Source organism: Engystomops pustulosus, chromosome 8 (genome assembly GCF_040894005.1).
Source record: "Engystomops pustulosus chromosome 8, aEngPut4.maternal, whole genome shotgun sequence".
NCBI classification, from domain to species: domain Eukaryota; kingdom Metazoa; phylum Chordata; class Amphibia; order Anura; family Leptodactylidae; genus Engystomops; species Engystomops pustulosus.
The window spans coordinates 114,776,899-114,840,731 of NC_092418.1; the positions used below are offsets into that span (position 1 = coordinate 114,776,899).

The 63,833-nt window shown below is 45.8% G+C and overlaps 4 protein-coding genes across 6 annotated transcripts in view; 2 read left to right on the forward strand and 2 right to left on the reverse strand.

Moving 5' to 3' along the window:
- CHPF (chondroitin polymerizing factor) overlaps nucleotides 1-13,743 on the forward strand; it is a 19,902-nt gene extending 6,159 nt beyond the window's left edge. Inside the window, exons 2-4 of the mRNA XM_072122303.1 lie at nucleotides 5,027-5,591; nucleotides 8,704-8,886; nucleotides 10,630-13,743. Of these exons, the coding sequence (XP_071978404.1) occupies nucleotides 5,027-5,591; nucleotides 8,704-8,886; nucleotides 10,630-11,889 (2,008 nt within the window). The 3' untranslated portion in view covers nucleotides 11,890-13,743. The remainder of the gene's footprint in view (nucleotides 1-5,026; nucleotides 5,592-8,703; nucleotides 8,887-10,629) is intronic.
- Nucleotides 13,744-16,415: 2,672 nt separating this feature from the next.
- LOC140074969 (uncharacterized) lies at nucleotides 16,416-20,877 on the reverse strand. Its single transcript, XM_072120356.1, has 2 exons — nucleotides 20,144-20,877; nucleotides 16,416-18,059 (listed from the first exon to the last, which is right to left on the reverse strand). The coding sequence occupies exons 1-2, from the start codon at nucleotides 20,695-20,697 to the stop codon at nucleotides 17,324-17,326; spliced, it is 1,290 nt and encodes a 429-aa protein (XP_071976457.1). The 5' UTR covers nucleotides 20,698-20,877; the 3' UTR covers nucleotides 16,416-17,323.
- Nucleotides 20,878-28,103: 7,226 nt separating this feature from the next.
- USP37 (ubiquitin specific peptidase 37) lies at nucleotides 28,104-47,523 on the reverse strand. 3 transcript variants are annotated; one of them, XM_072122306.1, is made up of 24 exons: nucleotides 47,355-47,523; nucleotides 44,471-44,665; nucleotides 44,149-44,320; nucleotides 43,929-44,023; nucleotides 42,521-42,693; nucleotides 41,741-41,815; nucleotides 40,436-40,530; nucleotides 38,626-38,713; nucleotides 37,974-38,135; nucleotides 37,156-37,287; nucleotides 36,943-37,066; nucleotides 36,210-36,415; nucleotides 35,986-36,103; nucleotides 35,053-35,132; nucleotides 34,581-34,745; nucleotides 34,222-34,293; nucleotides 33,676-33,817; nucleotides 33,347-33,593; nucleotides 32,530-32,693; nucleotides 32,209-32,269; nucleotides 31,963-32,075; nucleotides 31,429-31,498; nucleotides 31,206-31,344; nucleotides 28,104-30,734 (listed from the first exon to the last, which is right to left on the reverse strand). In XM_072122306.1, exons 2-24 carry the CDS (start codon nucleotides 44,624-44,626, stop codon nucleotides 30,647-30,649), a joined length of 2,937 nt encoding a protein of 978 aa, XP_071978407.1. In that variant the 5' UTR covers nucleotides 44,627-44,665; nucleotides 47,355-47,523; the 3' UTR covers nucleotides 28,104-30,646. The 3 variants fall into 3 exon arrangements, with proteins under 3 accessions (XP_071978407.1, XP_071978406.1, XP_071978408.1); XM_072122305.1 differs by having other exon boundaries at nucleotides 47,301-47,523; XM_072122307.1 differs by lacking the exon at nucleotides 41,741-41,815 and having other exon boundaries at nucleotides 47,301-47,522.
- CNOT9 (CCR4-NOT transcription complex subunit 9) lies at nucleotides 47,501-55,978 on the forward strand. Its single transcript, XM_072122308.1, has 8 exons — nucleotides 47,501-47,712; nucleotides 49,712-49,891; nucleotides 49,969-50,084; nucleotides 50,968-51,077; nucleotides 51,460-51,569; nucleotides 51,708-51,806; nucleotides 54,233-54,324; nucleotides 55,282-55,978. The coding sequence occupies exons 1-8, from the start codon at nucleotides 47,689-47,691 to the stop codon at nucleotides 55,448-55,450; spliced, it is 900 nt and encodes a 299-aa protein (XP_071978409.1). The 5' UTR covers nucleotides 47,501-47,688; the 3' UTR covers nucleotides 55,451-55,978.
- Nucleotides 55,979-63,833: the final 7,855 nt, after the last annotated feature.

Genomic DNA, 63,833 nt, shown 5'->3' on the forward strand with positions numbered 1-63,833 from the left:
TTAAATGTGGTGCTGGGAGCGGACAAGGCAGCCATGCTCCATCAGCCATTCCTTATCCTACTGTATCTGACAGAATGACCACCGTAATTAACCTGGTGGCGCTCCCATGTCCGCAATCTCAAACCCCTATAGTTATATTGCATTTCCCACCAGTCTGCTTCTCCAAAGTCCTGCTGACTAACTGTGGACTAGATGTGCCAGAACAGGGAGCAGATGTGGCACGCCATGTCTACAGCCTAATTAACCCCCAATCCCCATGTAATCCATGAGGCAAATCACTGAAAACTGGTGATCTGGGCATTAGTTTCTGTTTTAGCCAATCACTGCTCAGCTCTCATTTTTGAAAAAGGGATTTCTGAATGCAAGCTGCACTGTGATTGGTTGTTATGGGGAAACAAAGATGGTCGCCTAAATCTGCTATGTTACTTCAAAATTAACATTGAATTAGTCAATTTTCCCCTAAATCTTTTAAGGCTTTGTGTATACAACCCCATGGTTCTGTGACAGAAAACCGAAAAACCACGACCGGGCTTAATAATCCAGTCTAGTACACATGTGTTCCTCCTTTCTATGCATTTATGTAAAATAGGAAACATGACAGAACTTTTCTCCAATTTTTTGTTACCAATGATCAAACCCAATTTATTGAGCTCTCGTGGTGTAAGGCTGTGGTATATGGCACTTTCATTGTAGTAGTAGGTGTAGGCCCGAATTAAAGGGGCGTCCTCTCATAACCCCCGTCCGCCCATGTACAGATTTGCTTTGGTTTTTTTGATACGTCGCCTGTGGTTTGTGAACTTCGGGTCTTAAACCACATCCACTGATCTGTCACTAGGAAACACGACGCGGGCGCTCTATCATGTGATGTCTCGTGTAGGCCAGGGGGGGGGGGGGGGGAGGCGAGGGTTAGTTTTTCTTCTCGGGGACGTAGATAAATGACTTGAGGTGGTTTCACATATTTTCCCTACTTCATGACGTTTTAACTTTTTTTTTTTTTTTTTTTGCTGCCTCTTTGTGTTTTATTGAATTCTGTTTGTGAACCAGGAGGCTCTGGATGATTTGCGAAAGCTCATGAGGTGAATTTGGGTGTAATCACTGGGGTCGGAAGCTAGCGGCCCCTGTATAACATAATCTATCCCTTCCTTCCGTCTGAAATCACTTTTTATTTGTAATGTGTCATATGTCAGACGCCACTGATCATATCTACTGTATTCAGCGGAACAGTCCATGAAATGTCTGGCAGCGCTACACAAGGCGGCACATTGCACACAGGGAAACGCTTGCTGCCTCTGCTGCTTTATCAGCTGCAGATGTAGAGCGGTGACTTGTTTTGTACATAGTCGCCTGATCAAAGCTGCTGGTGACTGCTCAAGGTGCCACCGCATGGCCATCGCTCAATAAAGCAAAGGTGCTGGATGATAAGCTGTAATCAGTGTCTCCATACAAGTGCCAGAACTGATTATGTCATGTGTGTACACAGTGACTGCACTAGCAGCAGAATAGTGAGTGCAGCTCTGGGTATAATACAGGATGTAACTCAGGATCAGTACAGGATAAGTAATGTCATGTATGTACACAGTGACTGCACCAGCAGCAGAATAGTGACTGCAGCTCTGGAGTATAATACAGGATGTAACTCAGGATCAGTACAGGATAAGTAATGTCATGTATGTACACAGTGACTGCACCAGCAGCAGAATAGTGAGTGCAGCTCTGGGGTATAATACAGGATGTAACTCAGGATCAGTACAGGATAAGTAATGTCATGTATGTACACAGTGACTGCACCAGCAGCAGAATAGTGAGTGCAGCTCTGGGGTATAATACAGGATGTAACTCAGGATCAGTACAGGATAAGTAATGTCATGTATGTACACAGTGACTGCACCAGCAGCAGAATAGTGCGTGCAGCTCTGGAGTATAATACAGGATGTAACTCAGGATCAGTACAGGATAAGTAATGTCATGTATGTACACAGTGACTGCACCAGCAGCAGAATAGTGAGTGCAGCTCTGGAGTATAATACAGGATGTAACTCAGGATCAGTACAGGATAAGTAATGTCATGTATGTACACAGTGACTGCACCAGCAGCAGAATAGTGAGTGCAGCTCTGGGGTATAATACAGGATGTAACTCAGGATCAGTACAGGATAAGTAATGTCATGTATGTAAACAGTGACTGCTCCAGCAGCAGAATAGTGAGTGCAGCTCTGGAGTATAATACAGGATGTAACTCAGGATCAGTACAGGATAAGTAATGTCATGTATGTACACAGTGACTGCACCAGCAGCAGAATAGTGAGTGCAGCTCTGGGGTATAATACAGGATGTAACTCAGGATCAGTACAGGATAAGTAATGTCATGTATGTACACAGTGACTGCACCAGCAGCAGAATAGTGAGTGCAGCTCTGGAGTATAATACAGTATAGTATTATAGGTGGTGATTTTCGGGCTTGCTCCTTCTGTACTACATATATTCCGCTTTTCCAGCAGCTGCTTCTTATGGCCTGCAGCTAATTGGAACAATAAGTTATTAACCTGAAGATCAAAGGCAGCGATTTTCCCCAGAACTCCTGGGATTTGCCTCTCGCCTGGATTTGTGAAGGGAACTTTCTCTTCTCGGTGGAGGAAATAATTCATGACACGGGTTATACATGATGAGGTGACTCTGAGCGCGGCGTAAGCTCTACTGTAATTTCCTTACATATGTAATGACTGATGCAGAGCCGGGAAGGCGAAGGCTCCAAGATGTTACTTTCCAGCTGCTGTAAATTATAAAAAAAAAAAAAAAAAAAAATATTCCCAACATGACTGCGGAGGCATGCTGGGAGTTGTAGTATTGGTTATTATTTGTATTGAGTGTATGTTGGCAGCTCCTTTCATTAGTGACTGCTCCAATCTTTCAGAACCGTGGTCCTTTAATTTAACCATCCGGCTCTGATCCAGATGTGTTGTAGCTGTAGCCTGGACCTATCCTCCCTATGATCTGGACCAAAGTGACTGATCCTTTTTGGCACATCTGACCTTCATGCGAGTCGCCTTTGGCTGTTTTTGTCTAAAAATAACCAGCTGTGCCACGTAGTAAGTGACGGGCAGTGCATCCCGAGCCACGTGAGCCAGCACCGGGGGCCTGCACTGAACACTTCATGTAGTGGCTCATCCTCGTTGGTGTTTATTCATACCAACAGATCTCTGGCTCCGGCAGCACTACAACCCCCAGCATACCAGAGCTCTGTGTCCCATTCTATGTAGCTGACTTTTCTTTTGAATAAGATCCTTGTACAATACGCCTGTCCGCATTCAGGAGACTTTTTGAAAAGTGCTAAATTTGCACGTTGGCCACTTTCTTAAGATCTATGGGAGGTCCCAGAGGTCTGAGCATATTCTAGTCAAAAAAACAAGGAATTGCCATGATAATGGGTCTATTTGCCGTCTTTACAGGGTTTCTGTCTTCCTACACTGCCTCCGCAGGGGATGTTGTGTATGACAATTCCCACAGTGGTTTTCTATGTAATATGTGAACATGCTGGGTACTCCGGAGTCATACATTTCTTCAGATAATGGGTAATGTTCCTAAATGATAAACCCCTCTCTATTAGGGTGCCCCATCGCCGTAAGTATACAGAACCCTATAGAAAGCTATAATGACTCGCACGTTTCTCATTACCCATCTTTACCACAGACTGATAATGGTGAGAAGTGATAGAATAGATGTTGTATAGGGGATTGGGCCCTGACTTATGGATTTGGTCATTATTAAAGGGAAACTCATTGAGGCCTTCTATTTCTTTATGTATTTGGGAGGGGGGGGGGGTGGAGTGTATTAATAGAACTACAACAGGTTAAAGTTGACTCAAGGTGCTGGTCCCAGTTACAGACGGGTGATTGTTCTTCTCTGGGGGGAGGGCACCAGGATACGTCTTGATATCTTACACTTCAGCTTCTGTCTCTTGGTCTAATCCCTTCTCCTCCTCCTCCTCCTCCCTCTCTGGGGTACGTGCAGAGCCCCAGACAAAAAAAAGACTTTATAAACACAAGTACGACGAGGAGGACCGAACACTGATGTGAGAATGTGAACCAAGTCCGTAAAGGAGTAAAACGCTGCAAAATGTATCGCTAAGCGGTCAAGCGTTTGTGTGAACGTGGTTTTAGTCTTGCTGCACACGGCCATGTACAAGACCTGCCAGAACACAACTCTCCTTAAAGGGGTATTCCAGGGTAGGTGATAATTTTAGATTAAGTGGGATAAGAGGGTTAACTAATTACTCCAGCTGAGGGACCTGTCAGTCACGGAGACATTATTAAGAATCTTACAAAACCGGAATGTCTTGTTCCTTAAAGGCAATGTAGATATTTACGGAGAAATTTGAGCACTTATAATGATTGGGCTCTGGGATTGACAGCCAGGACATGGGAGCCTGTAATCCACTCTGCCAAGATTGTAGGATCACTTGGGATAAGCCGCTTCCATGGATGCACTTGTCAATCAATTTGGGATCGGATTAGAATCTGTCTACAGAGCGATGGACGCAACTGGTGTGATCGTAACCCTAGACCCTTCTTAAAGGAATTGTCCATGTGATGGGTATCTGATCATCGGTGATTGGATGTGATTAGTGGTAACAAACGTTTCATTTCCCTGCACTACCACCTCTGGTGAAAGGATGCATTACAGACACCAAAATAAGATCATGTTGTGTATGGACGAGCGGAGTCTTACAAGAAGGACACCCTTATAGAAGGAGGTGGGGTATTTGGAGCGAATCTGTACTAGACTTTGATTTTTATGATTGTTTGGTGCAAGGGGGGGGCAGTAGCTTCTGCTTAAGGGTTTGTATATTTGGAAGCAGGAACCTGCTTATTATATAAATCGGTGAGTTAAATTGTCCCGACTTGTGAAGTATCTAAGGTCCCAGGTAAAGGACCTGCAAGAAGCTCGGTTTTGCTTGTCATCCTAATCAAGAGTTTATTTTGTTAACGATTTCCAAAAATCTAAACCTTTGTTTCTCTACCGATTCTAGTTCCCGCTACATCAGCACAGAACTTGGCATCAGAGATCGACTCCTTGTTGGTGTCCTGACCTCCAAGACCACCCTGAACACCTTGGCCATAGCGGTCAATCGGACCTTAGGCCACCGCTTCGAGAAACTTGTCTACTTCACGGGAATGCGAGGCCGGAAGCTTCCTCACGGCATGACGGTGGTGACCCATGGGGATGACCGGCCCATCTGGAACATGTACCAGACAGTGAAGCATCTGCTGGACCACTATATCCAAGAATTTGACTGGTTCTACCTGGTGCAGGATGACACCTACACCGAGGCTCACCGCATCTCCAAACTGGCCGCTCATCTTAGTATCGATGCCGACTTATACTTTGGCCGTCCTGAGGAGTTTATCGGTGGGGACACGGAGGGGAGGTACTGCTACGGTGGATTCGGTTATCTTCTCTCCCGGAGCCTTCTGAAAAAGCTGCAACCGCATTTGGAGAGCTGCCGCAATGATATCCTCAGTGCCAGACCTGACGAGTGGCTGGGGAGATGCATCATAGATTACACCCATGTCAACTGCGTAGAGGAGCACGAGGTAAGATTCGGTGACCCCCCCCAGCCCCCCCCCCCCCCCCCCCCCTGGCCTTGTTCTCCAGAACTAAGACAACACAACAGGTTGAGGGCTTAATTGAAGTTGTTCCAAATATGAAGTCACAGAAACCTTGCAACGTCTACATACAATGGCCGGAACATGTCAGACCTTGACATGATTGACGTGAATTCACACAAGACCTTGACATTCTAGGAGCAGGGACATATTGTCATAATCTCAGTAGCGCAGCCTCAGGATTATTTGCTATTACAGGCCCAATGCCTATTTCTGTATGAATGTAAATTATCAGAACTAGAAAGGTCCATGAAGTAAAACAAAAGAATAGCTTCTTGTACATATCCTATAGCTGCCCCCAGTGTGGCATTCTCATGGTTAATGCATAGCCTACAGTGACTTCAGGTTGATGATAAAGTAAATATGTGTTCGCTCCGCTGCCTGAGTAAGCCATAGATCTGTGCATCACCGTGTGGAGAAGGGAGTCTGTATTCTCAGCCTGGAGCCTGCACCGTCCCGGGGTTATAAGGCAGCATTGTATAATATAGTGACAGCACGCAGCGCATATACTGGGGCCCTGTACAAGGAGGAACAGCACGATGTACAGTTATCAGAAATGAGCGCAGTGTACTCACCGCTCTGACCTTACTGTATGTCCTGGGAAGTCTGAAGGCGGACCCAACATTATTAGGTTTTATACCATGGTTTGTGGTGGATTACAGGAATATAACTACTATAATACTGCCCCCTATGTACAAGAATATAACTACTATAATACTGCCCCCTATGTACAGGAATATAACTACTATAATACTACCCCCTATGTACAGGGATATAACTACTATAATACTCCCCCTATGTACAAGAATATAACTACTATAATACTGCCCCCTATGTACAGGAATATAACTACTATAATACTGCCCCCTATGTACAGGAATATAACTACTATAATACTGCTCCCTATGTACAAGAATATAACTACTATAATACTGCCCCCTATGTACAAGAATATAACTACTACAATACTAATCCCTATGTACAAGAATATAACTACTATAATACTGCCCCCTATGTACAAGAGTATAACTACTATAATACTGCCCCCTATGTACAAGAATATAACTACTATAATACTGCCCCCTATGTACAGGAATATAACTACTATAATACTGCCCCTATGTACAGGAATATAACTACTATAATACTACCCCCTATGTACAGGGATATAACTACTATAATACTCCCCCTATGTACAAGAATATAACTACTATAATACTGCCCCCTATGTACAAGAATATAACTACTATAATACTGCCCCCTATGTACAGGAATATAATTACTATAATACTGCCCCCTATGTACAAGAATATAACTACTATAATACTGCCCCCTATGTACAGGAATATAACTACTATAATACTGCCCCCTATGTACAAGAATATAACTACTATAATACTGCCCCCTATGTACAGGAATATAACTACTATAATACTGCCCCCTATGTACAGGAATATAACTACTATAATACTGCCCCCTATGTACAGGAATATAACTACTATAATACTGCCCCCTATGTACAGGAATATAACTTCTATAATACTGCCCCCTATGTACAGGAATATAACTTCTATAATACTGCCCCCTATGTACAGGAATATAACTACTATAATACTGCCCCCTATGTACAAGAATATAACTACTATAATACTGCCCCCTATGTACAAGAATATAACTACTATAATACTGCCCCCTATGTACAAGAATATAACTACTATAATACTGCCCCCTATGTACAGGAATATAACTGCTATAATACTGCCACCTATGTACAAGAATATAACTACTATAATACTGCCCCCTATGTACAGGAATATAACTACTATAATACTGCCCCCTATGTACAAGAATATAACTGCTATAATACTGCTCCCTATGTACAGGAATATAACTACTATAATACTGCCACCTATGTACAAGAATATAACTACTATAATACTGCTCCCTATGTACAGGAATATAACTACTATAATACTGCCCCCTATGTACAAGAATATAACTACTATAATACTGCCCCCTATGTACAGGAATATAACTACTATAATACTGCCCCCTATGTACAAGAATATAACTACTATAATACTGCCCCCTATGTACAAGAATATAACTACTATAATACTGCCCCCTATGTACAGGAATATAACTGCTATAATACTGCCACCTATGTACAAGAATATAACTACTATAATACTGCCCCCTATGTACAGGAATATAACTACTATAATACTGCCCCCTATGTACAAGAATATAACTGCTATAATACTGCTCCCTATGTACAGGAATATAACTACTATAATACTGCCACCTATGTACAAGAATATAACTACTATAATACTGCTCCCTATGTACAGGAATATAACTACTATAATACTGCCCCCTATGTACAAGAATATAACTACTATAATACTGCCCCCTATGTACAGGAATATAACTACTATAATACTGCCCCCTATGTACAAGAATATAACTACTATAATACTGCCCCCTATGTACAAGAATATAACTACTATAATACTGCCCCCTATGTACAAGAATATAACTACTATAATACTGCCCCCTATGTACAGGAATATAACTACTATAATACTGCCCCCTATGTACAAGAATATAACTACTATAATACTGCCCCCTATGTACAGGAATATAACTACTATAATACTGCCCCCTATGTACAGGAATATAACTACTATAATACTGCCCCCTATGTACAGGAATATAACTACTATAATACTGCCCCCTATGTACAAGAATATAACTACTATAATACTGCCCCCTATGTACAAGAATATAACTACTATAATACTGCCCCCTATGTACGGGAATATAACTACTATAATACTGCCCCCTATGTACAGGAATATAACTACTATAATACTGCCCCCTATGTACAGGAATATAACTACTATTATACTGCCCCCTATGTACAGGAATATAACTACTATAATACTGCCCCCTATGTACAGGAATATAACTACTATAATACTGCCCCCTATGTACAGGAATATAACTAATTACTGACCTTCCTTTGCTTTCTCTGCAGGGAATACGATATCAATACTTTGAACTGGGAAAGAATGTGGACCCTGAAAGAGAGAGTGACCCGCGCTTCAAGACGGCCTTCACAGCTCACCCGGTCTTGGACCCTGTGCAGATGTATCGCCTGCATAAACACTTTGCTCAGCTGGAACTCGAGAAGACGTACCAAGAAATAGAGCAGCTACAGGTGAGCGCAGGCGGCCCCTCTGCTACCCGCTGTCACCACTAGTTGGCGCTGGACAATGGGTCCTATATGCTGATTGTTCCTGTGATCCCTTGTGTTTTACATTATGGAGGAGATGAAACATGGACAACAATTGTTAAACTGAAGTATTGAACCCACAAACTGCAGCCAGCATTACGTATTGTCCCTGGAGAGACGTGTAATCAGACCTGTGTGTATGTTGTTGGCAGCAGAACTGCAAAATACATATTTGTTCCAGAAGTGTAGCTGGACTTTGTGCACTGGCAATAAACCTCACACTGCAGTTCCCTAAGCTCTCTGCATGACAACTGCTGTAGTTGTCAGCGACGAGGGGCTGAGAAGCAGTCTCACAGACCAGATTTGGATGGGGAGCATCTTGGTACAGAGTGTTAAGAGCACAGCAGTGTGAGGATTCTCTGGATTCCAGCTACAATCCTGTAATATGAATACATTTTTCACAATTCTGCTGCTACTTACAACATTGTAAAAACTTCTTCTACCCATCCCTCTGGATGGGTAACGCACAATTGATGGGAGATGATGACCCCCTGTGGCCCCCTCATACTGGAGGGCTCTGATTGGTTGTCCTGCTAGTTTTCTGAGCAACCAGTATGACCGGTTTGGGCAGCTGCCACCATGTGTGGAATGTGGCTCGGGGGGTGGCGGACGCATTACTTCTCAGCTTACATGAGTCCTGCAAGTGCAACAATAATCAAGAACTGACTTGATGTTAGGAAAGAATAGGGGGGTCCGAATGTGTCGTGAGATGGAGCAGAGGTGCACATGCTCTAAGGGACAGGTACAGGGCTCCCCTGCCCTTGGTTGTAGACCCCAAACTTTACATCTCGTTACCAGGGGACACTGAATTTTTGTCTTCATGGTTTGTGGGGGTCTGAGATGTCGCCCTCTCCACTGTCTAGTAGTTATCACCACCACTAGTGGCTATTAGATGTCTACCAGATTATCCCTTACAAATCTTACTCCCCCTAGTGGTGACTGAAGGCAGATAGTGGAATAACCCTTAAAATACTAAAACTATATACACCTCATGGGTTTAATTTTGTGATGGCAAATAGGAGGGTGAGGACTGGACTTGGGTATTTCACTGTCTCCCCCATTTATTTCTAGGACTACCTCCTAAAGCACCCATTCCATCCTTCCCAGAGAAGTTTTATCCCAACACCCGTGTAAAAATTATCAAGGTCAATTCTAAAGGCGGACAAAGGGCCATGTGATCAGTAGTCTAATGATTATAGAATCTCTAATCCAGGGCTCTACCCCCCTCCATATTTCTGGATTCTGAAATCCCAGCCTTGTGACGTGTTCTATGGCTCCCCTAGTGTCGGATTGTGGGTACTGCACAAAAATGACACTCGCATAGAAAAAGAGAACTTGTGCCTAGAACAGGGGAATAAATTAAAGGGGTGCAAAGGTGGTCAGACCCGGGCCCTGGAGTCGTGGTTGGGGGGGTGGGGGGGGGGGGCTGTAAGTGGTTTCTTGCCCACATTAGTAGCACTGTTTATGACTACAGGGGGATTACCCCTTAAACCTGAACCATAGTCAAGCCAGATTTTTGTTGTAATTTTGTGTATCATGATACATGTTCCACCCATCATTAATGCCAGTTCTATGGACCAGTGCATGTGGCTTGTAGTTGCCCCCTGCTCGTTGCATTGATCTGTTGTGGTGTTGCGGTGTCTAACGCCCCTTTCGTTCTCTTTGCAGTGGGAGGTCCAGAACATCAGCAGCCTGACGGTAGATGGTGAGCGATCTGCCACGTGGCCCCTGGGAATCAACCCCCCATTCCAGCCCCGGACACGCTTTGAAGTCCTAAAGTGGGATTACTTCACTGAGGACCAGACATTCTCTTGTGCCGATGACTCTCCAAAGTGTGAACTTATCGGGGCCGACCTGGCAGATGTGAGCGATGTCATCAGCACCGCCGTGGATGAGCTGAACCGCAAATACCAGCCGGTACTACACGTGCGCAAGCAGCAGCTCCTGAATGGCTACCGGCGCTTCGACCCTACACGAGGCATGGAGTACACCCTGGATCTACAGCTGGAGCTGGTCACCCAGAAAGGCCACAGCCGATCTATAACCAAGAGGGTCCACCTGGTCCGACCCCTCAGCGAGGTGGAGATCATCCCCATGCCATATGTGACGGAAGCCAGCCGTATCAACATCATCCTCCCGCTGACCGCCCTGGACAGGGAGCACGCCGCACGCTTCCTCCAGACCTTTGTGGAAATCCAAGGCAATGAGAACTCCCTGCTGACCCTGCTCTTCATCTATGACCCCTTCCAGGCTCAGCAGGTCAGCCAAAACGACATCTTCAGCCAAGTCAAGAGCCAAATCACTGAGTATGAGCGCAAGTATCGCGACATCAAGATCCCCTGGATCAGCGTGAAGACTGACGCTCCTTCCCAGATCCGTCTCATGGACATCATCTCCAAGAAGCACCCGGTGGACACCCTCTTCTTCCTCGCAGGGGTCGGCAGCCGTGTCAGCTCAGAGTTCCTGAACCGCTGCCGGATGAACACCATCAACAACTGGCAGGTCTTCTTCCCCATTCACTTCCAAGGATACAACCCTGAGGTGTCTGAGCACGGGCAGCAGTCCCCCTCAGGGACCCTGGAGCTTGTGCGGGACGCCGGACGCTTTGACCGCGATGTCTTTGACGAAGCTTGTTTCTACAACGCCGACTACATGGCGGCCAGAAGCAAAATGGCAACTGATGCTCAAGAGAACGAGGAGATCCTGGAAATGCTGGATATCTATGAGATGTTTATTCGTTATTCCGGGCTCCACGTCTTCCGGGCGGTGGAGCCTTCGCTCCTCCAATCATACCGCACGCGGGCTTGTAACCCCCGGCTCAGCGAGGAGATCTACCACCGGTGTGTGCAGAGCAATCTGGAAGGACTGGGCTCCCGCTCCCAGCTGGCTATGCTGTTATTCGAGCAGGAGCAGGGCAACAGCACCTGACCACAAGCTTAAGGCCACGCCACCTCAGACCACGCATGGTCACGGGCCCTAAGAGACCCCGGACTTCTATCCATACCATGGACAAAGCCTTAGCGGCACCTTCCATCCTTACCCTGTTACAATACAAGGTCTACCGCCACGGCGGACAAACTGACGTACAGACTGATGTGTGGTGGGACGCGAGGGGACCTCCCCCTTCAATAATGGACCTGCAGCAGCCTCTGCACCCACATCGCCATCACTGCTGCTTCTACTACTTGCTCAGAAACTGAAGGACGTGTTACCGGTGCCCACTGCGGGTGCCGGGGATTATTTTTTTTTAATAAATTCCCGGAGAAGAAGACTTGAATAAAATAAAAATCCCAGAATATTGTCAAATCTTTAAACCCTTCTTAATTTATCTCTCTGCTCCATTGGTTTATATATTTTAGACTCCTAGCCCCTGATTTTTGGGTCATGTGTCGCCCCCGCTTGATGGTTGGTTGCCATTTGTGGACATCAAAACCAGCGGCCACGCGCGGTGTAACCGGTTTGCAGCCGTTGCCACGTAAAAGCAGGTTGCACATTACTGTGCCCATCCCCCGCACAGATCACCCACTGCACTGTGTGTATGTGTCACAGGTCCGTACACAACCAGCGTTTTATACACCCGCAGTGGTCTATAATATTTCCCTTAAAGGGATTCACCATTTTTATAGGATTAAAGTTTCATTATTGTAGATGTTACTTTTTGTGCTTCTATTTCTCACCTCTGTACGATCTCTGCTTGCTGTCGTTCAGACAACACTGGCCCTTGTTTTTGTTTCCCGTACATATGCAAAAATCTTATCCTGATTGTGTCTAAAAATATTGATGACCTCTCTTATATAATAAGTGTGTGGGGGGTCTGACATCTGCCACATCCATCCACTAATATCCAGAGAATGGAGCAGGAAGCACCCGGTGCTGTTCTGTGTAGAGGTCAGACCGGGTTACTGCAGATCCCCTCCCATTGCTTTTAATAAGCTGCAGTGACTCATTTCGGCCACTAGACAGAGTGGCGCTGTCTGCTTCCTGTTTCCTTCTCTGTATCATTTGCGGAGGACTGATCTTCTCTATGATGGGTTGACTGATGGGTCAACATAGTCTTCAGTTTGGAAAAGCCCAGATGACATAAATTGGACCTTAAACTGATGAGCAGTCCTTAGAGTGGGCCACCAGTATCTGCTGGGTAATGGTAATACACCCGGACCCTGTGTTGATCAGCAGGTCCTGGTGGCCCCTGATTGTGAAGAAGAATGTAGAATTAAAGTATAAAGTTGTATTTTGGGGAAAATGTAACCATTTGTTACATCAAAGGCTCCCAACGATCCCAAAAACTGGTCCAGTAACCCCCTCACTGAGGGGGGGGTGTAGTGCACATGTGTGACCACCGTCCTAGAAGTGAATGCAGTGGTGGTCACACATGTGCATTACATAACCCTCCATAGTATGTGTCTATACACCCTACATGCTTAACATATATAAAAACCTCCCCCTGTGTATCATCAGAATCCATCCCACTCCAAAGCGGAGTTCCCCTTTAAGCTCTGGGGACCTCCCAGCTGCCATTCCCTCCCCCATTTGTACTTGAATCTGGTGGGTTGTCGTCCTCGCTGTTGCTCCTCTGGCTGCATAGATTTACACTGGGGACCGATGAGGCGCGGGCAGCAATCATTCCGAAGTGTTTTTGGTTTTCATTTTGGGAAGAGCCCCTCCTCCTTGTTGGATCCTCTTCCCTGAAAGCAACAATCAGTTTTATATTATAAATCTATTTAATATTTAGGGTTTTTGTCATTGATTTGAAATATACTTTAATAAAAATGCTACAAATAATTCGGAGTCAGATTTTATTTTATTTTTTTTTTTATGTTTGGAAATGGACAGTAGGGGGCGTCTCATGTGTATGAGCTCAGCCTCCAATCACAGCCCAAACTCCTGGAGGTCCTGCTGATGGCCGAATGTTATACTGTAAATGATGATGGCTCAGCCTCCCTGACTGTATACTCGTTTTTTAGTAGGATCGAGCGGATCGATTTCAGACATTAAAGGAAACCTACCACTTGAAGTGGCGGGTATAAGGGGGAACTACCGAGCACCAGCTCAGGGTGAGATCAGGGTGAGCCGGTGCCGGAGCTTAGTTTTGTTAGTGTTTTAAACCGCAGTATCGCGGTTTAAAACACTTTTTAAACTTTATGGCCGAAGCTGCTTCGGAGCAGGGAGGTACGCGCTCGGCGCACCGTGCGCTCCTTCACTTCCTATGTAACCGCGCGCACGGTGCGCCGAGCGCGTACCTCCCTGCTCCGAAGCAGCTTCGGCCATAAAGTTTAAAAAGTGTTTTAAACCGCGATACTGCGGTTTAAAACACTAACAAAAATAAGCTCCGGCACCAGCGCACCCTGATCTCACCCTGAGCTGGTGCTCGGTAGTTCCCTCTTATACCCGCCACTTCAAGTGGTAGATTTCCTTTAAGGAGATTATAGGGAACCTGTCAGCAGAAATTGACGGAATAAACCACTTCCAGTATAACACCTTCCATACTTTTGATGTGAATGTAAAAATTGGTTGTATAAAGTCAAGGAGGCGGAGATTTTAACACTGAAGTCAAGCTCTCCCTGTCTCAGAAACCCCCAATCACTGTGGATGCAGGATAATTAGCGACATCACTGACCGGATGCACAATGTCAATCACAGAGGAGGCGGCGTTCAGAGCTCCCCCCCCCCCCCCCCCACCTTGACTTCATTTTTAGACTCTCCGCCTCCTTGACTTTATACAACCAATTAACAGCTCATTTGAAAGTAGATTTTCTAGATAAGTCCACCACACTGGAAACAAATAGCAGAAGGTATTAACGCTGCTTGACAATATACTGGTAGTCTAGTAGGCAAACTGCTGCTGACAGGTTCCCCTTATCTTTTCCCTCCATTCCTGTGCCATTGCTCTGGTCCTGCAGATCCAGTTATAACTATTGTCATGTGACGTGTCATTCTGCAGCGGCCAATCACAGACGTCCGCATGCTATTAATGTAGCTGTCGAGTCAAGGGGTGATGTTTGTAAGTGCAGATGACTGACCTCCCTCATGTGCTGGTTGTGGGGTCATTGACTGTTCAGCAGATATTGCGCCCCCCCCCCCCCCCTCCCCATTACATGTGAATTAGCTCATGCTAGCTGAGCGGGCAGTAACTTGTATCCCCTCTGGGGCAGGTGTCTGCACTGTAGTAAAATAAAAGGTTACCACCCCCTTGTCTAGAGTGACCTAATTCACATGGAATTTTCTGGGGTGGGAGATTTGCTTCTTTCTTGATCAGTTTGGTCACAACCATCCAGAAGAGTCACAGACCTAAAAACACTGTTCTACAGGCACAGGTCTGGGATGTCATGACAGTGGTGACCTGAGCGGTTTCTGTTTTATTTGTAGCAGTGTGAGGACATACCCCCAGTGCACTTGGAGGAGCTACAATCCTGGAATATAAATATATAGATCACAGTCCTGCTGCTACTAACAACATACACAAAGGTCTGATTACACATCTCTCCAGGGAAAATAGCGAACACTGTCTGCACAGAGCACAGCAGTGTGAGGGCACCACTCCATTGCACTTGGAGAAGCTACAATCCTAGAATATAAATACATGTGTCACAGTCCTGCTGCTACTAACATATGGAAAGCTTTAAATACACCTCTCTGCAGGGACAATCGCTAACACTGGCTGCTGTGTGTATGGTCAGTCCCTATAATTCTTGGCCTTCCCTTGCGCGGTGGAGGACGATGCATCATGGCTGATGTAGGGTTCTCCGGCCTCGCTCTTCTGTTTGTCCTTTCCAGGCACAGACATTTCCATTCTGCCTAAAAACGCTTAAGTGTGCCCCAACCCTAAATAAATCCCAATCCAATGGAATACTTGGATCTGAGGTGTAATAGCACCTGGTGTCTCCAGAATCCGGGCCGGGTCATAGGTGTAACCACAGGGATGATAAATGGCTCTGTATATCCAGACTTACGGGGGTGGTCGTGTCCCTCCATCCTCCTACCACAGTCACTTACCTCCCTACACATTGCTGTAAGGTGACATAAGCACATGTGACCACTAGAGGCAGCATTCAACTTAGGAAATTTTGTCTAAATTGTTCCTTTAGCTTTCCTTGTGTTTGTGAAGATAAGTGATCATGTGACCACCGGGGGGGAGAGGGTGTTCATTTATTCTCTCTAATATTTTACCGCTTATTTTTATAGGGTTGTAGTTTTCTCACTTTCCCCGGGGTAGAGATGACATAACCCTTACACAAACAATTTCAAAGATTCTCAGTTTCTCTCTTGTAGCTCATAGTGATTGTGTAGGGAGAGGGTCGAGTGCCCCTTTAACGTGTCTCACATTTGTGGCTCCTGTGACCTACAGGTGACTTCAGAGAAGAGGAAATCATTTCCTTGTAGGAGAAGGTGACATGGACGCTGCTCGCCCGGGGCAAGTCACACAGAGGACAAGGGACTGGGGCAGCGCTGATACCATAGAGGTGTGGACCGACTCCAGGACTATTCCTGTTCTGAAACCACAACTTGGGACAAACCCTTAAATGACAGGCGACTCTTGCCCCTCGGGTCCCCCCGGCAGGAGGTGGCCCCTATTGGTATCACGAAGGCTCAGTATGCAGTCCCATGGTCACTCCTCACCATAAGCTCCTATTCTTTGCAGCTGCCATAAAGCGCACTGCCTACACACACACACACAACACAGGAAGGAATGGTTTCTTCCAATATGGCCGCCCACGCAAAAGATTTGGAAGATCAAGAACACACAGCACAAAAAAGTTCTTTTAAACCCACATGTAATTAGTGACACCAATAAAATACATTCCCTTTAAAGCGATTTTCTCCGATCCTCTCCACATAATTACATCAGCATTTACACGTTCATCCATTCAGCTCCAGAATTTCTAGATTTACACACGTTCCTATCGCCTCCTCCTATTCCTGAAATAATTTGGGGGATCTCCGCCTCCTGTGTACAATTCCCCCATACACTTTCAGGGCGCGCTTCCATGCGTCTATCACGTGACCAGGGGAGACTTGGAAGGGTCTCATTTCCACATTTGAAATTCATCAAGTATTTTGGAAGCCCCACCGCTTCTTAGGCCACGTTCGGGACACTTTGTGGCTTGTTCACTTAATTTAGGAACAAAGATTTTTTTCCAACATTAGGACTTGCACCATGTCGTCAAGCATCATGTTAGAGAAGTAACCCCTCTGATGCGACGGTCAATTGTCATGGTGGCATCAAAGTGGTTAAAACTGGGAAAAAGAGTCAGGGAACCAATGTGGACCAGGCTTTTACGTTTTGGGTCATGGAGCCCCCTACGAATAAGGAGTGTCATGAGAGGTGGTTTCCATATTTCGGGCATCCAATCGGCACCTAAAACTATAGGAGGGGTTGTTTATGGTCTGCTCCATCGTCTGCATCCAATTTAGTTCCCCAATTCACAGTCCTACTACACGACCTCGGGTCGTCCCCAGCCATCATTTTAACCACAAGCGGCAAATCCTGTCTCAGCGCTTCCCCCATAACAGATTTGGAGCACACAGAGTCCCCCTTGGTCTCCCCGCAGCAGGGGTAGGAGCACACAGAGTCCCCCTTGGTCTCCCCGCAGCAGGGGTAGGAGCCCTCCGTGTACGGCTGCTTGTGCATCATCCAACTCTCGAATGCGCTGCAGATGTCGTCCGCGCTCAGTTCTTTGGGGTCTTCAGGAGGACTTGACCCATCGAGGAGAGACCTGTAGCCCAACATCCTGGACGCGCACAGAATCAGAGTCCCAAGGCGAGATCCAAGACTCAGCCGGTTCTTTTGGTTCCAGAAGAAGGGGCAGAGATAGATGACGTCCTGCCCCCGCCGGTCCGGGTAGGCGCTGAGCGTCTCGTTTCTGGGTTTATTGTCACATTTAAATGTCACCACTTGAAGTTTCAATATGAGGTTTTCCAGCAGGGTCCTGGTGATCAGGGGCACGCTACCCATGTGGGTCTGTTGTAGGTACATCAGGTGGGTGGTATCCACAAGCAGATTCTTCTTCCGGGCGTCACAGAGGACATCCAGGGCGGCCCACCGGGAAGCTTCTGCAATGTCCTCCTGTTCTTCATTCATTTTACAATGTAGAAGAAGCCTAAAGAGTAAACAGGGTTCAAGTCACTTAAAGGGGAACTCCATCCACAGTAGATAATTCCCTGATTGGTTTGAACTTGGCAAGAAAAGCAAATTATATGATGTAGGAACAGTTATAACAGTTTTGAAGGGAAGCGGTCAGCAGGAGCTACGGACTACAGGTATTGTCCCTGGAGAGATGTGTAATCAGACCTTTGCGTGTGTTGTTAGTAGCAGCAGAACTGTGATATGTGGATTATATTGTTGGGTTGTAACTTCTCCCAGTGCCCTCACACTGCTGTGCTCTGTGTTCTTTGGGAGCTAGAATTATACAAATAATTAAGGCCAGCAATATTGCAGACTATCTCAATTTTCTACTGGCATCCACTAGCCTCCGCCTATCTTCCTGTGGCCCACTGACTTTTATTCAAGCCTAATTGTGCCCACCTCCCAATGTTTAATGCCCCCCTTTGGAGTCCGCCCTAATTTTCAACCGCCACTCCTCTCTGACTGCTGTAGTAGCCAACCAGAAGTCTCCTACAGCTGTTACTCAGAGCAGGACAGAAGCTGTGGCGCAGCTCAATGCTGAGAGTTAAGAGCACAGCAGTGGGAGGACACTTCCCCAGTTCACTTGGAGAAGCTACAATCCTGGAATATATATGTGTCACAGTCCTGCTGCTACTAACCACATCCACAAAGGTATGATTACACATCTCTCCAGGGACAATACATGGCACCTGCTGACAGGTTCCCTTTGAGATTAACAATTAGTTGTCATGGCAGCTTCATGTTTGTTTGCTGAATATAAAAGGCAGTAAAAGAAAACTTGTGTACAGATAATCCTGCACAAAGAATTTCTGTTCCGCTTTGAAGACTAGGGACAGAAATCTGAGGAAAAACAGTTTTGTTTTGTTTTTTTGTAACTAAATTCCCCAGCGAGTCATAGCCATAAATTCTCGGTAAAATCCGGATACCTCCTAACCTTCCAGTATAATCACTTATCTATGTAGCAACCAATTTATCCGGGTTCATCCATGGCACATAAAATGGTTGTCATAGTGAGGCCGAGCATTCACAAAAAAATGGCATCCAATAGTATTGCAGTATATTGTACGAGCAATCAGGCCCCTTAGGGTTCAAAAAAATTGTAATATTAGGACATATAAAATTCCATGCTGAAAATAGTGAAAACTTGCACAGCTCAGCACTCTACAGCATTTAAACATAACAAAAACTATAGGAATTTTGTACATCTATGATGATACTGGCCCAAAAATTACTAGTTTAATAAAAAATTAAAAGTTTAGTAAACAGCAATAGAAAAAAAGTGGACGCTATCGGAGTGCAGGGCGTAAATGGAAAAAGCTTGGTTATTTAGGGGGTAAAGGAATAGCTTGGAATGGAGCTGCGGATATAGTTGCAGTCTCGTACTAGGCCTTTAACAGTCTGTATCTCAGATTCTCTAGCTGGAAGATGAGATTCTGATCTTTAATATGACACCAGAAACCTGTTTCTAGGCCCTATAGAACTGAAGATATAGGCAGCTGAGGTAACTCTCCTCCTGCAGCCTCTAAACATGACTCGTCTCAGGTAAAACATGACTCTTCTGTGTTCATTGTCACGCGACTTTTTATTTTAATCTAGGTAAACGTGTGAGAGTTCATATAAAAGAGGGGATTCTAGAAAGGACATTTCATACCCAACCTGTTGTTTAATGGGGTAGATATCAGCTGACAGAGTCCCTTTAGGTTAGGAATCTGAGGTAAATTTACACTTCGACACATGATAAAGGAGTTACCCCACCTCACCGCTTAAGTTTGTGAGGTAAAAGTTACCCCAAAATACATAATATTTTTACAGAGAGATGAGCGTCTGTGGTGAGACAACCCCTTTGCTGGCACGGATCGTCTTCATTAGTGAGGAGATGTTAGGCTTGCGTAGGCCTCAGACATGGCTTCTACCTCAGATTTGCCTCAGACATGGCTTCTGCCTCAGATTTGCCTCAGACATGGCTTCTGCCTCAGATTTGCCTCAGACATGGCTTCTGCCTCAGACATGGCTTCTGCCTCAGATTTACCTCAGACATGCCTTCTGCCTCAGATTTACCTCAGATCGCTGTCCTCACAGACCGAGTGCACAGACGTCTCCCCACAACAAATATAGGAGCCATCGACATATTCTCCCTTGTGTCTCATCCAGGCTTCAAACGCCTCACAGACACGGCCGGTGTTCGCATCAGAACTTCCATTTTCTTCCATCAACCTCTTGTCGCCATGGTACCGGTTCTCCAGAATACAGGCGGCGGCCATGATTAACGCTCCTGGGCGGGAGAAGACTCTCAGGTTCTCATGTCTTTTCCAAAAATCTGGGGGCAAGCCTATGACCGAGGCACTTGGCGTAGGGTAGTTGGCGCCAATTTCAGCTTGGTTTTGTTTTAGGAGAACCACCTGCTGAAGGACCTCTAGAAGATCTTCCACCAGACGTGGGGAGATGAAGGGAACGTTTGATGCCTCCGGACCATAATCTCGCCCCGGTTCTGCCAGCAGCAGCTCCTTCTTCTTCAGGGCATCTTGTAGAATATATAAAGTCCTGATCTGAGCCTCCACTGCCATGCGGTCCTCATCCTCGGTCATAGACCCCAGCTCCGAGCTGTCACACATGACGGTCAGTCACAGAAGAAGAGCAGTCACAATCCAAGAACTCTTCTTATATCAATCCGAGGTTTCATTTTCCATTCACACACAGATGAGGGCGATGGCCGGGGTGTGACTTCAGGGAAAGTGAAACCTGAAAGAACGTCTTTTACAAAGTTATAGATACTCCGGCAATCTCATCAACACTGGAAGATCCCTCGCGACAGCCGAGGTTTTATTTTGTCTATAATTCATATGATGGAAAGATGGTTGCATAATCTTTAAGGGAAGATTTTGCTAGAAGAGTAATTACACTATGGACCTCACTGCAACAGGATGTTGTCGTTATATCCGCAGTGTAATGATAGCATGTCATAGCTGATACATGGTACAGGGTCAGGAGGAGGGGGGATATCCGCTGTGCAATATAACAACACGTTATAGCTGATACATGGTACAGGGTCAGGAGGAGGGGGGATATCCGCTGTGCAATATAACAACACGTTATAGCTGATACATGGTACAGGGTCAGGAGGAGGGGGGATATCCGCAGAGTAATGATAGCATGTCATAGCGGATACATGGTACAGGGTCAGGAGGAGGGGGGATATCCGCAGAGTAATGATAGCATGTCATAGCGGATACATGGTACAAGGTCAGGAGGAGGGTGGATATCCGCAGTGTAATGATAGCATGTCATAGCTGATACATGGTACAGGGTCAGGAGGAGGGGGGATATCCGCAGTGTAATGATAGCATGTCATAGCGGATACATGGTACAGGGTCAGGAGGAGGGTGGATATCCGCAGTGTAATGATAGCATGTCATAGCTGATACATGGTACAGGGTCAGGAGGAGGGGGGATATCCGCAGTGTAATGATAGCATGTCATAGCTGATACATGGTACAGGGTCAGGAGGAGGGGGGATATCCGCAGTGTAATGATAGCATGTCATAGCTGATACATGGTACAGGGTCAGGAGGAGGGGGGATATCCGCAGTGTAATAATAGCACATCATAGCTGATACATGGTACAGGGTCAGGAGGTCCATAGTGATAGATAAAGCTGATCCTGTAGCAAGTATCAATTTTTCTTGAAAGTAAATTGCTAGTCTGGACACTATATTGTAGAAGGGATTAATTCTCTCTGCCATAATGAGTTATTAAGTAATTTTCTCCCGTATGGGCAGTAAGTAGCAGGTTTTTATAACAATGACATCAAATACACATAAAGGCAAGAAAAAAAAATAAAAATGACACAACAGATGAATAAGTGATTGATGAGTGACATTGTCCGGCCAGGCTGACCCGGGGCTTCTCTTCCTGATTATAGGGGGTCGGACACTTTACAGTCTGTTAACAGCATATTGTCTGCATGTGTAGGATATGTAATGCACCCTTCTCCACAGGTAGGTGCCTGAGCAAAAAAGGATGGCAGCTATATAGATCCTGTTATATAGTGACCTCGGCTTCTCACCCAACAATTTAAATATTGCAAAAAGTTCGATCTCCGGAAAAAGAACAGGGACAAAAAAAGAAAAAACAGAGGAGCTACTGAACCGGCACTCTCCCACTATAGCAACCAATTCACACAGATAAAAAAGGTCAGTGCTCAACTCTTCTAAGTCACAATTCACATTCAGTAGGTAATCTCGCCACCTTCCCTTCAGTTAGAAATTGAGGATCTCCTAGGTTTCTCCTGCCTTTTCTTCGTTCTCCTGAACACTGGATTCCAATGCACCCCTGAACCACTCCCGTGTCCGTGGTGCACTCCTAGTCCTGTGCCAGAAGATAAGCGAACAAATAGTGCAGAATCCCAAGGTTCAAGAAGGAGATTTTATTGTATATACTCACAAAGTGGAGTTAAAAAGCGCGCATGTAACAGTGTAAAAAACGCCAAACACCTCGCCCGACCCTCTTCAGGTTTCTTCGCCTCTTCAGGCTTCTTCTGGGGCATGGGTGTTCAGCGCTATCACAGGTGTTTTAAATCCAAAAATTAGCATAAGTACAACACATGCTGTTTAGAACAAACTTCATAAAAACATTAAAAGCATTAAGAACATTAAAAAACAATTCCCCCTGTTTGTACATACGTATATTCGCACAAAAACATTCCTTTTTTAGGGTTTGTAGATAAACAGTCTGTGCATAATGCCGATGTGTCCACAATTAGCAATTGCACTGCTATGCAAAAAGGACCTATACATAGAAGGCAGACAGTTTCCCTCAAGGGTTAAATTATCCCAAAAGGAAAAAAACAGATATTCATTTAGAAGGAGAAGTTCAAAATATGCTGCATGTAGTTGCAACCAATCAGATGCCCTAAAACAGCGGACCTATCAGCGGTCAGGTTTTTTATTTTTTTTTATTAAATAACAAAATGAACGATTAGTACATATCCGATTGCCTAATGGAGAAAACTCTTCAACTCAAAATCAATGTTCAGACCCCGCGGCTGGAGAGACTCCAGATGGTAAATCCAGAAGCCTTCTCTGATATTCAGCTTTTTGTCCACATCCTCCCCCCTCCAGTTAGCCTTTACCATTTCAAGTCCAAAAAAGCGCAGTCCCTTAGGGTTCTGGTTATGCTTTTCACGGAAGTGAGCTGATAGACTATGCGTTTTTAGACCTTTCTTGATGTTTCTCAAATGTTCCCCAATTCTAATTTTTAATTTCCTGCCCGACAGAAAAGAAGGACATCCAAACCAAGCCAAGAAAACCAAAGAGATCTAAAAGTGGGTATCTTTAATTTGAGCAACATCACTCTTAGTGAGCCACAATTGCGGGTTCTAAATAAGGGTTTTAAGTTTGCCCCCAAGCCCAAATTTAACAAATTCCAAACATACATTGACATTCATAAATTTGTTAGAAATATAAATCTCAAAAAATATTTTGCCACGAGACCCCTGGAACCTCGGATGCAGGATCTCCAGATAGGGGGTACTTTACAGTCCAACTTGAAAGAAAAATCCTCCTTCCTTCCGAAAAATCATGCGAAGGCTTTTAAAAGAGTAGTCCTAAATGATCTTGATAGGATGAAGAAGTTTAGGGTGAGCGATAATTTATCAAAAGAAGAAAGGGTAGCTTTAAATGAACTTAAAGAGAATAAAAATATAGTCTTAAAACCTGCGGATAAGGCTACATTCACACTGCCGTTGCCCACCCGTAGCGTACAGTAGCGGGCAACAGCAGTGTACGGGGAGAGGAGGAGGAGGTGAGCGCAGCTCACCCCCGCCCCTCTCCATAGCAACCTATGGTGCACGGCGCCGTATTACGGGAAAAGATAGGACAGGTCCTATCTTTTTCCCGGGTAGGGAACGGTACGGTGCCGCATGTGTGCTGCACCGTACCGCTCCCGTAGGGCGCCGTGCGCCCATAGAAGTGTATGGGGGACGTATATCGGCCGTATATACGTCCCCCATACGTTCGTGTGAATGTAGCCTAAGGGGGGTCGTTATTCTGAATAGGGAAGATTATGACAATGAAATGAACAGACTTTTGTCTGATGGGGACACATATTCAAAGCTTAAAGGGGTTATCCGGGTTTAAACATTTTTTTATGGCCGGGCTGGGGAGGGCTATTTAAACATAATAAACATGTACTTACCTCCTCCGGTGCTGCCAATGTCCCGCGCTGCGTCTTCATTACACCGGCGCACAGGGAGCTTCCGGCCGGCCGGATGCTCCCATGCGCACCATCTCCCAGCGCTTACAACGCTAAGAGATAGGGACGGATGGGAGGAGCCGTCCACAACGCGGACCGGAAGCTCCCTGTGCGCGGCTTCCGTGCCCGTTTGTTTACAGGGGCACGGATCGAAGTGACGGCGGCGCGGGACATCGGCGGCGCCGGAGGAGGTAAGTCCATGTTTATTATGTTTAACTATCCCTCCCCAGCCCGGCCATAAAAAGATTTTTAAACCCGGATAACCCCTTTAAAACTAACCCTACTGACGACTACAAAAAGGAGCTACAGATACTATTACTAAATGCTAGGGAATCAAATATTATCAGAAAGAATACAGCTATCTTTCCATAAAATACCCAAGGATACCCGTTATATATTACCTCCCAAAAATACACAAGAGTTTGAACAAACCCCCGGGACGACCCATAGTCTCGGGGATCTGTTCTCTTACTAGTCGACTATCGGAGTATATTGATTTTTTTCTACAGAGACATGTGGTTAATATGAATTCTTATTTGAGGGACTCTCAGCAGGTTATTGAGTTTCTAAAAGAACTGAAATTTGAAGACAAAGTTCCTCTCTTATGCAGTTGCGATGTTTCTTCGCTTTATACTTCCATCCCACAAGAAATGGGGGTGGAGGTAATCAAAAAACGATTAGAAATTGACACCGACATAACTTCCGAACACAAGGAATTTCTACTTAAATCTATCAAATTCTGTCTGGAGAAAAATTACTTCTGGTATGGAGGAAATTTCTTCAATCAGACAACTGGAACAGCAATGGGTGCGAAATTCGCACCCAGTTTTGCGAATTTGTATATGGAGGCCTTCGAAGAGGAGTACATTTACTCCCCCGAGAACCCATATAAGAACCATATTTATGCCTATAGGAGGTACATAGATGATTGTATCCTATTGTGGTTGGGTGGCACTGATGAATTGAAGGGATTCATGAATTATTTAAACCAAAATCGATATAATCTAGCATTTACCCATGAGAGTGATTCCAGTAGGATACATTTTCTAAATTTGGAAATTCATATTGAAAACGATAAGATCCTGACTAGGACACATTTTAAAACCACGGATGTTAAAAGTTATATAGATTTCCACAGCTGTCAGCACCGCCCGTGGATAGAGAATATACCAAAAGGGCAACTCAGGAGAATTCAAAGAAATTGCAGTAAGAATGAGGACTTTGTAGCACAAGCAAAAACTATTATGGATAGGTTCAAGGAAAGGAACTATACAGAAGAGATTTTAAACAAGGCTTTTAAAGAAGTCACAGGCGACATGAAGGGGAGGAAGTACATAGGAAAGAAAGAAGAAACCTTGAGGAATCCAGTTTTTGTGACAAATTACTGTAAGGAGGCTCTTGCAGTGAAAAAAAGTATAGAGAGGCGCATTGGTATCTTATCACCAATGATCCAGTCCTAAACAAGATTGTCACGAACAAACCAACAATAGTCTTTAAGAGAGCCAACAACATGAAAGACATACTCCCCTCCAGCTATTTAAAAGATGTTAGCATTAGAGGGAAGGGCATGCAAGGTTTTTTCTGCTGCAAAAAATGCCAGGGCTGTAAATATCGGGATTGGTCAGATAGGGGAATAGTGAAGGAGTATGGGAATAGTGACGATCCTCACCCATATAAAATAAAAAAACTTCATAAATTGTGATTCATGTGGAGTTATATACTTAATCATTTGTCCCTGTGGGTTAAAATATGTGGGGAGGACGGGCAGGAAATTAAAAATTAGAATTGGGGAACATGTGAGAAACATCAAGAAAGGTCTAAAAACGCATAGTCTATCAGCTCACTTCCGTGAAAAGCATAACCAGAACCCTAAGGGACTGCGCTTTTTTGGACTTGAAATGGTAAAGGCTAACTGGAGGGGGGAGGATGTGGACAAAAAGCTGAATATCAGAGAAGGCTTCTGGATTTACCATCTGGAGTCTCTCCAGCCGCGGGGTCTGAACATTGATTTTGAGTTGAAGAGTTTTCTCCATTCGGATATGTACTAATCGTTCATTTTGTTATTTAATAAAATAAAAAAAATAAAAAACCTGACCGCTGATAGGTCCGCTGTTTTAGGGCATCTGATTGGTTGCAACTACATGCAGCATATTTTGAACTTCTCCTTCTAAATGAATATCTGTTTTTTTTCCTTTTGGGATAATTTAACCCTTGAGGGAAACTGTCTGCCTTCTATGTATAGGTCCTTTTTGCATAGCAGTGCAATTGCTAATTGTGGACACATCGGCATTATGCACAGACTGTTTATCTACAAACCCTAAAAAAGGAATGTTTTTGTGCGAATATACGTATGTACAAACGGGGGGGAATAGTTTTTTTAATGTTCTTAATGCTTTTAATGTTTTTATGAAGTTTGTTCTAAACAGCATGTGTTGTACTTATGCAAATTTTTGGATTTAAAACACCTGTGATAGCGCTGAACACCCATGCCCCAGAAGAAGCCTGAAGAGGCGAAGAAACCTGAAGAGGGTCGGGCGAGGTGTTTGGCGTTTTTTACACTGTTACATGCGCGCTTTTTAACTCCACTTTGTGAGTATATACAATAAAATCTCCTTCTTGAACCTTGGGATTCTGCACTATTTGTTCGCTTATCTTCTGGCACAGGACTAGGAGTGCACCACGGACACGGGAGTGGTTCAGGGGTGCATTGGAATCCAGTGTTCAGGAGAACGAAGAAAAGGCAGGAGAAACCTAGGAGATCCTCAATTTCTAACTGAAGGGAAGGTGGCGAGATTACCTACTGAATGTGAATTGTGACTTAGAAAGTTGAGCACTGACCTTTTTTATCTCACCCAACAATGATCGGTTCTACCTGTCCCTTTATTACATACACCACATCTCTTCCCGCACCCTCTTCAATGGTGAGACAGTAGCAGTTAAATCCGTGCAGTGAGCGATGCCTTTGGATTTGCAGGAGCCCAAGAGACCTCGCACCTGGCATCTCCTCTTCTGTCCCCTGCAGCACACACCATGGGATATATCCGAGGACCCCCTTCTGTACCAATTCTTTACGGTTTTCTAGATCTCTGCTTGCTGACTTCTTGTTGATGGACACTAGTCCGTGGTCATGTGATGCCACACATGTGTACGGCTCATTAGCATCAATCAGCTTTGAGTACACCGTGTTATAATGAGTCATGCACCTGTGTGACATCACCTTGCATTCATCAAGGGAAAGTAAACAAGCAGAGACCTCGAAAACAGAAGAATTGATACAGAAAGTATATTCCAAAAATGTATAATTTTTCATTACACAAACAATATCAATTATTTGCTGCTATATGCTTAACCCCTTACCAACCTGTGACGTTGTTTCGGCTGTGGGTGCATGGAGAGGACTCACGGGCTGAGCCCTCTCCATAGCCGTTAATTCTTTGCTGCATTTTGCAGCAAAAAATTAGCGGTAGCATACATGATTGGTGCTAGCACCGATCGCAGGTGTCAACACTTCAATCGCTGCTGGCCGCTTCAAAAAGAAGGCGGCGCCATCTTGGTGTAGATATTTCTTCATATTGTTATCCAGAGATCTGGCTGAGGAGAGTGACTGAGCATTTGTCCACCAGCCCTCAGCTCACAGGGTAGAGCTCAACATCCATAACACCATGGGGTACTGTGCTATGGAAGCCATTGTGACAGATCTTACATAGTGACACCGGAGCCCCTCTGTGTTGTCAGGTCCACTCACTCAAGAAATAAAAGAAAGGCAGCAACTTATTTAACTTCTTTATGTCTTTCTCATACAGAACAAAGACAACATAAAAACAAAGCCTAAAAAGAGTTAAATATGATAGAATATGTACAACCAAAATCAAATACATTTTACCCAAAATATCAGGGAGACGGGGGGACAAGGAGGAGGAGAAAACTTCAATGACAACTCAGGAATCCACCGATGGTGGCGGCGACGAGAGGCCGATGTCTGGACATAAAGGAGCGATAAACGTTTTTGTGGTACGTTATGAAATTGTGAGAGACGAACCAAGAAAGTGAGAAATCAAGAGCTGCCAGAGGCAGACGGTCACACGTATAAAAGAGCGAGATGAGGAGCAAATAGAAACTGTTAAAAATATTGTTCTCTTCGCGGCTGATTGTCACGGGTGCCCCATGGCCTTATGGGACAGCGCAGGTTGCTCTGCATGCACCTTATTGCTATGAATCACAATGTACGAGAGGATATAGCATCTTACAGTAACGCCCCCTGTACAATGCGTAACAAAGAGTTATACATCTTTCATACAAACTTTTGTTTCTTCCCCAAAAAAACGAGGCAAAACAGAAAAGAGAGGTCATTCATATAACAGAATGCTGCCTTAGGGGGCCACCAAACCCAAAAGTGTAGCCCTATAGGAGATGTGAAAAAATATTGACATTGGAATATAGTGAAGGGACTAGTACTGGGAATCGTCCGGTATTACTATACACACAGCAGCACAGTCATCTATGAGGTTAGGATCAGACTTTCAGTACAGGACAGTAATTCCTGCAGAGAGACCGTAACTCCTAACATCATACATGACTATGCTGCTGTGAGTACAGGACAGTAATTCCTGCAGAGAGACCGTAACTCCTAACATCATACATGACTATGCTGCTGAGAGTACAGGACAGTAATTACTGCAGAGAGACCGTAACTCCTAACATCATACATGACTATGCTGCTGTGAGTACAGGACAGTAATTACTGCAGAGAGACCGTAACTCCTAACATCATACATGACTATGCTGCTGTGAGTACAGGACAGTAATTACTGCAGAGAGACCGTAACTCCTAACATCATACACGACTATGCTGCTGTGAGTACAGGACAGTAATTACTGCAGAGACACCGTAACTCCTAACATCATACATGACTATGCTGCTGAGAGTACAGGACAGTAATTCCTGCAGAGAGACTGTTACTCCTAACATCATACATGACTATGCTGCTGAGAGTACAGGACAGTAATTCCTGCAGAGAGACCATAACTCCTAACATCATACATGACTATGCTGCTGTGAGTACAGGACAGTAATTCCTGCAGAGAGACCATAACTCCTAACATCATACATGACTATGCTGCTGTGAGTACAGGACAGTAATTCCTGCAGAGAGACCATAACTCCTAACATCATACATGACTATGCTGCTGTGAGTACAGGACAGTAATTACTGCAGAGAGACCATAACTCCTAACATCATACATGACTATGCTGCTGTGAGTACAGGACCGTAATTCCTGCAGAGAGACCGTAACTCCTAACATCATACATGACTATGCTGCTGTGAGTACAGGACAGTAATTCCTGCAGAGAGACCGTAACTCCTAACATCATACATGACTATGCTGCTGTGAGTACAGGACAGTAATTCCTGCAGAGAGACCGTAACTCCTAACATCATACATGACTATGCTGCTGTGAGTACAGGACAGTAATTACTGCAGAGAGACCGTAACTCCTAACATCATACACGACTATGCTGCTGTGAGTACAGGACAGTAATTCCTGCAGAGAGACCGTAACTCCTAACATCATACATGACTATGCTGCTGTGAGTACAGGACAGTAATTACTGCAGAGAGACCATAACTCCTAACATCATACATGACTATGCTGCTGTGAGTACAGGTTCCCGCACAATGTTCAATTAGGGAAATTCTGAAAAAACATGACAGTTCCTGGACTGAACTTGGCATAAATGTGGATGACAGACTACACACAGTCCCTTCAAATGGGATAGTCCTGGCTCCTTTAATATTAGGATAGATTAATAATAGCTGATCGGTGAGGTGCATCAGCAAGTACCCCTGTCAATCATTTTTAGTGCCCCAATCAGCTGAGTAAGTACCAGGGCGTTTCACCCCACCAATCAACTACTAATAACCTATAGTAAGGGTAGGTAATTAGTTCAGAAATACCCTAAAAAATATTGGGTAACATCAAGAGGAGAGGAACAAGGAAAGGAAAAAACATAACAAATCCATCTCCCTCTACAGGAAGCAAGAGGAACTGCACACGTATAGTGTCGTAGAGTGTCCAGGCCTGTAAGGACATCCAAAGCTTATTGCTGCATGGGACAGGATAACAAAAGCTTTGCAATCCTATCAGCAAATGTAACAGCAGAACTTCAGGAACTGGGACTGCAGCAGCTTACAGTATACACTGCGGTCTCAGAAGAGCCCAGTAGCTACAGAACTAGTAGCAAGAACCTGTAAGTGTTCCTTATTACACCTCAAAAGTCAGTGCAAGGTCAGCCCTGTGCTGCAGAAGGGTCACATCAGGGGTCTGCTCAATTTGTTTGGGTCAGTACTAGAGGTCTGTGCTTTTTTCTCTTCTTCAACCATTTCATCAAATATTTCCCTACAAAGAAAGAGAAGACAATCACTTTAGATGCACAATATGGAAAAATAGAAAATCAAACATCACAGCTGCTTCTTAAAGGGGCAGTTCAGTCCCCTGGCTGCTTTGATGCTGAAGACTCATCCTGAGAATAAGTCATCTGTATCACATTGAAAGGGTCTAACATTGAGACCACTGCACTGCATAGCTATTACATACAGACTCCACAACTAGAAAGGGAAGCAGAAGTCTCAGTTCCCTGTATAGTGGCGGTGCTGAAGTACTGCAGCTTTGCTCTTTTTACATCAATAGGAGCATAGCTGAAGAACTGCCATCAAGTGGATGAAGCCTTATAAGTCCTGAGGCCATAGGATGCTTGCAATAGCTAATGTCAGCAACTGCCTGGCACACGAGATTTATAATCAGCTGGTGCATTGTTATATTTTCTACCCAATTATTGTATGTACACCTTTACTATACGCCTGCGCTTACCTGTGCATATAGAAAAAGATGTAGCCGCTGCGATCCCGGTCATTCTGCACGGTGGACTCTTGTGTTCTTGACACGGCCAGGTCGTTGTATGTAAGCCAGGCCTGCTTCTTGGTGTCATATACATCTGTAATGTAGTGACCTGCAAAGGAGGATATTAATAAACATCAGCATTACAGAAATATCATTAATAAAAACTACTAGGATCATCAGCCAGGTCACATACCAGAGGAGGAGGAGCTTCCAATATGGCTGACAACACTGACCAGACGATAGGAGTGCGGCTGTTCCCCGGTCTGCAAGACACAGAAGAGGAGGAGATCTTACACCAAATAATGAGAGCAGTACTAATGCGGCCTCTATTTTGGAGCTGGACAAGCGACATGGAGAGACCAATTTTTTTTGATGGTATCATCACTGTAATAGGCAGGAGTCTTTACTGCAAGAGCGGTAACAGCAGAACGTGCTATGGCTGATACATGGTCTGGAGGGGCCGGGGTGTCCACAGTGTAATAGCACTTTATGTCTAATGCATGGTACAGGGTCAGGAAGGAGTAGGTTGTCCGCAGTGTAATATAGCAAAGGCTGTTATGTGGCACAGGGTCAGGAGCGGCTGGGATGCCTGCGGTGTGATATCACACATTATGTGAACTAGATTGTTATGATGTAATGTTTACATCAGCTTTTTGCCTTCCTGTGGATCAATACCAGAAAATGAAAAGGACACATCTGTATAGTTTCATCATTTATATATGGTCACCTCAGCATTTTTCCTCAGCTCCTCAGCTTCTTCCTCTGTATATTCCATATCTGCAACATCTTCATTTCCGGAATCCTCCGACATCGCCCCGTCCAGCAATGAGCTGTTAAACTCTAACAATAAGACATAGTAACCATTCAGTAACTAATCCTCAAATTCACTTCCACGTCTGAAGTGAATTGTTAGATCATTGTAGCCTCTAACGTTACATTTATTCCGAGTGATAGAAAGGAGGAGCTGCATTACCTTGTAAACTCAGCTCCGTTGCTCTTTTCAAGTCGTCGTCTTCCTTCAGTTCTCGAGCCTCCTGTAACCATAAACCATAATGTTATACTTGGAGTAAATCTAGTAGTTATACTGTATCTGTACAGGGATTACAAGGCTGATATGACACGCAGCGATGTATATAGAAGGGTCCAGTGTCGACCTACACCATAGAAAATACTGATAATATGAGAGCAGAGGATTCCTGGTGAACAGATGTATACTGAATGTATGGCACAGGGCAAATACATATCAGACAGAGATTAACCCTACAGGATCACAGGTAGTAGCCACCAATCTCACTTGTTCTTGGAGAGACTGTGCCAAAGCCTGCTGCAGCTCCTGCTCCTCTCGCTCCCGGTCCAGCTCATACTGCATCCAGTCCGTGTCATTCTGGGAGCCTTCCGGCGTCTTATTCTCTTTATTCTCATCAAAGTCTTTGGCCATGTCACTAAACTGAGCGGCACCTGGAAGGGATGGAAAGGGATGTGTTACTAACGTGATTTGTGGATCAAAGGTGATCTAGGAAACAAAATCCTACCTAAGGATATTGAAAATAGCAAGTTTACCTCAAACACTCCCTGCAAATAATCCGTTTATTACCAGACAATAGTAAATCAGAAAGCATGATCAGGGATTTCCCCCAAGTTAATCATTAGCCGGCAGTGTTCTGATGACACCCAACCCTTTGGCAGGGAGTGTACACAGCACCGCTGAGAAGGAGTTTCCTGGAGAAGTGGAAGCACATTTTAAAAGCCATGTACTCCTTTGGGAACTACATTTTGCACAAGTAGGACTCTAAGGTGAACGGGGCTCCTACAGTCAGACAGGAGAAGGTTGGGCGTCAGGCACAGAGGCCGTTGGAGGACAAAATAGAAGATGTTGATAATCTTCTGCATTTTGTTCAATTTTTAAAAACAACAATAAGCTGCACATAGCATCATGAGGCCTCTTCTACTAGACTCCTCTACTCTATGCAGAAGAAGGCATCGCTTTTAGCAGACCCTACACATTTCCAGTAATTACTAATCGTGAACCAACAGATGCTTTAAATTGCTTTAGGGTCTGTTTACCCAAGAACAAAATGAGTCATTATGCCACTATTTGAGAATCGACTCACCCTGTTCTTTCACAGCCTTTGATTTCTCTTCCTCCACAGTCTCCATACACTTTTCTTGCAGGTCTTCATCCCCACCAAATCCAGTGTCCAGGCTGCTGGCCAGCTTCTCCTCATCGTCACTGCTGCCATGGGCAGGAGAGTCTTTTTTAGACATTTCCAGCATGGCCGCCATTAAATCATCATCATTCATTTCATCAAAGCTTGTATCGCAGGGGTCGGGACCCTTTCCACCTTCGACGTTTGATTTCTACGGGAGAAACATTGAATAGAAAGATGAGGCCTCGTGCTGATATGGAAGCAGCACATAGATATATTGGAAAGAATCTCACCTTGTCGGGGTCTTCAGATGCCACATCTCTGCCCATAACATTCATTGCTTTATGGTTGATGACGCTTCTCTTCAGGAGCTCCTCCTCACTATCAGACTCTAAGCAGACGGCTAAGCCACTAGTGGATTTAAGGCTTGGTTTTCTTAAAAAAAAAAAAAAAAAATGCCGTAAGAATTACATCTGTATGCATTACTCCAGTGGAGGACCAAGAGCCAGAGCTCTCCCTGTCCCTGCTGTGGCAACTTAGGCTGTTATACTGCCCCCCCTGCGCCTGCTTTAATGACACACAATGGGCAGAAGGCAGGAGATGCTTGTGTACATGTAAATGCTTGATTTTTATGGCATATTTCCTTTAAGATGACAACAGGAGACCACTTTTCAATGCAATTTTGGGTTTTTGCCTCAGTTTTAGTGCATAAACATATTAATCAGTGCTGAATTAGAAAATTAAATACCGCAGAATAAAAGATGTACACTGAGAACTGGAGATGAATGTTTGTTAGTATCCATTCAATGTATGGAATGAAGAATACCCCAGAGACGTACCTCACAGCTGTCAAGCTATTCCCAGTACTACAAGAATTTGTCATCTGCAAGGTTTTTAGTGGGCGGGAATTCCTGAAGAAACATTAATCAAAAAAATTATAAAACAATTATATTATGATTTTTTTTCTCAATTATGCAATAATGTAAACACAAGTTATTACTAGACTGTATGAAATAATATGAAACGTTACACTTACACAGTACAGTGCACAGAACAAGAGCCCCAGATAACAGGGCATCAGTAAGAACTTAACTTCATTGGAATAGTCATCAAATATGGCAACTATTCCCGGATAGTAATTACTAGGACAAGGATCCCTGGTTATCCATAAAGTCTAAGATACACAAACCACACGTACGCTGCTGTCTGCATGATGTAGCTGAGTGGCAATGGGGGCCGTGTGCTTTCAGTACAGTGCGATGACAGGGTAAGGAACCGGGGGATGATCACTTGCTGGCCAACTTTGCTATTGAGTGACAGCGCCACATTGAAACTGTATCGCTTGAGATGAAGAATCAGAACCCTGCAGAAAAAGAATGTATCAAATAAAGTCACAACACTAAGCTTGGCCTATTCCTGGTGGCTTTGCTCAGCCTGTCCCGGGACCTGACCTCCCATCATTATAAAGTGCCTCCCCACGGAGCCCCCGTTCTGCACTGAAGTCATGATCCCAGTACAGGACTGCTGTGAACAGAGGATTACAGCTGACTGGTGTGGAGCTGGGAGTCAGAGTCCCATGCACAATGCTCAGTCAGAAATATGGATACATTTTTTTTTGTATTTTCATGCTGAAAACCAGTCTACATCTTTGTGTAAGTCAAAGTATTTACCTGGGCAGCCTACTGAACTTGTGTATCACCACCGCACACTTCCCACTGCATTTTTCGCAAGAATATTCAAGGTCTTCATTCTGCAAATATAAAGCATCCTAACATCACTTGATGGTTATAGATTACACTATAACATTTACCTCAAATGATCCCTAGACGGTGGGTGGAATTTATTACGACTGACGTTTTAAACACCAATCTTAAAACCCTCCCTGCTGGCTCTCCAGAAACCAGAGCCTCTTAGAGATTGGGTGCGATCTACACCAGCTCGGACAAGAGACCAGGTCTGATCTGGCAGAGCTTTCAGCTATAGGAAACGCGGCGGGATGGGCGCTCAATACCCTCGCTCCCTGGTGTACAGGTTGGGAAAACAGGGAAACTGGCTAAGATGGGGAAATTTATGTGCCTTCTGCGCCAAAAAATAAGGCATAATGAATCTCCACCACCTTTAGATTTTTTTGAATTTTCACTAGGGCTTTTTTGGTTACTATAAAAATACCCGTCTATCATAGCCAGAGCTGATCTTGATCTGTTCCAAGGGTGCAGCAGCATTGCCCCTTTATGCTACCCAACACTCACTGAAGATTGTGTAAGCTACAATTATTGGGAGTCTGCAGTAACCAATAACAGTGAATTGTAGAGGCCTTTAAGAGGAGCAGAAACATACCTATAGCCACAAATCAACAAGGCCAAGCACACATCTTTTTATGGGTATACAATTTAGCCTGCAAGTACAACAAAGGCAAGACTGATGTGCCTACAGACAACTGCAAGTGCTGCAGCTTTTCTCTGGAATGGTCTCCACATTGGGTGTGACTTTTTGAGCCTTGGCTTTCTGTAAAATCTGGTCTGGCTTTGTTGCACTTGAAACACAGGTCTGTGAGATTTCAGTTTATACTCTGAAAAGGTTGTCATCACAGTTTCAAGACTGACCCGGAAAAAGAGGTCAAGGGAATCTTGTATAGACCGGGAAGGCGACAGCTTCTTTCTCTGAGGAAGGTCTATTGACAGATCATTGAACTGCTCTCGCTTTATGACTTTTTCACCACACCTGACGACATAGAAAAAGGTTACGGTTATCGACATGATCCCACACAGGCTGCACTGGAGGGTCGAAGGAATGTAAACAAATTAAACCTTGCAGATTTCACACTTACATTTTACATATTATTGAATGTTGAACCTCAAACTCAAAATTACAGATGACAGGACAGGTATAGACTTGGGATGCAGCAAGATCATCGGTGGGTTTGCTGATAGTTCGGTCGTCTCCAGAGGACGCTTCAGTCTTCCAGGTTTTATTCAGTTTTCCCATGTCTTCCTTCAGCTGATCAAGGCACTGGCTTAAAAATTCATGGGCGTCCTAAGAAGAACATCACAGGCAAATTATTTTTTTAATACCAGACCACACAATACCAAAACCAGAGAATAATCTGCAGGACTCTGTACAGAATGTAGCTCAGCTTATCTACTGGTCGTTCCCGGCTTAGAAGGAAATATCATCCATTTCATAAGTTTTATAGGCATAAAGCAACCACGTGTCAAGTGACATTTCATGATCCGCGGAGGATACTCTTTATAGGGGACATGTATTTGGCAGTTCAGATGCTGTGAGAAAACGTGTCATGCAGAACTGGTCACTCTTGCAGACAACCAGTGACACCAATGGGCACATCGAGCAGTGGTGCACTCAGTGATTTTCTACAATAGTGACTTGACCTCAGTTAGCACCAACGGGAGCTGCATGACCTGGAATAAGGGGGACAAAGAATTTCTAGTCTTTCTTATACCAAAAGCAGAATAGACAGAACACAGTCTCTCCTGTTCACTTTCCCTTCCAGCTCTGGGGATCAAGACAAGTTTTTAGAGCAGGATCAGTCTATAACTTACATTCTGCATGTAACCCGAAAAGCGCTCGGCTGTGGCAGAGATGGCGCTCTTCACTTTCTTCAGCAAATCCTTCTTCATTTCCGCACTGCAGACATCTTTCTTGGCCAAGAGAAAGGCAAAGCGCCTGCAACACGAAGCATCAATTCCATATAAATACGATTTAGGAGAAGTATGCTATGGAGATTATTTTTAACAAAACTGGCCGACTCATACCTGATTAATGCGTTCAGCGGGATCTTCTTGTAAGGGATCCCTTGTTTAAGCAAATCATTTGCAAAAGGCTGCAGAGAGAACAAGGACTGCAGGATGGAGTTCATATAGCAGGTATTTCCCAAGTTGGAAAACCTGCAGGAAGAATAAGGTAATAAGTGATTGACCACGTGGGATATTACACTGCAGGTCGCTATTAAGAATTTGTTTTCCATCTGAAGGAATTTTAACTATTTTAAAGAAAAACTACCATGATAAACCAGGGACATTACTCATAGCTCCAGACACTGCGACTGTGGTATCTTCTTATATTCCTTATCCATGGCCTCCTTCCTTCTAAAATAATCATTTAAAATTATGGTCATGAAACAGAAGGGTTCTGAGGGTGCTACCAGAGCCTCTCTGTGCTGTAGCTTCACAGGCTGTTACACTGTCTTCCCTTTACCCTGCTCCCTCACCACACATTGGGAGTAACAGCCTATGAAAATGCAGCAATGAGGCGCTCCGGTAATGTCACCCCAGAGCTCTTCCGGCTCATCAGCATAATGATCAAAGTTGATGTTAGAAGGAAGGAGGCCATGGATAACACATACAAGAAGGTTACCACAGTAATGATGCCTGGATCTATGAGCAAGTGCCACTGGTTTATGATGGATGTTGATGGTAGATTTCCTTTACCAATTTTATTTCTCTTCTTAAATATTGAATGCAAAGTCTAAAAACCTAATAATCATGGAAAATGCATTGATCTCTATTTTGTCCTCCCTCTTCTGTATTTCAGATTATAGAAGCTTACAAACAACATGGATATAATTACCAACCCTTGTAATTGTTGTGGTTGGGGCTGTGCGGAGAGGACTCTCTGCTTATTCCACCCGGCATAGTCTTGATTCAGTCGCAGTTTCTTCATGGATAAAGGACTGGGTTGTGATGGAAGAATCAGACTTCTTTTTGCAGATGGGGGCTGGGTAGATCCAGGGGTCCTTTGCAGAAAAACATTACAGTTTGGATGTGGATGCGTTTGCAGCTGATTTTTTTCATCTGCCACAAAGTGAAAGCAGTCGTAGTGTAGAATAAGATGGCTACTGTTAATGGGCTGTAGAAGTTGGCTTTTTTTTTTTTTTTAATGCCAGTCTCTGTTTCCCAGAGACCCTCACACTGTGAATCCTGTCTTGGTTTATACGAGAATAGTATGTGGCATTGCAGCAGTCTTGTGCTGTATTATTAGCAGTGAAGCCACAATACCCATAATAATGGAGTGATGATTATATGCATTGTGCATGTAAATAAGTAAATAAAGACCAGGAGAAATGACAACCCTAGAGCTGAATCCATAGGGGAATGGACACATGAGAATGTTCTTAGGCTATAGGCAGTGGTTGAATAAAAACTAAATAAAAAAAATCTATTGAAAATTATGTTATGTTGGCCATTAATGTCAAGAAGAATATTTTATCAGAAAGTCAGAAATACCTTTCTGGATATGAATTTCCAATAGAATAATCTTTTGGTGTCAACCGGCTGCTGCTGTAAAAGGATGAGGACTGCAGAGGTGTTAAACCTTAAGAAAAAAAAAAGGTGATAAAAATGAATCTGGAATTTATAAGGTTAAAGAGTTAAATGGTGACCGTTGTGTTGCAGCTAATAATCACAGAGGAATTGGGCTATTATAATATGAGATCTGATCTTAGCTAGGAGGAGCTGGGAAGCATTTTTTCAGTGACCTGTAACAGGACCTGTTATTACCTCCAGAAATCTACTACAGGGATGTAATGGATGCAGGACATCCACCTGTCCCTAAAAATTTGTAGATTTGCTTTGTGCGACTTGGACTGTGGGGTTTTTCATGCAGCATGTATTTTTCACACTATAAAAAACGCACCACAGATTTAGTCATCCAAAAAAGAAAAATTATATTTGGCACAAATTAAAATAAATAAATTCCCTGTTAGTCACACTTAGGTACAGCACACACAGCTCTACTGCATTCATTCACTCACACACTATAGTTTTGCTACATCCATTCACAACACTCTTCTCAACCTTCTTTAAGCTGAATATTGTTTCCCTTACATCCCCTTAATACACCCTTATCTTCTATTACCTGGTATCAGAGAGGCATGCCCTGCTCAGCCAGCACCTCCCATCTACATCTCATCCCGGTTTTTTCACAGCATGTCATGTGACCAGAGAGATGTCATCTACCCAGTTACGTCTGAAAGAACTACCTCAAATTAATTTGATCACATGAAATCACAGCAGCCCCCACTGGAAGATGGAGAGAAGTAGAAGTCCATGGAGGCATGCTGTGATTTCATGTGATCAGACACATACATGGGGTAGACGTTACAAATGTAACAGGATCTTAGAGAACATCTTCCTGGTCCCATGACATGAAGAGCCCTATAAATGTAACAGGGCTCTCAATTTCAGGAAAAAGGAGACAGGGCAGTGCAGTTAACACAGATTTTTTTTTAACATTGCAGCCAGGGAATAGAACCATTTATGAATAAGGGCAATGCTTTTTAATGAAAGTTTTTAATGAAGTATCTATCTTGGGTGGGTTAATTTAAATAGCAGGTTAGTTTAAAGGACCTTCAAGCATACAATCAGTTACGTGCTTCAAATATCACCAAGTCCTGCAGTAATAGTTGGAACATCCAGAAGAGACAGCAGAACATCAGCACTGTTCTCTATCGGGTAAAACGCTTCGTCAGAGCTTCAGATAATCTCCAAAACGGCAGCGGTCATGAAGGTCTGGAAGTGGTGGATTCTCACGACGTTAGGACTATAAGAACCAGGCACTCTTTAGAAAGATTTTTTTCTTGCTAAAAAGTGTGCCTTATAGTCCGAAAAATACTGTAAGCAACTATAGGGGAGCCGTCAATAAATGTGTGAAGGCCGTCATGTGGCGACGGGGACGCAGTGTGGGACCCAAGGCCAATTCTGGAGATCAAACATGTAGTTTAGCAAAGGAAGGTTTTAAAACTAAAGCCAGATGTGGGTCTAAATGGAAGGAATTCTTCCCTCACTACTGGTAATGGTACAAACAATGGCACCAAACACTGAATGTTAGAGTACAGCCTAATGGGAAAAACCCAAACGCGTATGGAATCTCTAGCAATGGTGCGGTCCCCAGGCTTATCCTCTGGTCTAGTAGTATCTACACAGGTGCGCCGACTCATCTGATGGCAGATGTTGGTGAAAAGAAGGATTTGAACATGCAGGGTTCTTTTGTTCCCAGGGAAGAGGCGTCACATATAGACGACATAATCCCATTTACCTTGTCGGTTTTCTTCTGTCTGCTTGAGATTCAGCTGTTTCTCACGGCTGCTGTTGAGGAATTTGCGTCCAGGGTCGGTTAACGCCTTGTTGGTGCTGTAGTGAGAAGGAAAAGAGAAACATAAGGACAAATACTAATGAAAGTAATAGAATATACGATTATATTTTATGTTGTTACACAAGCTTGCCAGATTTATGGTGAGGACAAACAATCGTGCAAACAAAACCTATTCATGTGGCCAACAGAATCCATGCACTTGAATCACACGAGCTGCAGAATGCAATTTTCCCTATGACACGGTGCAAAAAGATGGTGACAAGCCAAAATGTCCAGGACAGAAGACAGAGGCAGAACATGGAACAATCTATTTATATGGGAAGATCTAAGGTGAGCTTGTTCTAGTTCTCCCAGCACTTATCGACACCAAAGTGTAATGCATTGTGTGCACTATAATTTGTAGATTTAAGTGTTTGAGATGGAAAATTGATAGTCCAGTAATCAAGCAAAACCAAAGGCTATTAACCATACAGACTGCAAGTGTTAGGTATTGTCCCTGGAGAGATGTGTATTCATAGCTTTGTGTGTATTAGTAGCAGCAGGACTGTGAAAAATCGATTCATATTCCAGAACTGTAGCTTCTCCAAGTGCACTGGAGGTGTACTGCTATTCCGCTGTGCTCTGTAGCCAGTGTTGGGTATTGTCCCTGGAGAGATGTGTAATAATACCTTTGTGTATGTTATTAGTAGTAGTAAGACTGTGATCTAACACTCCTTTAAGTGCACTGGGAGCGTGTCCTCACACTGCTGTGTTCATAGCTCTCTCAGTCAGAGAGGGGCTTCTTTGTCCATTTGTGTACTATCAGGCAAGATTTAAGCTCCAGTACGTAATGTGTCCACCATACAACGAAAAAACCCAGCTCCCGGGTCACATAAATTAAACGCATGACCTTGGAGGTGCACATTGTCCGTGTGCAACTGAGCAAGAGTGTAAGACCTCACCCATGGTGCACCAAAATGCTTATTTGCATAGAAATAATGATATGCATTCAGGGCACACATGCGTTTGATGCTGGACACTTCACCTACAAGCCATATGTTCCATTTAAACATCAGACCTCAACACTGTCAGACACCTGGTCCTGATATCAATGGCGCTTGACAAATGGAGTTAGAACTTTCCAGTGATGTGATGTTATGTTATTAGTCGGCGTTGCACAAATGAAAGTAATAGCCAATGAGTTAGAAGCCGCAGCCAAGCAAAGGCAGAAGTCCCCACAGCCCTGAGAGGTGTGCAGTCACAACATACGTAGAAGAATCATTCTCTTTAGGGTAATCTTCAATCTCAGGACTTGAAGACAGTAAGCGTTTCCTTTTTTCACTCCTGTGAGTGTAAAAAATAATTCAAGTTGTACCTGGGATAAACCCAAACCTCCTACACAGTGTACATTGGGTACAGAGACAGTGGACAAGTCATTAAACCAGTAGGGAACAATGCACACATCATATGGGATACCATGTAGTGATAATACTGTATTATATTGTGTCTAGTCAAAAACATTTAATGGGTGCTGTGTTCCTGTAAGAATCTCAGGTACACCTCATGCACACAAAACATCGTTTTTGGCCATGTACTATTCGTTGATTCGGCAATTCATCTCTATGGGCTCTCGCATATGTCAGTGATTTCCTTTGCCCAAGACCCCAAACTCAGAGTATATGTCTGTGGCTCAGGGCGTCTTGGTAACGTATATGGAGGCGTGAGTAGATGTCACACACCAATGACACAATCCGTTTGTGACCAATGAAATACACAGGTCAGGTGCACTTCTTGGTTTTGGCCCACAAAAAAAATATTTAAAAAAAAGTTTATATATCACATGTGTGAACTGACATTTGGAAAAATTCCACAGCGAACTGATAACAGTATGTGACAATACAGAAAATATAATACCATATCGTGACTACATTTATTCCGGTATATCCCAGAAGTCAGATACTACAGTTCTGTAGCAGCTGGAAAGCCACAAAATGTGAGACCTCTGATGTTCATGAATATCCAAATTACGCTCAATGGCCAGTTCCATACCTGGTTTCCATCAGCCCCGTCCTGTGTGGAGTAGAAGTTACAGGTGTATTCCCACAACGGCTTGGAGTCACGCTATTTGGCGAGGTTTTTCCTGGGATTCTTGCATTATTGTTTAGCGGCTTCTTGACTGGAGTTTCATCTTTGACGTCAAAGCTTACTCTCTTGGTCGGGGTCTTAAAATGTAACCATATATTGTCATTAGTATAAAACAATTACGTACATTATATAGCATCTGGAAAATCAGGACTAATTTGATTCCTGCTACCATCTAAATGGATGGATATAACCCATCAAGTATCCCCTCAGGTGCACAAGTTAGTGAGTGATTCATTTACACATATTCAAGAAAGAAATATTAGTCCAGCAACAAAAATGTAGAAAATCAATCTTCACATATTCAGCAAAATAAAAACCCAAACCATACTATGCCTTTCAGGACTGACCCTTAATCATAATTTTATATATTTTTGGTGCAACTGTCTAATGAAAGACAAAAGGCTCACACATCATTACAAAGACACCGGCTTATGAGCGTTTATTTTCTGTTTTTCTTTTTCACATTTGATATATTCACACTTTCTTTATATTTCAGAAGGAGAATCTCCTTTCTGAAGGAGAGAAAGGAAAAGAAAGCAGAAGCACAAATTGCGCCCAAAAGGTGATAATCAAAAGCGCACCAAAATTATATCGGATCTCATTTGACAAGTGGTTGTCCACAGGATACGGCTCAACTGGCTGATCAGTGGGGAAGGAGGAGGTGTCTCAGTGATGGGACCCCCACAAATCATGACAACAGGAGTCCGATGTACCTCCATTGCACCCAGAGATGACTGGAGCAGCTGGATGCGCATGCGCAGGCTGCCCCATTCATGTCTATGAAGCTGACGGAGATTGCCAAGTGCCGTATTCGGCAATATCAGTCAACTGCAAAGAGATGAACGTGGCAGCCTGTGCATGCGTGACCAGTTTCTCCAGTCATCTTGGGGTGTGACAGGGATACATCGTCATTCTTGGGGGTCCCATCACTGATCAGCTAGTGAGGCACTACCCTGTGGATGGGGCCTTACTTGCCATGATGGGACAACTCCTTTAAAGTGGTTGTGCAGTGCTTGAAAAACATGGCTGCTTTCTAAGAAAAACAGAGCCACATCTAACACCCATTTGAAAACAGATCACACATGGCTTTTGCTTGTACTGGTCTGTGTGGCGCTTTACTATGGTCTAGTGTTACTATGGTCTGTACTCACTATACCCAATACTTGGACACATGAAAAACACTGGTGAGCCGCCAAAAAAGCACAAGGTCAAGTACTATACAACCTTTGCAAGAAGCCCAAATAACCCAACTCTACCTGTGGAGGAGAAACCCACAAACTGATCTACACACAGGATCAGGAGCCCACCTTACCTGGCTTCTGTTAGTCAGCGGTTTGACGCTTTCCCTCTGGATACTTCTGTTTCCCAGTATCCCGGAGAAGCTTACAGACCCCTGTGCAGGTTTCACTAATAAAACATTAAGTGTCAATAAATCCAAAAGGTAACATCCGACCACAACAAAATCACGTGATCTGAAAGTTCCCACATCTAGACTTATCATTGCCCTTGCACTGGTAGTTTGGGGGTCTCACCTGTTTGCGGCTTGTCATGGTTGATGGTATCCAGGAGATGTTTCAGCTCCTCGGCCTCCTTGCTGGAGACCTTATCAATAGTAAAACAACTGGAATCTTTCATAGTGAGCAGCAGACGCGACTGCTTGACCCCGACTGGCCGCAGCACCACGTTCTTGATGTTCTGATTAAGCTAAATATTAGAAAAGTTGAAGAGATGATTCAATGATCCTAGAACAGCACTGGGGGTGAGAAAGTGTTCCAGCAGACAGACCCCTATAACCAGACATTGGGTGTCTGATGCTGAAGCCCATCTATTTGCCAACAATGGGAAACAACAAACCTGAAATTTTGCGGGCGCTCCCCCAGCGTTGAAGTTGACAACGAGGGTGAATTTGTTGTCCTTCTCAATGACCTCACATCTGCCCTCCTTCCATTTTGATGTCCCCATATTCAGGCAGTGTATCCGGATGGAGCCGTACAAAGACGGAGAAGCCATCTTTTATTAGGATGTGTTACCCGACAGATAAAAGATGACCTGAGGGGGGAAACACAAGGTGAGCTATTACTGAGCGCTCACAGCAAAAGTTGGGAGTGGCATTGATTGTGCCTGTGTGTGGAAAATATAGATATGTAATTTTTTGGGGGGTGCACACAAAAATCGATAACAGAGCAATAATCTTAAAATGTCAGAATATCCTTGCAGCCGTAGATTTATTACCTGTAACGCCAACCACTATATACAACACAAAGTGAGAAAGGGCTGCTGATACATGTAGTGTCCCAGCTATCATCCAGAGCCCGCTGATACATGTAGTGTCACAGCCATCATCCAGAGCCCGCTGATACATGTAGTGTCCCAGCTATCATCCAGAGCCCGCTGATACATGTAGTGTCCCAGCCATCATCCAGAGCCCGCTGATACATGTAGTGTCCCAGCCATCATCCAGAGCCCGCTGATACATGTACTGTCCCAGCTATCATCCAGTGCCCGCTGACACATGTAGTGTCCCAGCCATCATCCAGAGCCCGCTGACACATGTAGTGTCCCAGCCATCATCCAGAGCCCGCTGATACATGTAGTGTCCCAGCCATCATCCAGAGCCCGCTGATACATGTAGTGTCCCAGCCATCATCCAGTGCCCGCTGATACATGTAGTGTCCCAGCCATCATCCAGAGCCCGCTGATACATGTAGTGTCCCAGCCATCATCCAGAGCCCGCTGATACATGTAGTGTCCCAGCCATCATCCAGAGCCCGCTGACACATGTAGTGTCCCAGCCATCATCCAGAGCCCGCTGATACATGTAGTGTCCCAGCCATCATCCAGAGCCCGCTGACACATGTAGTGTCCCAGCCATCATCCAGAGCCCGCTGATACATGTAGCGTCACAACTATCATCCAGAGCCCGCTGATACATGTAGCGTCCCAGCTATCAGCCAGAGCCCGCTGATACATGTAGCGTCCCAGCCATCATCCAGAGCCCGCTGATACATGTAGTGTCCCAGCCATCATCCAGAGCCCGCTGATACATGTAGTGTCACAACTATCATCCAGAGCCCGCTGATACATGTAGTGTCCCAACTATCATCCAGAGCCCACTGATACATGTAGTGTCCCAGCTATCAGCCAGAGCCCGCTGATACATGTAGTGTCCCAGCTATCAGCCAGAGCCCGCTGATACATGTAGTGTCCCAGCCATCATCCAGAGCCCGCTGATACATGTAGTGTCCCAGCCATCAGCCAGAGCCCGCTGATACATGTAGTGTCCCAGCTATCAGCCAGAGCCCGCTGATACATGTACTGTCACAGCCATCATCCAGAGCCCGCTGATACATGTAGTGTTCCAGCTATCAGCCAGAGCCTGCTGGTTCATGTAGTGTCACAGCTATCATCCAGAGCCCACTGATACATGTACTGTCACAGCTATCATCCAGAGCCCGCTGATACATGTACTGTCACAGCTATCATCCAGAGCCCACTGATACATGTAGTGTCCCAGCCATCATCCAGAGCCCGCTGATACATGTAGTGTCCCAGCCATCATCCAGAGCCCGCTGATACATGTAGTGTCCCAGCTTTCAGCCAGAGCCCGCTGATACATGTACTGTCACAGCCATCATCCAGAGCCCGCTGATACATGTAGTGTCCCAGCCATCATCCAGAGCCCGCTGATACATGTAGTGTCCCAGCTTTCAGCCAGAGCCCGCTGATACATGTACTGTCACAGCCATCATCCAGAGCCCGCTGATACATGTAGTGTTCCAGCTATCAGCCAGAGCCCGCTGGTTCATGTAGTGTCACAGCTATCATCCAGAGCCCACTGATACATGTAGCGTCCCAGCCATCAGCCAGAGCCCGCTGATACATGTAGTGTCCCAGCCATCAGCCAGAGCCCGCTGATACATGTAGTGTCCCAGCCATCAGCCAGAGCCCGCTGATACATGTAGTGTCCCAGCCATCATCCAGAGCCCGCTGATACATGTAGTGTCCCAGCCATCATCCAGAGCCCGCTGATACATGTAGTGTCCCAGCCATCATCCAGTGCCCGCTGATACATGTAGTGTCACAGCTATCATCCAGAGCCCGCTGATACATGTACTGTCACAGCTATCATCCAGTGCCCGCTGATACATGTACTGTCACAGCTATCATCCAGAGCCCGCTGATACATGTACTGTCACAGCTATCATCCAGAGCCCGCTGATACATGTAGTGTCACAACTATCATCCAGAGCCCGCTGATACATGTAGTGTCACAACTATCATCCAGAGCCCGCTGATACATGTAGTGTCACAGCTATCATCCAGAGCCCGCTGATACATGTACTGTCACAGCTATCATCCAGAGCCCGCTGATACATGTACTGTCACAGCTATCATCCAGAGCCCGCTGATACATGTAGTGTCACAGCTATCATCCAGAGCCCGCTGATACATGTAGTGTCACAGCCATCATCCAGAGCCCGCTGATACATGTACTGTCACAGCTATCATCCAGGGCCCGCTGATACATGTAGTGTCACAACTATCATCCAGAGCCCGCTGATACATGTAGTGTCACAGCTATCATCCAGAGCCTGCTGGTTCATGTAGTGTCACACACAGTCCGAGCACTTATAACTAGTACTATCCCCGGACATGCCTAATGACGCCCTGTGCTGCTTCTTACCACACCCGTGGTCTCCTCGGCCGGCGCCGCGCTCCCTCCTCCTGTCACACGCACCTCACACACGATTTGGCGGGAACCTGTGAAGCCTCTCAGCGCAGGAACCAACGTCAGGAGCGCAGCGACGCACAGAGCGTCTGAGTGACGACATCGCCGCGCCCCCCGATGACGTCAGGGAGGAGTATTACCCCCTCCCCCTTTGTTCTAGACCACAGTCTATTGGCGGCGCAAACTGATGACGTTGGTACACCCGCGGTCCTCCTTTGACATCCGGGTGCTGCGGACGTAGGTCACGTGCTCGGGCTGACGCTTGGAGGCGGGGTTTCCGGTTGTTGTGGGAGTTGGGAGAGTGGAGAAGAGAAAGCGGGGAGGCTGAAGGCGGCCTCCAGACATGCACAGCCTGGCCACAGCGGCGGTAAGAGGCGGGCAGGGGGTACTGCAGGGCCTAGCCGCCGTACATACCGGGGCCCGACTACACGACTACACTACAGGCCTCATAGTACAGCTCTGCGGCCTGGTACCTGTAAAGGGCTGGATATAGGCGGACAGTGTTGCTTGGCAACTATATATGTGACTGAGAGGCCGCGGCCTTATACATTACTTATGATTTATGGTATATTTTCTGTAATGTGTAATATATACAGAGCACTGCCTGCCATTACTACACCTGCCTGTAACATCCGAAAAGGCAAAAGTGTGGTAAAAATAATTCTGGCAAATGACCTACATATATCCCAGCCCCATTGACTCCGTCACATCTTATTGTTTGGTCTATATATTTCTACACTGTAAATGCGGAGTGTTGTGGGGGGCTGGGGGTTACATCTATAGGGGATGCCATAAAGTGAGACCTCAGGTTTGCAGCGTCTGTGAATACAGTGACCTGAGCCTTGAGCCGTATCATGTCACAGAATCTGGTGGCGCTCTCATAGACGATCATGGAGAGGGAGAGCGACCCTTAAAGGGGTTTTCCCACTTCGGCAAATTAATGTTATTGTTTGTATCATAAAAAGTTATACAAATTTCCTATAGACTTTCTGTGTCAATTCTTCACGGTTTTCTACCTCTCTGCTTGCTGGCCTTCTATAGCAGGGGTCAGGAACCTTTTTGGCTGAGAGAGCCGTGAACGACACATATTTTAAAATGTTCTTCTGTAAGAGCCGTACTATAGGCACATGCTCCCCAGTAGATAGGGTGGCCTGCAATCTATGTCTCGGATCGCAGGCACATCCGTGCCCCTCTCTGTGGCTCCGCCCCTTTACCAAGCTCCCATTCCAGCAGGCCAGTGCGCAGCTGATTGGCGCTGCCCGCTTCCCGAGTTCCTATTAAGACCGGCAGCTCCCAGCATTCGCCGTCGGATCTTAGTGCTCCATTCCTATGAGGAAGCTTTCCGCAGTGTTTCCTTCCCAAGTGTTGACCTCCCATTGTGCCATCACTATTTATTAAAGATCTGTCTGAGAGTCAGATGCAGCCAACAAAAGAGCCACATCTGGCTCCCGAGCCGTAGGTTCCCTACCCCTGTTCTATAGGAAGCTTCTATGTTTACTTCCAGTGGATAGAAATCTGACCCTGGTCACACAGGTTGTTATATCACACAGGTGCGCGGCTCGTTATATCACACAGGTGCGCGGCTCGTTATATCACACAGGTGCGCGGCTCGTTATATCACACAGGTGCGCGGCTCGTTATATCACACAGGTGCGCGGCTCGTTATATCACACAGGTGCGCGGCTCGTTATATCACACAGGTGCGCGGCTCGTTATATCACACAGGTGCGCGGCTCGTTATATCACACAGGTGCGCGGTTGTTATATCACACAGCTCTGATGACCCTCTGTGATACTAACGAGCCGGGCACCTGTGTGACCATGGTCAGATTTCTGTCCACTGGAAGTAAACATAGAAGTTTTCTATAGAAGGGGCTTATTCACAGCGTCGGTTGAATGTTCGGCCAGCACTGTGAATAAGCCCCTCTGCGGCTTCTGTCAGCACAGTGCCGCATTGCACAGAGCCGGCAGCGATTGTGCAATACATGCGCTGCTGCCGGCGATTCTTACAGGTCCCTTGCTGACACGGGCGTGGAGGGGGTGTGCCGGCCGCCCCCCTCATGAATACAGCCGACTGCTAGGGGACCTATACGAAGATCCGACCTCTTATTTGGTAAGAGGTCGGATCGATTAAAACTAAGTTTGCACACACACATTTTAATAAAAATTGAATAAATATAAAGGGGCTGGGGACAGGATTAGGGGGAACATATTTAGTGGGGGTATTTTTTGTGGGTGACAGGTCCTCTTTAAGTTGACCATACTGAGCAGTGTGCTTGCTTCATATACATGTATGCTGAGCTGGAGCAGGGATATTGTCTACTGCAGAGGGTGGAATAACCTTGATTCTTTGTCTTCTCGTGTAGCCTGTGCCGGCAGCACTAGCGCAAGTCGACAGGGAGAAGATTTATCAATGGATCAATGAGTTATCGAGCCCAGAGACACGGGAGAACGCCCTGCTGGAGCTGAGCAAGAAGCGGGAATCGGTCCCGGACCTGGCGCCTATGCTATGGCATTCTTTCGGCACTATTGCGGCACTGTTACAGGTTTGTGTGTACAGATATTCTGGCATTGATTTTAGCTCTGGTTTGTAGTTTGTAAATGACTTCTTTATTTATTCCAGGAAATTGTAAATATCTATCCTTCCATCAACCCGCCGACCCTGACAGCGCATCAGTCTAACAGAGTGTGCAATGCCCTGGCCCTGCTGCAGTGTGTGGCTTCTCACCCAGAGACCAGGTAACCACCGTGTGTTACAAAACTATCCAGGGGAATCTCTCCACCGCAGAAGAGGAGAGGAGGGTGTCCTGGTGTACTTGATATATTACATCATTGAAAATAACTGCAGTGTAGGACAACTCAAATGAACTGATGAGTACACACGGCATTGGAACATGTGCCCTGGGAAGCCATGGACTATATATTCCATATACTGCTATACATTAGTATCGCAGTATATGGTAGGAGCGTCAGACCCTTAGGGAGCCTAAAGAATAGTAAAAAAAAAAAACTAAAACTATAAATTCAAATCACCCCCTTTCCCTAGAACCCATTTGAAAATAAACAAATAAAATTGTATATAAATATGTTGAGTGTTGCTGCTTCCTATAAGTCCAGATGTATGAAAATATAAAAATGGTTATTCCACCTGGTGAATCACCATAAGAGTAAGGTAGCACCCAAATATCCGGAATGACACTATTTGTGCAACGCACAAAATTAAAAAAAAAAAATTATCAACAGGTACTATAATTGTATGAAAAAGTTATTAGCGTCACAATATTGCAAAATAAACACTTCGCCCACTGCATTTACTATAGTCTCTGCAAAAAAAGACAGAGGCTGTAGCAGAAAACTCTGCCAGGTCAGACCTGTTTGAGACTGCTCCAGAATCTACTAATAAGCCAGTGTCTTCTTGTAGATCAGGGTGCTGCACCGCCGGGGAGGATTTTAATGAATCCGCCCCCATACCCCCCCCTCCCCCCCCCCAGTGTATTAGACTACTGGGACCCTTTCCTGTGGTCTGCTGAATGGGGACCACAAGTTCCCCTGTAACCTTTTACATGTGATTTAGTATAACCCTGTGTGGTGGTGAGATAAATCCCTCTGTCCTCTCTTTCAGGTCGGCTTTTCTCGCTGCGCACATTCCCTTGTTCCTGTATCCCTTCCTGCACACTGTCAGTAAAACTCGGCCATTTGAATATCTCCGTCTGACAAGTCTGGGAGTCATTGGTAAGAAATGGGAGTTACATTTCTGTAATTTTATTACATGCTGGAGACGAGCGCTGCTCATAAAGTATTTCTCTTCCCGTTAAGATGTTTTATTCCAAATTAGAGGCCAATTTTGTAGCCAGTGTTATGTATGGACTTAATTTAGAGTTGTGTCCCCTGGTAAAACGGTAGAAACTGCATATTAGGAGGTTCAGGGGTTCTGTACATTTCATTTCACTGCGGGGGGTAGGGGGGGGTTGTTTGTTGTGTTCCAATAGGGTAAATGAGGATGAGCTGGGCCACAGCTCACAAAATAATAATCGCTATAAATACAGCACAATGCAAGTAATAAGACACAATTTACTGTAACATTCTCCTCCTCTGTGTTTCCTTCCTCCATCAGGAGCTCTGGTGAAGACGGATGAACAAGAAGTCATCAACTTTCTCCTCACAACAGAAATTATCCCCCTGTGTCTGCGGATTATGGAGTCTGGAAGTGAACTGTCCAAGACGGTACGGCAGCCCCTCCCTCTTGTATATTGATGGGAAATAGAAGCTTTCACTCATCCTCCGGTCTCTTACCTCCGCTGCCGTGTATGATTACATAGAACGTTGTACTGCTCTTCTAACAAAGTTTCTTTCCTCCTTAAGGTTGCCACATTTATTCTCCAGAAGATCCTGCTGGATGACACCGGCCTGGCCTACATCTGTCAGACATACGAGCGCTTCTCTCACGTAGCAATGATTTTGGTAAGATTTTAGTTAAAAGTTCCATTTGTATTTAAAAAAAAAAAAAGACTTCCATCGGCAACCTGTTAAAATTTACATCTAAACACTGCTCCAGTATTCTTTTAGTATCATTCACTGTTTAGTTTTCATTCTCATATCTACCTGTAAGATGTTTTTCATTGTAGCAGGAGGCTGTAAACTACAGGGCACCATTTTACAATGCTGTTACCATACAGTATTGCCTCTAGGAAAGACCTGGATATGAAAGCACTACTGCCCAAGAACCTGCAAGCTGTGGGAGGCTCCTTCTTTCACCTACAGTCATGGCCAAAAGTTTAGAGAATGATACAAATGTTAATTTTTACAAAGTCTCCTGCATCAGGTTTTATAATGGCAATTTGCATCTACTCCAGAATGTTATAAAGAGGGATCAGCTTAACAGCAGTTAGTTGCGAAGTCAATATTTGGCTAGAAAATGAATTTTTTTTCCCCAAAACACATTTCAACTTCATTGCAGGCACCTTAAGAGGAGCTATGAGGCTAATGAGGACAGGGCTGGGGGACAATCTGTCATGAGTAAGTAAGAATCCACCACTGGACACTTTACAAGGAGGCTGGTGCTTGGCATCATTGTTTCTCTTCTGTTACCCATGGTTATCTCTAAAGAAACACGTTCAGTCATCATTGCACAAAACAGGGAAGAGTATCGCAGCCAGAAAGATGTCACCTCAGTCAGCAATCTATCGCATCATCAAGGAATCCAAGGAGAGAGGCTCCATTGTTACCAAAAAGGCTCCAGGGGCCCAAGAAGGACCAGCAAGTAGCCAGGAGCGTCTCTTACAAGTGTCTCAGCTTGGGGGTGGGGCTCCCAGCATCGCAGAGATCAGGAATGGCAGCAGCAGGTGTGAGGCATCTGCACGCACTGTGACACTGCGGAGACTCCGGGAGCAAGGCCTGGTGTCCAGCCAAGGGAATCGGCCTAAAAACACCTCCATGAATAAAGAATGGAGCAGAATGTCCTCCAGGAGCCGCTTCTCCCAACCCTCCAGGAGCAGATGGTGATGAGCAGAGCCTCCTCCAGCATGATGGAGCACCGGCCATAAAGGGGAGAACTAAATGGCTCCGGGAAGAGAACACAGAGATTCTGGGTCCATGGCCTGGAAACTCCCCAGATCTTATCCCATTGAGAACTTGTGGTCAATCACAAGTTGGGGGACAAACAAAAACCAACAAATTGTGACAAAATGCAGGAATGGATTCTGCGATCAGTCAGGATTTGGTCCAGAAGGTGATTGGGAGCTGCCAGGGAGAATTGCAGAGGTCCTGAAGAAGAAGGAGAGGTCCTGCAGATACTGACTCGCTGCAGTAACTCCTTCTCACTGCCAATAAAAGCTTCTGCTCCCCATAATATGATTGCACTTGTATCTCTGTATGTGATAAACATCTGACAAACCAGAGGGCAACAGACCATGTGACAAGAGGAGATTTGTGTCATTCTCAAAACTTTTGGCCAGGACTGTACAGTGTAGTCTTTAGTGGCTTGTGGTTTATTCTAGCACCCAGGTGCCAGGTTTTAAGCCTACTTGGCCCTGCTTATTGCACAGGCATATAGATGCCACTTTATTACTGAGAGGCATCAATGCTTTCATATATTTAAAAAAAAAAAAAAAAGTTGTCTGGGGGTCCCTGGGCTCCAGGGGGAATAAAAATAACACATGATCTATATTTGCCCTTCTCTGGTGCAGCACAGCAGGGTCACTCCCATCATCGCCAGTCTCTGTATACAGACGTTCAGCAGTAATGCACCATTGACCGCATGCGCTCCCTACAGTCCTTCTCACAAATCTATCCTGAACAACCCCTTTAAGTTTAGAGCTTGCAGTAAAATTGATGCATTATGAAGTCTCCTAAAAGAGTAAAAAGTATTGGATGCAATAGATTTATTTTTTTCATAAAACATGTTTTAATTTTGCAGAAAGTGTAACACATAGTATATGATATAATTATAGTCTTAAAGCGGTGGGTTACTAAAAGTTTACCAGGGTAAGTACAAGAAAGGGTCTTACCATATTGTACACCAGTAAACTTTTTTCCATTGTGAGTGGGAGCCCTGGACTACGAGACCCCCTGGCAGCCACTTTCAGACTTCTGTGACCTGCTGACTTCGGGCAGGTCATGGGGGCTGTGCAATCATTACTATATGCACAAGGACTTCCAAACACCTCCCCCCCCCACCTCTTACATTGGAATGGTTATCACAGAGAGGGATGTGGCCAAAGTTGGCAGGACACAAGAAGTCCCGAAAGCGTTTGTCAGTGGATCGCGTGGCCTCGGCTCCCACATTATTGATGACCAGATACTTAAATGTTCACACACCCCAAGTAGGTGCCTAAGGAACCTTCTCCTATCCACTAATCCCTTCTGTCTGATCTTTCCACCTCCTGCAGGGTAAAATGGTGCTGCAGCTCTCCAAGGAACCATCTGCCAGACTGCTGAAACATGTAGTGCGCTGTTATCTCCGTCTCTCAGACAATCCCAGGTATGTCACCGACTCAAATGCTACAAAGAAAATGCAGATGTTCTGTCGTTAGTCATTACTTTGATTCTAGCTCTAGAATGGGGCAGACTCTGCTGAGCAAGGGGGTCCGGTCCCCACCAATCTCATCACCATGATCTGTCCTATGAAACGGTCATCAGTAGCACTAAAGCTGGTAATCCCTTTTAAAGGCAACATTCACCATTGAATCAACGGTGATAAAGCCGTTGTGCTCACATGTTCGTCTCATATAGTACAGTCCCGTGCTGTAAATACTGTAAATTAAAAAAAAACTGAAATAGCCGAAATTTGTAGAAAAAAAAAAAAAATGTTATACACAATATGTAAATGAGACTGAGGGGCTCTGTGAGCATCACCGTAGCCCCTCTGCCCTGTTGTCTTTCAATGTATTCACTGTCCTACTCCTTGTTGGGCTGCATCGTCTCACCCCTAGCTGTTGACGTCCGCAGCTCTCTGCAAATCCTGCAGTAGTATCTTCCTCTTACAGCCGGCTATGCAAGGAAGCTACTACCGCACTTGTGCAGGATTTGCAGAGGCTATCCGCTTCTTACAGGATGAGTGAATATATTATAAGAAAGCAGAGTGCGGGGCGGCCCCATTGACATCCACAAAGCCCCTCGTAAAGCTTTTTTACTCTACAAAATTTGTCAATTCCTACTTTTAAAAAACACAGCACAGGGCTGCACTAGATGAGACGTAGGTGTTTGGGGTCTACTGTCTGCGACTCTTGGTAGATATCTATTAATGATAAAATCCCTTGTGATCTCAGTGGCCACTAGGGGGAGTACTTTTGACTGTAGTAACCAGTTGGAAGCAACTTTTAAAGGTGAACGACCTGTTTTCTTTACGGTCCAATGTAAGTGGAAGGATAACTGTACTTTTAGGATCTTTAACAGTTTCGAATAAAGGGTTAAACAATGGTGTCTTCATTGTGTACAGAGCACGTGAGGCGCTGAGACAGTGCCTTCCCGACCAGCTGAAGGACACAACATTCGCCCAGGTACTGAAGGACGACACCACAACCAAACGCTGGCTGGCTCAGCTGGTTAAGAATTTACAAGAAGGTCAAGTCACCGACCCCAGGGGGATCCCGCTCCCTCCCCAGTGACCTCATTGTGAAGGAAACGTGATGCAGCTGTGCTGATGAGCGCAGGGTCTGGTACGGCAAGAGTCGGGATCTTCTTACCGAAGACTTTTCTGGCCCAGATTGTGTGATCCGCCAGTTTTCGGACAGGTGGGGGGGGGTTGTCACTTCAGCACAAGGATTGTATTGAGGGACTCGGCGTTCTTGTTGATCAAGAAATGGCCGCTCTAGAACTTCCTCCTGGATCTTTTAGGTCACTGGACTGCGGTGATCTAGTATCATGCTGTTTACAAACTATTATGCAGTCACCGGACCCACTGCAGAACCGGAACATCATCATCATCGCCCAATGCCTGCCATTGTCTCTGCGCTTCTCGCTGTGTCCCAACTTTACAAAGGAAAAATAAATTGAATAAAACTTTTATATTTTCATTACGGAGATGTTAAATAATGCGTTAGTTTGCAAAAATGTGCGCAAAGCGTTCCAAAAATAACCAGAGGCTGTGGTTTCTTCATGTGTTGCAGGTTTTAATAAATACAAGATTCAGCCAATGGCGCCTCTGTTTTTTATTATTTGACAAGTCATCGATTCGTGTCACTGCCAATTATGTGATAACTGCCCCCTTTATTTACGTCTGACAGTGCCATTTCTCCAGCTTCTTGGTCTTCACTGGTCTCCCACAGATAACAAGTAGTGTTAGTAACTCTGGATCAGTACAGGATAAGAAATGTCATGTATGTACACAGTGACTGCACCAGCAGCAGAATAGTGAGTGCAGCTCTGGAGTATAATACAGGATGTAACTCAGGATCAGTACAGGATAAGTAATGTCATGTATGTACACAGTGACTGCACCAGCAGAATAGTGAGTGCAGCTCTGGGGTATAATACAGGATGTAACTCAGGATCAGTACAGGATAAGTAATGTCATGTATGTACACAGTGACTGCACCAGCAGCAGAATAGTGAGTGCAGCTCTGGGGTATAATACAGGATGTAACTCAGGATCAGTACAGGATAAGTAATGTCATGTATGTACACAGTGACTGCACCAGCAGCAGAATAGTGAGTGCAGCTCTGGGGTATAATACAGGATGTAACTCAGGATCAGTAGAGGATAAGTAATGTCATGTATGTACACAGTGACTGCACCAGCAGCAGAATAGTGAGTGCAGCTCTGGGGTATAATACAGGATGTAACTCAGGATCAGTAGAGGATAAGTAATGTCATGTATGTACACAGTGACTGCACCAGCAGCAGAATAGTGAGTGCAGCTCTGGGGTATAATACAGGATGTAACTCAGGATCAGTACAGGATAAGTAATGTCATGTATGTACACAGTGACTGCACCAGCAGCAGAATAGTGAGTGCAGCTCTGGAGTATAATACAGGATGTAACTCAGGATCAGTACAGGATAAGTAATGCCATGTATGTACACAGTGACTGCACCAGCAGCAGAATAGTGAGTGCAGCTCTGGAGTATAATACAGGATGTAACTCAGGATCAGTACAGGATAAGTAATGTCATGTATGTACACAGTGACTGCACCAGCAGCAGAATAGTGAGTGCAGCTCTGGAGTATAATACAGGATGTAACTCAGGATCAGTACAGGATAAGTAATGTCATGTATGTACACAGTGACTGCACCAGCAGCAGAATAGTGAGTGCAGCTCTGGGGTATAATACAGGATGTAACTCAGGATCAGTACAGGATAAGTAATGTCATGTATGTACACAGTGACTGCACCAGCAGCAGAATAGTGAGTGCAGCTCTGGTGTATAATACAGGATGTAACTTGGGATAAGTAATGTCATGCAGTGGCTGTACCAGCGTAATTATGAGTGCTGCTCTGGGTGCTCTATAGGATCCCTATCATTCTTAAAGGGACACTCCAGTGAAAAGTTAATTCATAGAATAATACATGGTGCTGGGCCTGAAGGGAGGAGCAGGACTCATTTTCATTCTATTCCTAGACCCTAGAGTCCTGCTTCTCCCTTCAGGCCCTGCACCATTTTTTTTTAGGGTAGCACACGGCCACATTCCCAGTCTGTAATGAAAAAGATCGGACATGTCCGAACCTTGGACAGATGGTCGTAGCTGTCAATTTTCTAAACCTTTAATGATGACGTGTGATCCCCCAGTAAAATTGATATAATACAATATATAATACAATACATAACCTTGCAGTCCCTGCTCCTGGCAATTATTAATAGGGAGACCATCACTGAGGGCGATGCCACACGTGGCGTGTTAAACCCGTTTTTGGTCCGTTATTAAGCATTCCATCCAAAAACGCTTGCGTTAAATAACACTTCCCTTTTATCTAAGATAATTGGTAAAACCTGTCAAAAACGGATGCGTTTTTTAACGGACTGCTTAGTAACGGACCAAAAACAGGTTCAAAACGCCACGTGTGGCATCACCCTTAGGCTCAAGCTGCCGTAGATGACCGCACTACGACTGGGTGATGGTAACGGCCTCGGACACATCCCTCAGGGGCTCTAGTAGCTTTTATTTTCATGTTGCCGTTTGCTTACTGGACTCCCACCATGTTCTTCCTGGGCATTGGACCTTGCACTCCTTGTACTCTTAGCTACAGGTTTCACTGGACCTTTAAGAATCTGCTCCAGGCTAATCTCATCCACCTTAGGGCTATTTAATTCCGGGTCTCTCACAGGAAGGTGCCTGAGCAAGAGGTTCCAAACACTTGTTCTCCTGCTTTTGCGTATCTGTGGCTTGGAATTGACACGAGGCACACACTTGGATTGTCTGCTGACCACATCTCTGCCTGGCCCTATGTATTATATACCGTATATGCCCCCAAATAAAATAACCCAATGCCTGACACCTAAATCCGGGCAGCATGGGGGGTATGAACACGTTCTGGACCAGAGAATGCACATCCATACCAGTTTGGCTCTGCCGCCCTCATCCATATAATGTTGGGTGGTTACTGACACATTGGGGCTCATTTACTTACCTGGTCCAGTCGCGATCCAGCGGCGCGTTGTCCGACCAGGATTCGGGTTCTGCCGGGATTCACTAAAGTCGTGCGCCCGATATCCGCCGGCGTTCACCTTCTTCTTCCCGGTGCAAGTGAATGCTTGACCTTGCGACACATTACGTTTTTTAAATTCTGTGTTTTTTCTGAATGCGTTGGTTGTCCGACGGCCACGCCCCCCCCCCCCCCATTTCTGTTGCGCCAAAATCCGTTTGTGTGCGGAATACGGCGCAAAACGGAAAAATTCGGGAAACCCGCCGGAAATGCGGGCGCGGAGCCCTTAGTAAATGAGCCCCATTGTATTAGCCCTTTAAAGGAAATCTACCATGAAAACCCATCCTGATAACCAGGGACATTACTCATAGATCCGGGCACCGGGGCTGCGGGATCTTCTTATATGTGTTATCCATATTACTACTTATAAATGTGTTATTAAAGTTCCCTCTAGTTGGGATGTTTTGTTAGGAGGGTAACATGGCAGCCAGTGACCCCGGCAGCGCATAGACCAGGGTAGGGACTGGCGTCTTTTATCTAAAAGTCGCCATACGTGAATTCAGTCCAATTGTGAGAAGCCAGTAATGGATTTGGAGCCAGCAGCGTCTATGTCTAGGTCATTATACGTACGTCGTCCTATGTTCATGTGGTGCAACGGAAAGTCACAAAACAACAACCCCAAACATAGACAAAACCCAATGATACATCGCCCCTCCTCCTCCTATTGCTGACCCTCGGGGCCTGATGTCCTTTATTTCATGGATCTTTGTCTCCTGGTTGTCCTGACAACCTCTAAACAATTGTTTTTCCTAAACTTGACCGTGAAAGGATGGGTTGTTGTTATTTTTCCTAGCCGGCAGGAATATGTGACCTTTGCCCATATTCAGGGAATCTCAAATTTTTCTGTGGAGACTGTAAGTTGGGAAGGGAAGCATCCTTTTGCCAGGACATAGCAGGGGTCAGGGCATTCTAGCTGTGATGGATCCAGAGGAGAAATCAACACCTTCATGCATTTGGACATAACTGTATGGCAACTGTAGAGCAGCACGGTGGCGCAGTGGTTAGCACTACAGCTTTGCAGCAGGTGGCTCAGTGGTTAGCACTACAGCCTTGCAGTGCTGAGGACCTGGGTTCAAGTCCTATCCAGGTCAACATCTGCAAAGAGTTTGTATGTTCTCTCCGTGTTTGCGTGGGTTTCCTCCGGGTCCTCTAGTTTCTTCCCACACTCAAAAATCATACTGGTAAAGTTGATTAGATTGTGAGCCCCATTGGGGGTAATCTGTGAGCGCTATAGAAATAAAGAAATTATTAATATTATTAGCGGTATGTTTGTGGTGCAGATTACTTAATATAGTTGGATTTACAATGATGATTAAGATGCCACTGCCAATATCCGCAGCATCTCGATGGTTGATTGTAGGGGGACAGTGGCAAGTGTCAATGAAAAAGTGGTCATGTAGCATCTCAAATAAGACAAGAATTGCTGCAGAAAACAATTGGCACCGTGCTGCAAACCTCTGGAAAGTGAGGGCTCCTCTGTGGGTACACTCCTGTAGAGGATGGGATACAGGAGGACAAGTGAAAGATCTCGGTGGGCTTTGGAAATGCGGGAGATGAGGACTATGTTGAGAAAACTTGACCCATTTCCAGAAGCCTCTGGCCCTCAGGGATTGCCCAAGTCGGGATCTTGGGGTGGGTTTGAGTTTGTTGAATTCCATCAGGATCCCCTTGAAGTTCTGGGACGTGACTTGGCGCTGCTTCCATGGAAAGCTGTGTGTGAGGGACAATCTGAAGTGTAGGAGCTCTGAGGAAAGGGGTTGTCCCCGGGAGGAGTGCGGTGGTCTGCTGGAGAGCATGGACCACTTCCTGCTTCAGTGCCCCTTTAACACAGAGGTGTACAACCGGGTGGGCGCTTCCATCCATTGGCCCGGGTTGGCCGGTCTCTCCTATGCGGAGTGGGCCTATGGAGCATTCAGAGGCCTGGGTGGCCGGGACCGCTGCACGTTATTCCTAGTTAGTCTAGTGGTCAGGTACCACACGTGGAACGCACGGTGTTTAGTATCGACGCAGCGTAAAATCCTCCCGGTGGATGAGGTGGTTAGGAACATTCTGGGTGACCTGGTGAAGGTGCGCTCTCTGGAGTATGAGAGGCTGGGCACGGGGAGGGCCTCTCTCCTTAGTGTCCCTTAGTCTGTCCTCTCCCCTCCTGGTGAAGGTGCGCTCTCTGGAGTATGAGAGGCTGGGCACAGGGAGGGCCTCTCTCCTTAGTGCCCCTTAGTCTGTCCTCTCCCCCCTGGTGAAGGTGCGCTCTCTGGAGTATGAGAGGCTGGGCACGGGGAGGACCTCTCTCCTTAGTGTCCCTTAGTCTGTCCTCTCCCTCCTGGTGAAGGTGCGCTCTCTGGAGTATGAGAGGCTGGGCACGGGAAGGACCTCTCTCCTTAGTGTCCCTTAGTCTGTCCTCTCCCCTCCTGGTGAAGGTGCGCTCTCTGGAGTATGAGAGGCTGGGCACGGGGAGGGCCTCTCTCCTTAGTGCCCCTTAGTCTGTCCTCTCCCTCCTGGTGAAGGTGCGCTCTCTGGAGTATGAGAGGCTGGGCACGGGGAGGACCTCTCTCCTTAGTGTCCCTTAGTCTGTCCTCTCCCTCCTGGTGAAGGTGCGCTCTCTGGAGTATGAGAGGCTGGGCACAGGGAGGACCTCTCTCCTTAGTGTCCCTTAGTCTGTCCTCTCCCTCCTGGTGAAGGTGCGCTCTCTGGAGTATGAGAGGCTGGGCACGGGGAGGGCCTCTCTCCTTAGTGTCCCTTAGTCTGTCCTCTCCCCCCCTGGTGAAGGTGCACTCTCTGGAGTATGAGAGGCTGGGCACGGGGAGGGCCTCTCTCCTTAGTGTCCCTTAGTCTGTCCTCTCCCTCCTGGTGAGGGTGCGCTCTCTGGAGTATGAGGGGCTGGGCACAGGGAGGGCCTCTCTCCTTAGTGTCCCTTAGTCTGTCCTCTCCCTCCTGGTGAAGGTGCGCTCTCTGGAGTATGAGAGGCTGGGCACAGGGAGGGCCTCTCTCCTTAGTGCCCCTTAGTCTGTCCTCTCCCCCCTGGTGAAGGTGCGCTCTCTGGAGTATGAGAGGCTGGGCACAGGGAGGGCCTCTCTCCTTAGTGTCCCTTAGTCTGTCCTCTCCCTCCTGGTGAAGGTGCGCTCTCTGGAGTATGAGAGGCTGGGCACGGGGAGGGCCTCTCTCCTTAGTGTCCCTTAGTCTGTCCTCTCCCCCCCTGGTGAAGGTGCGCTCTCTGGAGTATGAGAGGCTGGGCACGGGGAGGGCCTCTCTCCTTAGTGTCCCTTAGTCTGTCCTCTCCCTCCTGGTGAAGGTGCGCTCTCTGGAGTATGAGAGGCTGGGCACGGGGAGGACCTCTCTCCTTAGTGTCCCTTAGTCTGTCCTCTCCCCCTGGTGAAGGTGCGCTCTCTGGAGTATGAGAGGCTCGGCACGGGGAGGGCCTCTCTCCTTAGTATCCCTTAGTCTGTCCTCTCCCTCCTGGTGAAGGAGCGCTCTCTGGAGTATGAGAGGCTGGGCACGGGGAGGGCCTCTCTCCTTAGTATCCCTTAGTCTGTCCTCTCCCCCCTGGTGAAGGTGCGCTCTCTGGAGTATGAGGGGCTGGGCACGGGGAGGGCCTCTCTCCTTAGTGCCCCTTAGTCTGTCCTCTCCCCCCTGGTGAAGGTGCGCTCTCTGGAGTATGAGAGGCTGGGCACGGGGAGGACCTCTCTCCTTAGTGTCCCTTAGTCTGTCATCTCCTCTCCTGGTGAAGGTGCGCTCTCTGGAGTATGAGAGGCTGGGCACGGGGAGGGCCTCTCTCCTTAGTGTCCCTTAGTCTGTCCTCTCCCCTCCTGGTGAAGGTGCGCTCTCTGGAGTATGAGAGGCTGGGCACGGGGAGGGCCTCTCTCCTTAGTGTCCCTTTATCATGCCCTCTCACCTCCTGGTGAAGGTGCGCTCTCTGGAGTATGAGAGGCTGGGCACGGGGAGGACCTCTCTCCTTAGTGTCCCTTAGTCTGTCCTCTCCCCCCTGGTGAAGGTGCGCTCTCTGGAGTATGAGAGGCTGGGCACGGGGAGGGCCTCTCTCCTTAGTGTCCCTTAGTCTGTCCTCTCCCTCCTGGTGAAGGTGTGCTCTCTGGAGTATGAGAGGCTGGGCACGGGGAGGGCCTCTCTCCTTAGTGCCCCTTAGTCTGTCCTCTCCCTCCTGGTGAAGGTGCGCTCTCTGGAGTATGAGAGGCTGGGCACGGGGAGGACCTCTCTCCTTAGTGTCCCTTAGTCTCTCCTCTCCCCCCCTGGTGAAGGTGCGCTCTCTGGAGTATGAGGGGCTGGGCACGGGGAGGGCCTCTCTCCTTAGTGTCCGTTAGTCTGTCCTCTCCCCCCTGGTGAAGGTGCGCTCTCTGGAGTATGAGAGGCAGGGCACGGGGAGGGCCTCTCTCCTTAGTGTCCCTTAGTCTGTCCTCTCCCCTCCTGGTGAAGGTGCGCTCTCTGGAGTATGAGAGGCTGGGCACGGGGAGGGCCTCTCTCCTTAGTGTCCCTTAGTCTGTCATCTCCTCTCTTGGTGAAGGTGCGTTCTCTGGAGTATGAGAGGCTGGGCACAGGGAGGGCCTCTCTCCTTAGTGCCCCTTAGTCTGTCCTCTCCCCCCTGGTGAAGGTGCGCTCTCTGGAGTATGAGAGGCTGGGCACGGGGAGGACCTCTCTCCTTAGTGCCCCTTAGTCTGTCATCTCCTCTCTTGGTGAAGGTGCGTTCTCTGGAGTATGAGAGGCTGGGCACGGGGAGGGTCTCTCTCCTTAGTGTCCCTTAGTCTGTCCTCTCCCCTCCTGGTGAAGGTGTGCTCTCTGGAGTATGAGAGGCTGGGCACGGGGAGGGCCTCTCTCCTTAGTGTCCCTTAGTCTGTCCTCTCCCCTCCTGGTGAAGGTGCGCTCTCTGGAGTATGAGAGGCTGGGCACGGGGAGGGCCTCTCTCCTTAGTGCCCCTTAGTCTGTCCTCTCCCTCCTGGTGAAGGTGTGCTCTCTGGAGTATGAGAGGCTGAGCACGGGGAGGGCCTCTCTCCTTAGTATCCCTTAGTCTGTCCTCTCCCTCCTGGTGAAGGTGCGCTCTCTGGAGTATGAGAGGCTGGGCACGGGGAGGGCCTCTCTCCTTAGTGTCCCTTAGTCTGTCCTCTCCCTCCTGGTGAAGGTGCGCTCTCTGGAGTATGAGAGGCTGGGCACGGGGAGGGCCTCTCTCCTTAGTGTCCGTTAGTCTGTCATCTCCTCTCTTGGTGAAGGTGCGTTCTCTGGAGTATGAGAGGCTGGGCACGGGGAGGGCCTCTCTCCTTAGTGTCCCTTAGTCTGTCCTCTCCCTCCTGGTGAAGGTGCGCTCTCTGGAGTATGAGAGGCTGGGCACGGGGAGGGTCTCT

What these genes read in the sequence shown, in the direction of transcription:
- LOC140074969 (XM_072120356.1), bottom strand. Translation starts at nt 20,697, where the DNA reads ATGTGTGACAGCTCGGAGCTGGGGTCTATGACCGAGGATGAGGACCGC. An exon ending in TGTGAGGACAGCGATCTGAG is followed by an intron (nt 18,060 to 20,143) that starts GTAAATCTGAGG and finishes TTTACTCTTTAG; the next exon opens with GCTTCTTCTACATTGTAAAA.
- USP37 (XM_072122306.1), bottom strand. Translation starts at nt 44,626, where the DNA reads ATGGCTTCTCCGTCTTTGTACGGCTCCATCCGGATACACTGCCTGAAT. An exon ending in CCGCTGAACGCATTAATCAG is followed by an intron (nt 37,067 to 37,155) that starts GTATGAGTCGGC and finishes TTCGTGTTGCAG; the next exon opens with GCGCTTTGCCTTTCTCTTGG. An exon ending in ATCTTTTTCTATATGCACAG is followed by an intron (nt 30,735 to 31,205) that starts GTAAGCGCAGGC and finishes CTTTCTTTGTAG; the next exon opens with GGAAATATTTGATGAAATGG.
- CNOT9 (XM_072122308.1), top strand. Translation starts at nt 47,689, where the DNA reads ATGCACAGCCTGGCCACAGCGGCG. An exon ending in GAAGTGAACTGTCCAAGACG is followed by an intron (nt 51,570 to 51,707) that starts GTACGGCAGCCC and finishes TTCCTCCTTAAG; the next exon opens with GTTGCCACATTTATTCTCCA. An exon ending in CTCACGTAGCAATGATTTTG is followed by an intron (nt 51,807 to 54,232) that starts GTAAGATTTTAG and finishes CACCTCCTGCAG; the next exon opens with GGTAAAATGGTGCTGCAGCT.